This window comes from Mixophyes fleayi, chromosome 1, assembly GCF_038048845.1.
Source record: "Mixophyes fleayi isolate aMixFle1 chromosome 1, aMixFle1.hap1, whole genome shotgun sequence".
Lineage (NCBI taxonomy): Eukaryota > Metazoa > Chordata > Amphibia > Anura > Limnodynastidae > Mixophyes > Mixophyes fleayi.
Window position 1 is genome coordinate 379,764,408 of NC_134402.1, and position 72,089 is coordinate 379,836,496.

Consider the following 72,089-nt stretch of genomic DNA (forward strand, 5'->3'; position numbering starts at 1 on the left):
GATCTACTCGATTACATGAGGAGATCAGAGTGTCCAAAGTGGTTGGCAGTCCCTGAGAGGCCAAGGCGTCTTTGATTTTGTCTGAGATACCTTGCCAGACATCGTTATTCCAACGAAGCTCCGATGGTACAGTACGAAAATGAATGACATACTGAGCTACAGAGGAGGAACCTTTGCGGAGTCTAAGAATACTGGAGGCTGCGGATCCAGGCTCATCGAATATTTTGTGGAATGCAGCGATGAATGCTGTGCTGTCTGAGAGGAGATGATCATCACGCACCCAAAGGGGGGAAGCCCAAGCTAAGGCCTGACCAGAAAGCAAAGAAATGAAATATGCCACCTTGGACCTTTGGGTAGGGAAGTTTTGCGGCTGCAACTCAACTTGAATAGAGCATTGGTTGAGAAAGCCCCGACATGACTTGGGATCTCCATCATATTTGGAGGGAGGAGGAATCCGTAGAGTAGAGGAATAGGTGGCAGGCACCTCAGGTGCAGGAGGGTCTCCTGCAGGTGCAGAGGGAGGTGCTGCAGGAGCAGCAGCCTGCAAGGAGTCTATTTGGGTAGCTACATTTTGAACACACTGTAGCAGTTGACGTTGAATGGTGTCTTGTTGCTTCACTCTGTTGAGCAGATGCTGGAGCATATCTTTAGCTGACGGTTCCCCGGCAGGATCCATGTTGGCCTGTTACTTACTGTCACAGTTCTGTAGACTTGGATGCTTGGTCTGCCCAGTTTAGCACTACTTCCAGCAAGGCGCGGAATCTAACGGTTAGATGGGGTTCACCAGGGGGCGCTGCATTGTGGTTTGATCTTTGCTGCGTCTGTACTGCAGGTTGTGGCCCTTACTGGGAGTACCAGGCGACCTATAGGGAAAGTCATTGAAACAAATAGTAATAAGGCACTGACTGCGGTGCGAGCGGGTTAAAGTAACAGAGGAAGTAATAATCTGCGGATGGCAGATATTTGCTGGAACAATAGAGTTGTCATCTGAGATGAACCAGTCTGAGGATGGCAGGTTTGCCACTGGGTTGGTGGAACATACACAGGAGGTGTAATAGACTGCGGATGGCAGATTTACCACTGGAATGGTGGAGCATACACAGGAGGTGTAATAATCTGCGGACAGAAGCTTTACCACTAATATGGTGGAGCACACACAGGTGGTGTAATAGTGTGTGGACAGCAGGTTTACCACTGGAATGGTGGAGCGCACGCAGGAGGTGTAATAGTCTACGGACAGCAGATTTACTACTGGAATGGTGAAACGCAAACACAGGAGGTGTAATAGTCCAAGGACAGCTGATGAATCTTAGGAGAGGTAGCAGGAGATGAAGGAGCCATGTCTAGCACCTAGGGTAGGCAACTAAAAGAACAGTCACTGAGCTGCTGGTGCAAGGGCCTTTTAAGTTTGAAGCCAAATTAGCCAGCCAATGAGGAGTCAGCAGAGGGAATAAGGAGAAGATGGCGGGCAGTCGGGACCGAGCGCGGTGGTCAGCGGGGAGCAGATAAGTGCGTCAGGCTTCGGTTATGGATGCCGAACACCCAGCGCATGACACAGGTACTTACAAGCTACAAGTAACCAACACAAAAACTGGCTCAATAACCTCCCTTTGGGCCAGTTCGCCAGACTCAGGAGAAACTGTTCAGATTTTCACACATGCAAAACACAATGTGAATTACTAGAAACCCAATTCATCAATAAAGGCTACGATAAGAGCATTATCAAACAAGCACTATAAAAAAAACCTTAAAAAAACAACTCAGAAACCCCAAAACAAGAAATTATGGAACAATCCATAGCACAAAACAACAACTTGAAAAGTTACAAAAATCATAAAGAAACACTGGCACGCATTGTTAAAAGATGACTCGCAAGCAAAATTTCTCCCCTGATAGGGGAAAAATATATTTAAAAAAAAAAAAAAAGCCTAGTTGCAGTCCTGTTCTATATTGTGAAAGGAAAATTGGCGAGGATCTACTATTCAGATTAAAGAATGAACTTTTATCATTTTAAACCTGCATTATTTTAGTGTCAGGGGTAAAGGTTATCAGCAACTGGAGTCTAAGCTGCTTGAGTTCATAATAGTTCCTGACAGTACCTTCTCCCCGTGTTTGAGTGTGTTTTCTCCAACACTCCAAAAACATACTGGTAGGTTAATTGGTTTGTGACAAAATTAATCCTAGTGTATATGGTGGTGAGGGACATAGATTGAAAGCTTCAGTGGAGCAGGGACGGATGTCAATGATTTAATATTTTCTGTAAAGAGCTGCATAATACATTAGCATTACATATATAACTGTTAATATAAATAGAAAAATGTACAATGGAAGTTAGTAGAGGAGACAAATAAAGTAATTATTACAAATTAAAATACAGTGGATATAAAAATTTGCAGCTACAATATAAATATGACTTGACTAGTAAAAGAGGCTACAAAGTATACCTATAATAAACTGTGCAGTTAACAGCAAGAAATTCCTTTGAAAACAAACTTTCCCATGTAAGTTTTAGTAATGCACCTGAAGCCTTTTATTGTTTTTTCCCCACTATATGACGGATTCCCAATATATTTAAGTGATTGGTCACCCAACCAGCAGTCAGTTGACAGTTAGCAGTTGAGCTGTTCATGTTGTGTATTGTATTTTTCTTGTTTCTCATCCATGTAATATATTTGTATACCTATAATTAGTGTAAATACGTCAAGTTGTATACAAAGTGGTTGTAGTGTCAATTTGTATATACAGAGTGTTTCAAGTAAGAATAAAGTCATTTGGTTGACAGAAGAAAAAACATTTTCCCAACATTTCAAAGCCTACCAACCATCCACTTAACCCTTACCTTGTTGCTCCTTCGCTAACCTCCTTCTCTCGATCTCCCCTCTCTCCACCAGCCCCGCTTTTCTCTCCCTTACTTTAATGGCTCCCTCTTGTGCCTGTTTGTCCACCCTCCCTTAGGATGTGAGCTCGTACGAGCAGGGCCCCTCTCCCCTCCTGTCTCCATACCTGTTCTTCTGCTCCATCTTCGCTCATATGTCTGCCCGGAGTTCTGAAGTATTGGTACTTTGTGTTTTTTGCTCTGTACTATGTCACCCTGTATGGTGTCCTGTTTGTATTATGTACGGCGCTGCGGAAACCTTGTGGCGCCTAACAAATAAATGATAATAATAATAATAATAATTTCATATCAAGCTGGGACTAATGAAACAATTTCTTACTGTCTTGCTTCAAATACATGTGTACATCTGTCCCTGGACTAAGTATACTAAAAGCTGGAATCTTTGATGGTGCTCAAAACTTATCAAGGATTCTAATTGTTGAAGCTTCTCATTGAAGACATGCTCACAAACTTTACAAATTTGGGTACTAATATTAGCATAAATGTACACTTTCTCCATAGCCACTTTTTTTCTGATAATCCTGGTGATTTTAGTGAGGAACAAGGGGAGAGGTTTCATAAAGAGTTTAAGGTGATGGAGGAAAGGTATCAAGGCACATGGAACATGAAAATGAATAACTTCACACCTTGGTAAAACCATGTTGCATTGAAAGGCGATCTAAATTTAAAATGTGGGGACAGATTCATAGTTGGGGTAAGGCATGTCCTAAATCATTTTTAAATTTCAGTGGAAAAATAAAGCTAGCAAATATTTGTGTGCTACATGAAAAAATAACCAGAATTTAATGCACAAAATAAAAAAAAACTAATATGCACCCCTTGCATTGTAACGTGGTTTTGTCACTGAGAAAACATGCAATTTTTTTGCCTTACTTTCTGTAATACTTCAGGCCCACTCTGTTTATCTGTGATTATACAAAATAAAATGCCATTATGTATTTTATGCATTTACTTTTGTATGACTTGAGACAGTTTCAGTGTGATTTGTAAGTAGGCTTTGTCTGACATAATTTTTTTTGCCATTTTTGATTTTCAATGGGGTACCAAATATCTAAAAAATTAGAGCCAATCTAGCAAACCCGACATTATATTTGGAGTCAACACTACAAAGTTACCCCAAAATCACTCTATTATGATTGGCAATAAAATTAGTGTTGACCAGTGTAACATATATATATATATATATATATATATATATATATATATATATATATATATATGTTATATTAGTGAAGTGTAAAAAATATGTAAAACAGACAGTTCAGATAGGCCAGTAGTTGGCCTTCCCACACAAGTAAGTATATCTGACATTGATGCAAATTTGGTTGCCAAAAACATCTGTCTTGGAAAGACAATGCCATTGAAAGTCCACATTCTGAGAAATTAAGAAGACAGAATTTGGCACTAGCAAAAAATACATATAAACGGAGATATGATGGCTGACGATTTATGTTATGTGATGAAGTAAGAGAACTGTATAGATGGTATAGACAATTTTTTAGTTGAATAGGAGAAAGAAAATACAATGATGGCAGAGTTACAAAATCCTTCATTAAGACGAGAGTGTACACAAGACCTCAACTATGGCCAGCGGCATTAGTAGACTTTTAAAGGATGATGAGAGAGCACAATATTAAATAGTGCAGGTCACAATGGCATTGTCCTTGGGCACACCAATCCACCCCTATGTTGAAAAGGACATGCACATAGTTTAACAAAGCAAGCACTTCAGTGACAGGCACTGCTACTGTTGTGGCTGCAGTGCTAGATTTGTTTGGGCCCCCACAAAAGCCAACATTTTGGTTGTTGAACTGGAGAATAGATAGGGATGTTAACAAATGAATCATAGGCATTTGGATAACAGTGGTCACTGGTCATCTTCTTCATTGGTGACAAATGACAATGTTATTATCACCTTCATCTTCATCAAAGATATCTATATCAATTACATTTTCATTTTAACTGTTCTATAGCATGTATGACAGATTGGAGAGAGTCAGCAGCAATACTTTGGTCTAATTGGTGAAAATGTGGACAGTTGTGCGAAGAGATCAATAGAAAATAGACTGTGAATGACTGTTGATGCTATAAATAGTAACATAGGAACAAAAACAGCTCAAAATCACATAATTTTACCTATTTTTCACAATAAAATAACTAAAACACAAAGACATTTTAGAACTAAAACCACATCCAAAACCAAAACCACGTCCAAAACCGAAACATGGAGAGCTGCCCAGGACGCCGGGCTCTGGGTGGGGCCAATGAAATACTTCACATTTCGTAATGTTGTGCGGCGGCCACTGAGTTTACCTTCCATGGCCACCGCACAGCTTCAGATACATGGCGGGGGTGGGGTGATTGATCTCCGCCCCCCACTAACAATGGGACGCACAGTGCCTCCCAGCCCTCTCCACTCACTGACTGTCGGGAGGACATCATCTTCATGTCCCGACAGTCAGTGAGCAGCCTGACAGAGAAGAGCAGCAGCATGAAGAAAAGGTCCAGCAGGTAAGTAAAAAAGATACGGGTGCACAGGAGGGCGGTGTGCTGCGGGGGGACGGGGATATTTTTAAGCATGGTGGGGGTGGTGTGCTGCCCCGGGGGAAAGACATTTTTAAGCAGAGAGGGGGCGTTGTGCTGCGGGCGGAGCATTGTTAAGCAGGGGGGACATTGTTTAGCAGGGGGGATATTGTTGAGCAGGGTGGGGGCGGTGTGTTGTGGGGGGGTTCCTTGTTGAGCAGGGGGGACATTGTTGAGCAGGGTGGGGGCGATGTGCTGCCAGGGGTGCATTGTTTAGCAGGGGGGACATTGTTGAGCAGGGTGGGGGCAGTGTGCTGCGGGGGGGGCATTGTTTAGCATGGTGGACATTGTTGAGCAGGGTTTGGGCGGTGTGCTGCGGGGGTGCATTGTTTAGCAGGGGGGACATTGTTGAGCAGGGTGGGGGCAGTGTGCTGTGGGGGGGGCATTGTTTAGCATGGCGGACATTGATCAGCAGGGGGGGCATTGTTGAGCAGGGTGGAGGCGATGTGCTGCATGGGGGGACATTGATAAGCGGGTGTTCTGGTGTGCTGCAAGGGGGGACATTGTTAAGCAGGGAGTTCTGGTGTGCTGCAAGGGGGGACATTGTTAAGCAGGGAGTTCTGGTGTGCTGCAATGGGGGACATTGTTAACCAGGAGGAACGGTGTCTGGGGGGGGGCATTGTTAACCAGGGGGGCCCCATTGTGATGCAGGGGGGAGCAGTGTAATAAAGGTACATGTTAGGGCCGCTAATTCGTATTACTTTTCACTTCCACTTGGACCAATAAAGAAAAGAAGATGCCCATTGCTTTTAACAAGTGCACAATACATAGAAAAGGACTCAAATCATCACAAAAAATTGTCTGTTATTGGCTTATTGTGTCAAGCTTTTTGTTCAGAAATCTGACACCTGTATACCTGTCCTCTAGAAATCCTATGCCTGCCACTGGGCAGCAGTGGAGTCTGGACAGTGTTCTGCATGAAACATCACTGCATCTGGACCGCTGGTGGAGGTAAGGCTTATCTTCTTTTTTTTTTACAAAAATGAAGTTTGTGAGGGTCTGGGAAGTGGGTATTTGGTGTGTGTTGGGGGAGGGGGGGTAGTTTGAAACTTTGCCTATGGCGCGAGACACCTAGCACCGGCCCTGACTGTATCTCTTCTATACCTTGAAACCTGTCGACCTTGACATCCACATGGCACCTGGTAGGATTTTTTAAGAATCCAAGGAAGATGTGCATCCATTGGATAATCAATTGAAATTATACAAGAAAAAGTTTGATATCAGTAGTTATTTGATACATTAGCTACTGGGTTATGTTCAGGCCTGAAGAATACGCTCCTCTAGCACCAATGTAGGAATCTTGTAGATCTTCCTCTTCTCTGTCTTTTCTGTTTTCTCAGTAGTACCCCCATTTTCACTAAGTGCCTTTTTATCCTTATCTATCACTATAAATGTCAACTTTTCTGCCCAACCTCATGGATCTCGCTGGGGCCACACCTGTGTCAGCTTTTTCAGACTCATCTATGCTACAGGCATTACAAATGGACATAATTCTGTTACGCTCTCAGCTGGCTCAATTTTCTGCTATACTTTTGGACCCACTCAGGAGACTATCAGAATCTGTTTCTCTGAAATCCAATACTGTTGATTTGCTTCAGCCAACTCTGTCTGCTGCTGAATCTGTGCTGCGAGCACCTCTTAATAATACCATGACAAATTTACATTTAACTAACAACTACAGTGTAACATGGCGGTTCCCAAACTGTGCGCCGCGGCTCCCAGGGGTGCCGCGGCGCTGTCACTGAGGTGCTGCGGGCCAGCCCTAGAAAAAAGCAAGAAAACAGAAACTTACCAATCCGTCGGGCGTTGGGACCCAGCAGACTTCTCTCTCCCGCAGCAGCTTGTTACTGACGTCGATATTCAGTGACAGCTGCGGTAGAGAGGAGTCTGCTGGGTCCCGGCGCCCGACGGATTGGTAAGTTTCTGTTTTCTTGCTGTTTTCTAGGGCTGGCGCCTGGTGCGGGGCAGAGGAAGGGGAGACCAGATGGCAGAGGAAGGGGGGACCCGATGGCAGAGGAAGGGGAGACCCGATGGCAGAGAAAGGGGAGACCCGATGGCAGAGAAAGGGGGGACCGAGAGCAGAGGAAGGGGGGACCCGATGGCAGAGGAAGGGGAGACCCGATGGCAGAGGAAGGGGAGACCCGATGGCAGAGGAAGGGGGGACCCGATAGCAGAGGAAGGGGAGGCCCAATGGCAGAGGAAGGGGAGACCCGATGGCAGAGGAAGGGGGGACCGAGAGCAGAGGAAGGGGATACCCGATGGCAGAGGAAGGGGAGACCCGATGGCAGAGGAAGGGGAGACCCGATGGCAGAGAAAGGGGGGACCCGATGTCAGAGGAAGGGGGGACCGAGAGCAGAGGAAGAGGGGACCGAGAGCAGAGGAAGAGGGGACCGAGAGCAGAGGAGGGGGGCAGTGTGCCTGGTTGCAGAGGGGGGCAGTGTGCCTGGTTGCAGAGGGGGGCAGTGTGCCTGGTTGCAGAGGGGGGCAGTGTGCCTGGGTGCAGAGAAGGGCAGTGTGCCTGGGTGCAGAGGTGGGGCATTTTTGCATACAACTAAATAAGTATTTCTGTCGTGACCTAAATACTAATTACAATTTTTTAACCCAACTACTTCTAAAACAGGACTGCTTAGTAATTATTTTGGAGGGGTGCCTTGAAAAAATTTGGAGACTCTAAGGGTGCCGCGGACTGCAAAAGTTTGGGAACCACTGGTGTAACAAATGCCCGGTTCACAGGTGGTCCACGCCCCCATCTGACCAAAGCGGAGCGACGGCGCAGAATAACCAACAATCTGTGTCTCTACTGTGCCAGTAATGCACACTTCTTACAAGTGTGTCCTCTCCGCAGACCACGACAGACTACCAAACCATCTTCTGTTGTTACTTCTCCACATTCTGGATTTGTTTACACTTCACCTGCTCTGCTCCCTGGGATGAGACCCAATCTGCCAACCCCACTTACCGGTTGGGAGGGGCCAGCTCCAGCCGCCTGTTCCGAGGCGCCAGCCTCTGCCTCCTGTCCTAAGGTGCCAGCCTTTGCCTCCTGTCCTGAGATGCCAGCCCCTGTTTCCAGTGCCAACCTTCCAGCTCCTGCTTCCAGTGCCAAGCTTCCAGCCTCTGTTTCCAGTCCCAAGATACTATCTGCTTCAGAGAGGGCGCTACCCTTTCAGTCCGTTCCAAAGACATTATTGAAGGTCCAGCTTGAATTGTTGGTCAATACAGTTCAGCCCGAGTTGCCAGTTTATGCGGTCCAGCCTGAGTTGCCAGTCTATGCGGTCCAGCCCGAGTTGCCAGTCTATGCGGTCCAGCCCGAGTTGCCAGTCAGTGCGGTCCAGCCCGAGTTGCCAGTCAGTGCAGTCCAGCCCGAGTTTTTACTCAGTGCTGCCACGTCCGGGGCTCCTCACAGTGCTTCCGCGTCCGAGGCTCCCCACAGAGCTGCCGTGTCCGAGGCTCCTCACAGTGCTGCCGAGTCCGAGGCTCCTCACAGTGCTGCCGCGTCCGAGGCTCCTCACAGTGCTGTCTGTTCTGAGGCTTCTCCTACTGCTGTCCAGTTCAAGCTGTGTGCCCAGTCCGGGCCTTCAGATATATGTGCTCAACCCGAGTTCTCCAAGCTGTGTGCCCAGTCCGGACCTTCTGATGTATGTGCTCAATCTGAGCTTCCTGAGTTGTGTGCCCAGTCCGGGCCTTCGGATGTATGTACTCAATCTGAGTTCTCCAAGCTCTGTGCCCAGTCCGGGCCTTCTGAGTCGGGTGCCCAGTCTGAGGAAACAGCTGCTAACCCACATCCAAAGTCTTCAGAGTGCCCAGCCATAAATTACTGTGCTATAATTGCCAAGGATACCGCCTGTAACCTTCCCATGTTTCAGCCTCTGCCTTTTGATGGGGACCTGGATCAATTTTGTGCTCTTACACGGCAGTGTTTCAATAATTTCCGTTTCAATCCCACTTATTATGCTAATAGCTTTAATCAAGTAGCTACCATACTAATGGGTTTTAAAGGGAAGGCTCTGGAGTGGGCACTGTCCTTGATAGAATCTGATCACCCCATTCTCTATCATACTAGTATCTTCATCGGTGCAGTGGCAAAGAAATTTGGGCCACCCTCTCTTTTTGACCCAGCCTCTGATACCATAGAAGCTTCTATGTCTTCACCGGAACCAACATTATCTCTAGTGCAAGCTCCAGCATTTGACGATATTCCAGCTCCTGAAGCAGCCATATGCTCAGCTCCGGTCGGGAGACCTGTATCTGAAAAGAAAAGTAATCGCTCTAAAGCCCGCAAGAAGAAAAAAATCTGCTTTCTAGGCTGGAGAGGAAAAGAAAAAGCATCTGGAATCCGCTTTGTTTAGGGGGGGTGTACTGTTAGGGCCTGATGCCTTTCTGCACTAAGTCACTACAGGTGCAGTATTGAGTTTTACCCACTAGTGGCCGCTATGTGGATTCTGTGTCTTCACTCAGCTGATAAGTGTTATCTTGATCACCAGACCATAAAGAATGACCCGTGGAAATCATTCCTTGCTGGTTCATTGTTTGTGTTACAGCTCTGGATATCTACATGTGTTTCAGCTCTGGAACTCGGTTTACTTTACAGCTCTGGATTTTGCTGTTTATGCTTACCTGGCTTTTGGACTCTGACTTCAATCTGCATCTCTGGAGCCTGGCAAGTTTAGAAGACTTTGTTTTGAATATTATTCCTGGACATTTTGTTTCATCCCTTGCCTGGCCCTTCAGCCACTGAGATCCAACCCTGCCTGTATTTACAATAAATATTTGAGTTTACCATCATTACTGTTTCTGTGCAATAATATTGTGGAATACACCAGAGAGCCGTGACACAGGGTGATTTCCACTAAAGGAGGAAAATATATTAATAACCAAAGGTTTTAACAAAGTAACATGAAAGACATTAGGGATTCTTAAGGTGGAAGGAAGATCCACTTAAAAGGCCACGGGGTTAATGAAGCATGGAGAAAACTTCCTAGAGGGTACTTGCAGCCAGAGATTCCACGTAGACAGCCAAACCTTATCCCCAGGAAACAGTGAAGGTGTCTTCTTTTGTCAAAGGATTTCTTGCTAGCATGCAGGGCCGGATTAAGGGAATGGAGGCCCCTGGGCTAAGGGCGCCTCCATTCCCCCGTGAGGCCCCCATTGTGAGCCGCCCGCCGCCCCCATCCCCCGTGAGGGGCCCCCCCAAAGCGCTTACCTGTCAGTCCAGTCCTCCATCCCCGGCGCGCTGTAAGCTCCTTACTGAGGAGATCTCGCGAGAGTTCACTCGCGAGATCTCCTCAGTAAGCAGAGTACTGAGCGCCGGGGACGGAGGACTGGACTGACAGTGCTCAGCAGCATTGATCGGGCTGGGGGCGCCCCCGCCCCCGGACCGATCAATAATGCTGCTGCGGACTTTGAAGGGCCCCCTGGATGCCCGAGGCCCCTGGGCTATAGCCCAGTTAGACCTCGGGTTAATCCGGCCCTGCTAGCATGAGAGGCATGAGTCAGACTTTGTTTGATTTGAGACCATTGGGAATGAAAATCTTGAAATAGTAGATCAACTGTTGGAACTCCGGAGGATGGAAGATCAGAAAACAGAGGAAGTCTGGGATGAAATCATAAAAAGGAGATACAGAAGTGGACTCATGGCATAAATTGTTATGGGCAAACTCAGCCCATCGCAACAAGTCAACCCAATTATTGTGGGCAGAGGAGATATAACATCTAAGAAATTTTTCCAACGCTGGCTTAGTTCCCTCCATAAGGCCGTTAGTCTGGGAATGATAGGGGGAGGAAAACTTTAATTTGATTTCACAGACATGGCAGAAGGCCCTCCAGAATTTAGCCAAAAACTGAGTGCCACGGTCAGAAATGATCTCATCAGGGCATCTGTGTAATCAAAAGATCTCTTTTATAAAGAGTTGAGCCAAGGAGGCAGCTGATGGTAGTCCTTTCAAAGGTATGAAATGGGCGGCTCTCGAAAAACAGTCTGTGATTACCCAGACCACAGAATAACCTTTGGATAGCGGAGGGTCCGTGATAAAGTTCATTGACAAATGGCTGGCTCCAGAGTCAGCCTGAAATGGGGAGAGGATGCAGAAGACCATAGGGGTTTTGTCTGGGGACTTATTCTGGGTACAGGATGAGCAACAAGAGACATATTCTTGAACATCAGAAGACAGGGAAGGCCACCTTTAGCTGCGAGAAACTAATTCTTTGGTCTTCTTAATACCACGGCCCGCAAAACGAGAGGCATGGGCCCATTTAAGGAGTTTACCTCGTAAGTGAGCGGGTATAAAGTTTTCCCCTTGGGTATTTTTAGATGTATAGGAGTACATGTATAGGAGTTGCTACAATACATTCAGGATCTATAACAGGTTTCTTTTTGTCCTGTTCCTGTAGCTTAGAATCAAATGAATGAGAGAGAGCACCAGCTTTCCTATTTTTTGATCTTGGTCTATAGGTAATGCAGATATTAAAATGAGAAAAGAACAGGGACCATCTCGCTTGTCGGGGATTCAAGCAGGTAGCTTTTTGTAAATTTAAAAGGTTTTTATGGTCGGTATAAATAGTTACCGAGAAAGAAATGCCCTCCAGCAGATGTCTCCACTCTTCCAAGGCTAGTTTTATGGCAAGTAATTCCCGATCACTGATACCCATAGTTATTTTTGGCTGAGGATAATTTTTGGGAGAAGAAACCACAGGGGCAATTTTTTTCAGTAAAGGATCTTTGAGAAAGGACTGCCCCAACTCCAGGAGGATGCATCTACTTCAAGAAGAAAAGGATGGGTGGTGTCGGGATGTTGCAACACAGGAGTTGAAGTAAAAGCCTTCTTGAGTAAATCAAAGGCTGTTACTGCCTCAGAAGACCAATTTTTAGGATTAGCTGACTTTTTAGTCAAGGCTGTAATAGGGGCGACAAGAGAAGAAAATCCCCAAATAAATTGGCGATAATAATTTGCGAATGCTAGAAACCTCTGAGTAGCCTCTAAGCCTACAGGCTGAGTCCACTCCAGGATAGCCTTGAGTTTCTCGGGGTCCATCTGAAGTCCAGAGCCGGAGATCACGTAACCAAGGTAGGGGGGTTGTTCCTTGTCAAAGACACATTTTTCTAACTTACAAAGTAGTTGATACCATCGAAGCCAATTGAGAACGGCAGCCACATGTTCACGGTGAGATCCTAGGTCAGTAGAATAGGTGAGGATATCATCCAAATATATGACCATGGACCAGTAGAGCAAATCCTGGAAGATCTTGTTCATGAAATGTTGGAAAACAAAGGGGGCATTGCACAGCCTGAAGGGCATAACCGTATACTCAAAGTGGCCATCATGAGTGTTAAAGGTTGTTTTCCATTCATCGCCCTTCTTGATCCGAATTAAATTATAAGCGCCTTTAAGGTCCAACTCAGTGAAAATGGAAGCTCCCTTTATTTTGTTAAAGAGTTCCAAGATCAGCGGCAACGGGTACCAGCTTTTGACAGTGATGGAATTGATACCCCTATGATCAATGCAAGGGTGAAGATCTCCATCTTTTTTTTTTTTGACGATAAGAACCCTGCTCCAACAGGGGAGGTAGACTTTCGTATAAACCACCTCTTTAGGTTGGTCTCAATTTAGGAAGACATAGCCTGTGTTTCAGGTAAAGAGAGAGGATAGACGCGACCACACAGGGGAATCTTGTCACATAGTAATTCTATGGTGCCCCCAAGCCCGATGAGCGGGTAATTTGGAGGCCTCTTGTTCACAGAAGACATACCAGAATGCAGCATACTGAGCTGGTAGATCAAAGGGAATAGAAGAAGGTGGGAAAGATTCCTTCTTAGGAGTCACCTTTAGAAAACATTGGGAGTGACAGTTGAGACTCCAGGCTAGCACTTGAGCTTTCTGCCAATCCAATCTTGGTGAATGAAGTTGGAGCCAAGGAAGGCCCCAATACTAGTAGATTAATGGCCTTAGTGATGAACAGAAAGGAGATGGTCTCGGTGTTCCGCACACCCACCTGAAGAGAGAGAGGAATGGTGCAAGATGTAACCTAACCCCCTACAATCCGACTACCGTCAATAGCAGTGATAGCTATCGGATGAGGAAGGAGTTGCATGGGTACAGATAACTTAGCTGCTGTATCAGTGGACATAAAATTTGTAGCTGTACTGGAATCAATGAGCGCCGGTAGTGACACCTCATGGCCTGCATAACGAATAATTACTTAAAAGGAAAAGTTTCTAAACTGGCCTCTTCAGATCTGGTTAGGCCCTCTCATTTCCCGGTCGCTTAGAACAATTGCTTAAGTGATGTCCGGGTTCACCACAGTACAAGCAGAGATTATTCTTAAAACGTCTCTTCCTTTCAGAAGCCAGAGTACGGAACTGAATGGCGTATTGACCCAGAGGAAGTGCACCCTGCTGTAGACAAAGTAGACCTGAGGCTGAACTGGAGACCCTGCCTGGTTCATCAAAAATTTTCTTGAACGTCTCCAGGAATGAGGTGTAGTTATGTAGGAGAGGATCATTATGCTCCCACAATGGTGAGCCCCATGCCAAGGCTTGTCCAGATAGTAGAGAAATGATATACACAACTTTCGTCTTTTCAGTAGGAAAATTTCCCAGCTGCAATTCGAACTGTATGGCACACTAATTTAAAAAGTCCTGACAGGACTTGGAATCGCCATCGAACTTCAGAGGGTTAGGAATTCGGAGCTGTGACGCAGAGGATTGTGCTACTGCAGGACTAGGCGCCCAAAAAGCGGAAGCTGGAGGATTAACTTGGATGGCCAAGGTATTTTATAATGTATCAAGGCGTGAAGAGAGACCCCTAAGATATTGCAGAAGTTGGGCCTGATTTTAATCTTGTTCCTCAACACGTCCCACCAGTTATTCCAGAAGGTCTCACGGAGATGGATTGACAGTTTCCTCCATAACTTTGGGTCAGAGCATACTGTTATGCACAGATGTGTACTTTCAATCAGTATTTGCACTGGCTTAGCAAAGCGTGGATGCTAACGGTCCCCCTGGTTTTCACCAAGAACCGCCACAAGGCGGCTGAGAGACCACAGGTCACGGCCCTTGGTTCAGCCCACTGATGTAATGTAGGAGGGAATGGCTATAGGACACCAAATAAATAAAGAAATAGTACCTGCGGTAAGCTCAGGAAGGATGTGCTGAATCCGACTGGCCAAGGTCAGGTACATGAGTCAGATGGCAGCAGTACACAGGGACAATCCGGAGGAGAAGTCAAATAGAATGCCAAGGTCTGATACACAAGCTGAATTCACAGGGAGAAACGTACCAAGTCAGACGTTGGGTAACCCATCTTCTGCCCTGTCCCTCTTACTTATCACCCTGCACCATCTTTTGCCCTGTCTCTCTCACCTATCCCCCTGCACCATCTTCTCCCCTGTTCCTCTCACCTATCCCACTGCACCCTCTTTTCCCCTGTCCCTCTCACCTATCCCATCTGAAGCTTTCTTCTCTTACATTCATTTATTGTCCTTTTTCTGCTTCCCCACTCTTCTCTCTTAAGATATTCTCATTGAGAGTGAATGGAACGCATAGTTCCACTTCCCACTTCTGATTTGGGTACGGGAGTCTCAAAGGTAAAATAAAGGTAAAATGTCAAAGCTATTAATACGTAAAGTGAATGATCACATCCCTGTAATCCCACCTTTCGGGAAGGTCGTGATATCAACCACACAGTTGGGGGAGGGGGTGGTGATAGGGGCGCCATAACAGCCAGTATGGTGGACACATCGGGAGCCTGTATCATGGTGGCAATACAGGGACATGGAAAAGGGGAGGGTAGAGGGAACGGAGAATGACTGATCAGTCCTTTTTGGACATAAAATGAAAGCAGTGGCATTATGGTGTACCATTCATCATCTATTTATATAGCGCCACTAATTCCGCAGTGCTGTAGAGAAAACTCACTCACATCAGTCCCTGCCCCATTGGGGCTTACAGTCTAAATTCCCTAACACACACACACACACACACAGACTAGGGTCAATTTGTTAGCAGCCAATTAACCTACCAGTATGTTTTTTGGAGTGTGGGAGGAAACCGGAGCACCCAGAGAAAACCCACGCAAACACAGGGAAAACATACAAACTTCTCACAGATAAGGCCATGGTTGGGAATTGAACTCATGACCCCAGTGCTGTGAGACAGAAGTGCTAACCACTTAGCCACCGTGCTGCCCATTGTATATCAACCCACTTCTATCACTGCCTGTACAATTTTCTTTCATTTAAAGAAGTGCACCTCGGTTTCACTGATCGTAATTTGTTTTTTTGGGAATCAGATACCTCCCTTCAAAGATTCCTGCATACTTGAAGACTCAGGAAGGTTTTAAATATCACACCCTGAGGTACATTTGTTGCTAAACTGGCTAGGGACTTGCCTAGAGGAGATGGCTTGGTATTGACAGGTGAGCTTATCCCAATATAGCTATATTGTGCACAAAATTCTCCTACTTATGAATATGCTAACTCATAGTGATTTATATATTGTGTGTTTCAGAGCACCGAACTATATTTAATTTTGTTCTCACATACACATACGCCTTAATTGCCATTCACTTGTAAATATTTCTTTAATTAAAAGGAGCATACTTTGGTTTCACTGATATCCTTACACTATACAAGCATGTAATGTTATACAAAACATACAAAACAAAAATCATTACTGCAAATTAATATATATATAAATGGATATTCATATTGAATATCCATTCCTTCCTTTGATTTTTGTGTATTTTTGTATTTTTGCTAGATTGCTATTTATTCTACAATCTCCCTTTTCTCTCTAATGACATCTATTCCACAAAAAACATAAGTGAATTTATTGAATATTTTTCTTTAAAATTTAAGGTACAAAATGATTACTCATCCATTTCATTTTTTTATATTTCTTATGGGTTCTGCTAAGAATGCCCTCACTGGTTAAATGACTTTTGTAAGCTGCATACACTCTGTAGAAATTCCTCCTTCATACTGCAAGACTTTCTCCTATGCTCCAAACATTCCAGCATTTCCAGAAACACCTCTTTAGGCAAACTTATCTAATTCCAGATGCACCTTCTTTATCTTCCTACGCTGTTCTACACGATTACCACCCATCTACAGAGTTCATTCAAACTTACATCTATCCTTCTTCAACCCTCTAACCCCCACATCAACATTGCTGTGTGACTAAATCATATAGCCCTACTATTTACTTGGTCAAGCCAGATTGCAGTATAATTATTTCCACTATGTGACACTCAAAGTTATGAGGAAGACAGGCGCAACCAAACCCTTATCAAGGGAGTGGTGGCAAATTTAGCTTGAGGGGCAAAAATCGACTCAGCAGCCTATTAGGATTATTTTAAAGGAAAAAAATGCAGGTGGCCCAGTGACCCAGCCCAAGGTAGCCCGATATGAGACAGGCGAGGGGGGCAGATATGCGCCAGCCTGGCCTACCCCTGACCCTTATAATGGCGCTAAAAAATACAAGAGCAATTTAAACTTAATCAGCTGTAAAATTAAGCTTGCAAAGCTCACCACGAAAAATGCAAACACCACAACGTAAAAAAAACAACATTATGACTCTATATATATTCTAGTGAAAAAGGCGTAGATGTGTCCAAAAAGAACCACTACATAAATACATTTATTGATCCAAAACAAACAAGTAATAGATTAAATCTGAACTAACAAATTGGACTAAAAACTACACATGAGTTATATTGATAGTTTAGATAAAAGGAATCCATCAGGCAGAGTAAACACATATCAATATTACATCTATCCCTGAAGTCTATTGTAATATGCAGCAACTACGCTCTTGTGCAATGAGTTAATATCCCAATGCAATAGCAAATCTGTAGCTCTTGTTATTATAGTGTAATCGGAAGGAATCCTCTTATAGGTCCAAATGTTAGAGTGTTTTGTGGAAAAGTTGATGGTACCGGTATACATGCAGGGATACCTGTTGAGTGTCTCAGAGCACTGGCTTCTGGGTCCGGTCAGAATGGAACAAGTTTACACTGTGAGTGTTGCTATATTCCGGGTAGTGTATATGGAATACATTAGCAATCACACTGTATTGCCTTGGAAATCTTCCAATCACACAGAGTTCATGAGTAATGGTATAAATCTGGATAGTAAAGAAAGCTGCATAGTAAAAGCCGATTTAAACCTGCAACAATGTTGCTAACATGATGCATTTCATTGCAAGTTGCAACTTCTTCAGAGGAAAACAACAAGTAGATATATAAAACCTTATGCATAAATCTAATATTTTCCAGTAGGCTTGTGAGTGGGGCCTTTTTACCACTTTGTCTGTCTGTTAGTTTTATTGCCGTGTTTGTTACTATTTGTAGTTGTGAAGAGTATGCTGGCTTTATATAAATGTTAATACAGTAAATTAATAATCTAATGACTGCGCACAAAGTCAACTGAAGAGGAATAGGATCTGGTAATGAGTGTGGATGGAGACACATGTCTTGGGCAGAGCATTGAGAAATATTTAGAGAAAAGTGAAGATATGAATGTTGGTGCAGTTATATTAATGGCTTTGTATATTAGTAGACAAATGTGTAGCAAAAAATATTTTTTATTATTATTGCAGTACTGTGTTAGCCAGAAAAATCTATGTGATGTTAAATACTTTTGTGTCAAAAAAGACAAAAGTATTATAAGAGTGATACCTTCATTGGCTAACCAAAAAAATTATTATATTTGCTAGCTTTCAGAGCACAGAGGCCCCTTCATCAGGCAAGTTTACAAATGAATGACTGAGAAAAAAGCACAATATTTAAGAGCTGTTACATGAAGACATTTGTACAGGGCGGGAATACATAATAAAGATAAGCTAAAGTAATACAAAGGAGGAGTAAAAGTCCTACAAGTTCACGGGTCTGGAATCACTCTGCTGTGGGGTGTGAAGTGTGTCCATGTAGTGGGTCATAAATCCAAGTGTTATATTGAGTCCTTCAGTCAATGAGTGGAATATTCTTATTAGCTTGAATTCCCATATTTTTCTCTCCCTGTCATTTTTAAAAAGACCTTTCAGTATTAGGACTTATAAATCTGTCATATTGTGTCCTGGTCCAGAGAAGTGTTTACCCAAAGGGGTGTCCAGAGTCTTCTTTATTGTGTGTCTGTGTAGATTCATCCTGGATTGCAGTTTCTGCTTGGTCATCTATAACTATTGGATGGTATTCTTGTTGTAGGAATGTATTTCTCAGTGATAGCAGGTATTGTTTTCTGTCTTTACTGTCTGAACAAATTTGAATAGTTATAGATGAACAGATCCACAGAGCCACAAGGATCCCAAGGAGTAGCCTCCTGGATTACAAGCAGAAGGAGGTTAACAGCAGGGTGCCCCTAGTGGTCACTTACAATCCCCACATGAACATCTTGGGGAAAATTGCTGCTGACCTTCAACCCACATTTCAGAAAGACAATAGACTGAAGGAAATATTCCCAGATTTACCTCTCCTTTCATTCAAACAGCCTCCCAACTTAAGAAATCTCCTTGTTAGAAGTGCTTTCCCATCACCATCAGAGACTGGCACCTTCCCTTGCAAAAACAAAAAATGCAAAACTTGCACCCATGTCCTACCAACAAACACAGTCCACATACCATACACACAACTGGACTATAAAATCACTGACACATGTACATCCTCCATTGTGGTGTACATGATACAGTGTACAAGGTGCCCTGAGGGAATTTACATTGGAAAGACCAAGCACAAACTACAAACCAGGATGAATTAACAAAGATACACATTAAAGAAGTCTCTGGACCAGGGGCTGGCTGGGCCGGGGGGCATCGCCCCCCCGGGCCGCTCAGAATCACGGCTGTTAGGGCCGCCCGCTCCCCGGAATTAATTTCAATGTGATGCGGCCGCGTCATTGATGACGCGGCCGCATCACGTGTCATGTGATGCGGCCGCCTGTGCGGCGTGTGCCCCCCGGGTAAACATAAATCTGTCATACTGTGTCCTGGTCCAGAGAAGTAAGTCCTAATACTGAAAAGTCTGTTTAAAAATGACAGGGAGAGAAAAATATGGGAATTCAAGCTGATAAGAACATTCCAGTCTTTGACTAAAGGACTCAATCTAACACTTGGATTTATGACCCACTACATGGACAAACTTCACACTCCACAGCAGAGTGACTCCAGACCTCTGAACTTGTAGGTCTTTTACTCTTCCATCTGTAACAAAAATCTCATTTTCATTCCATTAGCTAATGCTAAGCCCCCGCCTCCGCCCACCCCTCCACCCGGTTCCTGTACAAATTTCTTGATGTAAGCAGCTCTTAAATTTTGTGCATTTTTCTCAGTCACTCATTTGTAAACCGCCTGATTAATTGAATTTTTTTTGTTTGCCAATAAAGGTATCACTCCTATAATACTTTTGTCTTTTTTGACGCAAAGGTATTTAACATCACATTTGTTGGTAGAAATATTATCTATTTGATTCATTAAAATCAAAGCAACCAGTGTAAGGACTGAGCAGAAATAGAAGAAAATTGTTTTGTGGGGGGAAATGAGTGTAGCCGCTACCAAGGCCAGCACTTCCATTAGGCTGCCTAGGGTGCCAATGGTTATGGGACTCCTAAAATGCTGGATGAGAAACGTAATGTGACAATAATGCAATGTACCTAAATATAGCAACTATGGAAGGTTTGAATGTGGAAATAAAATTATGGCAATTCTGAAAATGTTTAAGCAGATCACACTGTGGAAAGCAGCCCAGGGAGTAAATCCCAGGATATTGCAGAAAGTCTATTTAGTGAAAACACATGGCATGCTCTTTTCTCAACCTGAGTTTCAAAAATATGAGAAAACAACATGTGACACTAGCAGAAGTTTTTTTTTCTTAATTAGCTTATTTGTATTTATAGGTAGTTGTACAGATGAATGATTTAAATAAAATTGCCATTGTTCAAATTTTCCATTGAACAAATCAGGAAATAAAGTCCTTACCGAAATTAAACTTCTAGGGCAGGGGTCGGCAACCTTTTTCTGTCAGTGTGCCGGCTAAAACCTCGTCAAGCCCAGGTGTGCCATTTTATTTATATATATATATATATATATACATATATATATATATATACACACACACACACACACACAAAGGGCAGATATTTTCTGTTAAATAGGCTTCACTGTGCAAAAGCCTCCTGTAGGGGTAACCTCCAACAATAGCAGTATTATACCCAGAGGTAACCCTCTGAAGAAAAAGCCCATACGATTTATTAAAGGAAAGTTTTGCTTACCCGCCAGCCTCAGGTTACAATTTTCAGGTTCAGTTATGTGGCGTTGGATGCGATTTTGCCTTTGTTCCTTTACGTCGCTTCAGATCGGCAGCTATCAACACTGCCTACAACATTCAGGAGAGCAGAAGAAAAGGTGAGAAAAGAGGAGATGTGGAAGACAAGGGGGTAGAAGGTGTGGTGCAATAGGACTGTGGGTTGTGGGGGCACATAGGTAAAAAGGGGAAACATATGGGATGGGGCGGGAGAAGGGAGGCATGCACACAAAGAGGGAGAGATAAAGGAACAGGTAGCCACAATGTACGACAAGTACACACAAACAGTTTGGGCACACATGGGCAGGGAGGACAGAGGCACACATGGGTCAGGAGGGACAGAGGCACACATGGGTCAGGAGGGACAGAGGCACACATGGGTCAGGAGGGACAGAGGCACACATGGGTCAGGAGGGACAGAGGCACACATGGGTCAGGTGGGATAGAGGCACACATGCGGCAGAGGCACACATGGGGCTGGGGGGACAGAGGCACACATGGGACAGGGGGGACAGAGGCACATATTGGCTGGGAAGACAGAGGCACATATTGGCTGGGGAGACAGAGGCACATATAGACAGGGGGACAGAGGCACACATAAGTCAGGAGGGACAGAGGCACACATGGGTCAGGAGGGACAGAGGCACACATGGGTCAGGAGGGACAGAGGCACACATGGGTCAGGAGGGACAGAGGCACACATGGGTCAGGAGGGACAGAGGCACACATGGGTCAGGAGGGACAAAGGCACACATGCGGCAGGGGGGCAGAGGCACACATGGGGCAGGGGGGACAGAGGCACATATTGGCTGGGGAGACAGAGGCACATATTGGCTGGGGAGACAGAGGCACATATGGACAGGGGGACAGAGGCACACATAAGTCAGGAGGGACAGAGGCACACATGGGTCAGGAGGGACAGAGACACATATGGGTCAGGAGGGACAGAGGCACACATGGGTCAGGAGGGACAGAGGCACACATGGGTCAGGAGGGACAGAGGCACACATGGGTCAGGAGGGACAGAGGCCCACATGGGTCAGGAGGGACAGAGGCACACATGGGGCAGGGGGGGCAGAGGCACATATTGCCTGGGGAGACAGAGGCACATATGGACAGGGGGACAGAGGCACACATGGGTAGGCGGACAGAGGCACACATGGGGTAGGCGGACAGAGGCACACATGGGGTAGGGGGCAGAGGCACACATGGGGCAGGGGGGACAGAGGCACATATTGGCTGGGGAGACAGAGGCACATATGGACAGGGGGACAGAGGCACACATAAGTCAGGAGAGACAGAGGCACACATGGGGCAGAGGCATGCAAGTGGGGGGCAGAGGCACACACTGGGAGGGAAAAATGGAGGCAGGAAAAGGCAGGGTTGTAATGCAGATGGGAGATATAACTTACTTCAGGCTCCGCTTGTACAGTGCACCGCGAGAGAGGCACTCAATAATAATGAGTCAGAAGGGAGGCGATGAGGGGAAAAAGAGGTAGAAGGAGGCTGTAGGTAGAGGATGTAGCGCTGCGGTACCTGTTTAAATGACCGCACGCGCGCTACAGTTCAAATGGAAACTACCTGGCTGTTCCCCCAGAGACACCAGCGGCGGAAGCTCGGAGCTTCTGAAAACAGCGTTCCCCCTTGATGTCGGGACGTGACCTGGGGGCCGGCATGCCAGGGAAAACGGCTCCGCGTGCCACATCTGGCACGCGTGCCGGGGGTTGCCGACCCCTGTTCTAGGGATAAATGTATCAAGTTGAGAGTTTTCCGGCAGGTTTGAAAAGTGGAGATGTTGCCTATAGCAACCAATCAGATTCTAGCGGTTAGTTTGCAGAATGTACTAAATAAATGATAGCTAGAACGTGATTGGTTTTTCAAACCCGCCAGAAACCTCTCAGCTTGATTCATTTACCCCCTAATGTGAATTATTGTGTTCTGCTGACATAATATGTATCTCATTAATTCCTATTCCATCTATAGAAAGAGACTCAGCAGATTATACCCACCCATAGATAATAAAATGAACTATCTTAAGCATATGAAAAGAGTACATAGTAAGGGGATGTGTTTCTGATAAGTAGGCTGTTGACCAATAGTGCACCTACAGCGAGCTTAACGGAATAGTTTGGAACCTTTGAAAAGGAAAGGAGCAGGCAAAATTAATTCTTTGTACATTATAATGGTGTGTATATATGTTTGGGATACTGTGCACCCAATTATCCTATCAACTAATGGGGATTCAAATTCCATTTACACTACTTCATACAATGTATATTCTGCAAGAAACATTAATACCCATATTCAATTGAGAAATTATCCAGACCTATAGGACATTTGTCTAAAGTTTTACTGAGCGTATTATACCCCAAAGAGCATATCCTTGTAAATAAAGTATAGTATCTGTAATTGATATTAAGTGAGTGAAGTAGAGTACCAAAAAATTAAATTATAGTGTAAGTAAGAAGTTAAAAAAACTAAAGAAATAGAATAAAACAAAATGTACAATGGGAATGGGCTACTGAGTGAAAGTGAGTAAAGAATATACCAATGGGTGATATATAATATAAAGGAATATTAATAAATAAAATCTATATACATACATAAAAAAAGAAATTTGTTTGTGTCACGAGCCGCGGTACTCACGGCCGCCGCGGCTCGCTTCGGGCTCCCTCTGGCGTCCCGGCCGTCACCTTGACGACCGGGACGTCATCTCCGCTTCCTGCCTGGCCGTCTACTGTAGTGCTGCGTCCCGGCAGTGCTGGGAGCAGAGTAATGAACAGCGGTGGATTAATTAAGGAGGGGGGCTTGGCCAGCAATTATTACCCCCCTCTGTGGGCTTGCTCCAGTGCTGGGCTCTGATTGGTGGCCACCAATATTTATGGCAGTGAGTTCTGCAGCCTCACTGCCGGTTATAGCTTTTCTGCCACAGTCCTGCTGACCTGCTTTATCCTGATACCTGCTTTTGTTCCTGTCCCTGTCCCGTGGACATGCTATTGGATTTCTCGTGTATGACCCCTTGCCTGGATTTGGACCTTGCTCGTGTTTCTCGTGACCCTGACCCTCTTGCCTGTATCTGGACCTAGCTACCGTGCTTGTGTATTGGATTCCCTGTCTGCTGCCGGCCCTCGACCCTTGCCTGGACTTTACTCCGCTTTCCTGGGTTCTCCCTAGTCGGTACGCACTTCACGACCCTCTGCTAGTCTGCGGCCAAGTCTGTCCCCACCACTAGGGGCTCCAGTGAACACCTGACTGGCAGAGCAGACTCCGGGTTGTGCTGTACCGGCTAGAGGGGTTCCTAACAGTTTGTTGGCAAATATTTTCGACACCCTTGCACCGATTGGAATGAAACCAACCTGAGGTGGTCCAGTTGGATCCTGGCAAGGTCTGGTTCGGGAACCAGTCAGACCTCCCGTTGGTGTACGCTGGGCAGAACTTTTACCCAGGGAGCCTGTTCTGAGCCTTCCACTGGATGGATTTGGTTTGTTTGCCTGTCCGGTTATGCATTCGGACACCCCTGCACCGATTGGTATGAAACCAGCGCAAGGTGGTCCAGATGCATGCAGGCCAGGTATTAGGATTGTCAGGGTCCCAGTCAGACCTCCCGTTGGTGTACGCTGGGAAGAACTTTGACCCAGGGAGCCTGTTCTAAGCCTTCCACTGTCTGGATTTGGACAAAAACTTCACAGACTGGTTAACATTGGATCCCAGAAAACATACTAGGGGGATTGAGGCAGCAGCTCTTCCAACACACCCATGAGGTGGCTGCCCAGTATTGTTTTTGTATTGTTTGTATTTTTAGTGGTAGAGCTTTGGAGGAGTCATTTAACAGCTGCTTAAGTTTAAATCGCTCTTGTATTTGTAGTGCCATTATAAGGGTTTGGTTATTCCTTTTTTCCTTATAAGGTTAAGTGTCACATAGTGGAAATGATTACACTGCTTTAGTCAGACAGCAATATTGGTGTGAGGGTCAGAGGGCTGAAGAAGGATGTAAGTTTGAATGAACTTTCAAACTAATATCTGAGGGGTGGTAATCATGAAGAGTAGCCTAGGGAGGTAAAGAAGGTGCTTCTGGAATTTGAGAAGCCTGAATACACCGATTTGATATTTATATAATTCCCTTGATATTCTGCCTTGTTTATTCAACTTCACTTGCAGATGGAGCTATCGGAATCTTTTGCTGAGATTGCTGGCACAAATTTAGCGAATGTAAAATTTTTCAGCTTTTCCGAAACAGAAAGGAACAAACTGTTCTTCATGGATTCACTTGCCAATACCCCAGGTTACAATATGTAGTGGATATTAATAATTGACTATTATGTTTAAAGAAGAGAAAAATAGATCTGTAACAAGTTCAACATGGCATATTCCTGTAAGGCATTGAAGAGGAAAATATTACAAAGGGTTTTAGCATCAGGAATATCCCAATCATAGGGCAAACCAGTAGAGAATTTTACCACCTAAATATCATTAAATCTGAATTTAATCATTATGGAATTTTACCACAAATGGTGTGCCAGTTTGAATAGATCCACAAATGACCTTGTTGTTTCTGAAGTCAATAAGGAACTAAATGAGCCTAATTCATTAGGGCACATATTCTGAGCGCAACCCGCTCTCAGAATAATGCGCCCGTATTTTGGATTTGCGTACACCTGAATTCATCATGCCACGGATCACAAGATCTGTGGCCTGTTGAATTTGGGTGTTTGGCTGCTCTGTCCCTGTTCTACTACACAGGCGCTGCAGGTACCTGTCAGTGCCTTCTGAGCTGGGAGATCATGCGGCATGCGACTTTCTTCTTTAATAAAATATATAAAACATACAAAATAAAATTAGACCCGTACCAATAGGAATGAATATAACAGAATGGTCCGGGTAACTAGCAGCTCTCAAATGCCAGAAGAAATCACCCCTCCAATTCCGTATAATGGATCCAAAGGAAAAGAGTCAAATCATCCGACGCGTTTCAACTTATAGCAAGTCTTTTCCAAGGCAGCTGAAAAAAAAGCTGCTCCCTGCCTGGTTGGTTGTGTGATTTCTTTCAATGTTGGGATCAAGTGAAATAAGTTCTGACATTGTAGGGACTGGATATAGAGAAAGGATGTCACCGCACTAGGTCTTCACATCCCAGACCTATATACTGTTATTCACATTTTGTATTTAATCATCGGGTGGTACACCCAAAACATTAACAATTACCAACACTGATGTTCCTAAGTGAAAAAAGAGATGTTACATATGGGGCACTCTGTGAATTAATGATACTTCTAAAACGTAATACTTTATTAAAGTTATTAAAATATATTATATATTTGTGTGTGTTCCCTTCTAGTCCAAAATAGTAGCTAGTAGCGAAATATTTAAATACACTGAAAGTGAAAAGTGCATAAAGTTAAGAAATGGTGCAATAAAATGGTAGAGTACCTACCAAGCCTCATATGTGATATACAATCTTATTGTTATGATAATAAGGTTTTTCGTATAATACGTGGTGTGAATATACTTCATTCACATGATTGTTATTTATTTAGAACTAGGCAGATTGATGTTTTCAAAGTCATACATAAAACTGTTACACATAGCAAAGCATAGGTCACTGCTGCTATTTCAATAGTAAGGATGTCATATTTATTTACTTTCAATATTATTGTGTATTATACCCCATTCATACTGCACCAAAATCCCAGGTTTTTCCCGGGGCGAGCTCAAACGACCCGGGTCTTGGTGCAGTATGAATGGTACTAGTGAAAAATCCCGGGTCTAAAAAGCCGGGTCTTCAACCCGGGATTGGCATAGTTGCATGGGAGAGAGAGAAAGAGAGAAAGAGAGAAAGAGAGAGAGAGAGAGAGAGAGAGAGAAAGAGAGATTTTTCCATATTCCAGCTTTCAGCCAATGAAAAGTGCGTTGAAATTCCCGGGTCCAAGGTGCAGTATGAATGGTGTTTCTGAGCTGGGACGCTCCGAGCCCCTGCAAAAACCCGGCTTCAAAAACCCGGGATATTGCCGGGGCGGCAGTATGAAAGTGGTATTATACGACTATTATTGCAACAGACTTATAGTCTTTCCATAATATACTGTGTGTAACCAGTAACTGTTTTTAAATAGTTAACTGCTTTTTATTGTCAGAAGCACCAAAACATAGTATAATACAATTAACAACCCAAATGGAGTTGAATTAAGGAGTGAGAGGCTGCACACCAAATAGTCAAAAATATGTAGATTATCTGGTATAGAAGTAGAATTTGTTCTTTAGCAATTTCTCATCAACAGTTGGTCAATCCAAATTGAGTGCTAAAAACTCAAACAAAAGGAATACCATAGTGTAATATGCTTATGCCCAGCATAGAACAAAAACCAGGAACATCACCACATCAAATATACATATATAAACAATAAAAATGATTGCTAAACAAATGCCTGTACACAGGGCAAATTAAAAAGCAGCTTATCTATAAAACAACACAGTGTCCTCCACGGGTGAAGCTTTCAGGCCACGAAAGTAATCTCCATGCCACGCTGAAGAGATGGGAGGTACCCAGCATATCCTTGAAGCTTTTCGTCGTTCCGATTTTATCAAAAGGAATACTTGTAATAGCAAAATGTCCTGGTTTATATAGTCTGTAAAGTCAACAGAGTCCAATCATAAGGAAATACACGGCGGGGATCAAAATCCACCCTTCCATCTCTTCACTTGGCGAGACTCTCTCCTGCAAAAAAATGAAGTTGGGTGGTCCTACCATGCTGTGCATTCAACAGGTTCTGTTTCACTTTGGAACAAATACAAATTGACTTATTGTACTATACTCTCAATTAACATGTTCCACCTTATAGCTGTGAGGATCTACAAGAGTGTAGCACTATTATCATCTGTTATATGCATTGGAAGATTTTAATAATGTACTGAATAAACAGTTGGAAAGGTGATGTAAAATTTCCCTAACCTCAACCCATTGTGGCCCTGCATTTGTCATTTGGTTGCATTTGAATGGAATCAGTAAACATATGCTCCAGTGGAAGGAAAATATGGCTGCCAATGAATACCCACTAATTCAACAATGGAAGCTCTGACTGTAAAGGGATATAGTACGAAATAGCCATGCAAAATGGTGCCTATATTAGTAGTTACTATTCCTGCTCTGAAAACTACTAGGGCTCTCCCAGATCCCCATGGAGCAGGGGCGCACGCAGGATTGTCAGGGGGGGTTTCCCTGACCCAAAAAAAAAAAACACGAGAGAGAGCTGCTGCGCATGCACCCGCGCATGCGCAGCAGCTCCGTTTAGGCAGCGCTGTCCTATACAGCAGCCGCGGCGCTGTCAAAGAAGCATCCGTGGCGGTGCTGTATGCTTCTTTGACAGCGCCGCGGCTGCTGTATAGGACAGTGCCGCTATGGTGGGCACTAAGTTAGCGCAGGGGGGGGTTTCTGGAGACTCAGAAACCCCTCTGCATGCGCCACTGTGGAGGGCTGTTGGGGTCTGGGTAATAAATAAATGAGTCAGTTGAATGATACATTAGCACCCACACCTCTTACATAAATATTTTTACAAAATTGTTTGTTGTTTTTCAAAAAAACATGGAAAAAAAATAAAAAAAAATCTTTTCTTGATCTGACCCAATGTCATAACAGAAAATTAAATAAAAAAAACACAACCACGACTTATGAAAAAGGGAAAACAATCAAAAAAGGTGAGTCGCAGCATTGTATGGAACATAGACAACCTATCATGTTACTGTGGATCACTGAAAGTCAGAGAGAATGGGTTCCATTTAACATTAGCATCAACTTCAATTTCATTAATTGATATAAAAGCTTATTAAGCCATGTCAAATAATTAACTGACCCCTGATGAATGTTGTCAGAAAGCTAGTGTCAAGCCTGTAAGCAGACAAATATCTCCCAGATGAAATTGATCTGGTTGACCCTGGGAAGGGGTTAATGTACACCACCCCATGATCTAGACCAATGATTTTCCAGCTTCAAGCCCCATGGTGTAGATAATTCTTTAGTGAGAAGTTGTTTACTTAGACAGCTCAACCTACTTAAACTTCCAATGTTTCAGAGCAGTATGTTCTGTTTGGAACGTGGCTGAGCTTCCAGCAATATGCTAGTCTTAACAAGCCCTTAGTGTATATAAATATCTATTTGTTTTACCCCTTTTCTGTAATGCATGGAAATGCAGTTAGTTATTGAATGCGTTTACAACACTCTTTGGTTAGTTTTTATGTGCGAAATACATTTATTGTTACATAGGTAATGGCTCTAGAAAAATAAACTTGTCCGTCAAGTTCAATCTTTGATAAATCCAAGATGTATTGATTCATAGCTAGCCAAAACCAAGCCCAAAAGCATCTGACAATTTAATCTCATTCGAGGGGGTGGGGGGTGTCTTTCTTACCGTAAATATAGTAATAATATTGCATCACTCATCACAGCCGCTTAATTTCCTCATAACTGTTGAGGCCATTCTTTGTAAGAACGTCAAATCTATCCAGTGATTCTGTCATTACTACATCTTTGTTCAGTGAATTCTAATTACCCTCCCAGTGAAAAATCATTTTTATATGTTGGTAAGGAAAACATCATTTCATCAGGAGAATGCCCCTTTATCATCTGCACAGTCTTAAGTGTAAAAGGTTGTCAAACAAAATCTTTAAATTAGGGTTCACTTACAGCTGAGCACAATTTGCGACCCAAACATACATGTAAAATTCGGGCTGCGAAATTGCTCTCTTACTGGGTTATTTTGAGTTGTAAGTACAGTATCTTTAGATACTTGCAACTCTAAATAGTGTGACAGAAAATGGCCACATCCTGAAAATAGGTCCAAAAAAGATAAGCAGCCTATCCCCCTAGGAATATCCACCCCCCCCCCCCCATGCTGATAATACTGGGGCTTATACTGAGGGGTGCCAAGAGGAATTCAGGGCCCCCGATACAACAACTTCATGGGCCCCCCTCATAGTTGAGCATATAAAAAAAAATTGGCGCAGCCGCAAAAGTGGTAGTGGGTGTATTCATACAATTGGGGGCGTGAATATGCATCATTGGGGCGTAGCTAGCAGGTGAAAAGCACTAGGCCACCCTCCTACAGAAAAAAACCCTGCATTGTTGTGTCATCAGCACAAGGGTGCAGTGCCGGTTTGCAGGAGCGCGACATATGTCCCAGCACTCCTGACTTTCAGGACATCTATCACCATAGTGTAGTATATAAACAATGCAATGTGTACATAATGAGTTCACAGTCTTGGCCTGCCCCTTACATTGGGCAGAACACTCACCAAAAATTGTGATTGTCCCACTAGAATCACAACATTTTACAGACTCTCCTGCTCTCTCCTACCTGTTCTTGTCACTTTCACCACCTGTGGCTGCAAGTTTCTTTACTAGCGGCTTGTCTGGATCTTGCAATGTTGGGGGCCCTATTTGGAAAAAAACAATGGGTACATTTAGAAAATTCCAAACAGCACCAGCGTTAAATCAATAGCACCCACGATTAATAATTAGGCCTTCCTCCAGCCCCAACATTAAAATAATAGTATTCCCATTTAATAAATAAACCTATTTCCCTCCCTCCAAACAGCCCCAGCAATAAATTAATATTATTTACATTTCATAAATATACCTATTTCCTGCAACCATCACTGTCATTAAATAATTCATAGTCACATTTAATAAAGAGACCAAATTCTGCTCAAACTCACCCCCACATTCAATAGCCCCCAAACCACTACATATTTAATTAATAGTCCGCACTATTAAATTGCCCCACCATCACTCCACAAACAAAATTGTACCCATTAATTAGCCACCACCTACCTCACACTACATTGCCACAAGTCCCCTGTGCCATCACACACACACACACACACACACACACACACACACACACACATTACCACAAGCCCCCTGTGCCATCACACTGTCAGGATTCACTAGGATGAGTGGGATCCTTCTGTTCTGCCTGGGATTGATGGTACTTCACCCAGAGGCGCGGAATCTAACAGAGTGGAAGATTTTCACCAGAGATTCTCGCAAGGGAATTTGGGCTTGGCAGCTTCCACCCTGCAAGTCGCGGCCCTCTAGGGGAGTTCCCAGTGAGCGGTGATAGAGAACTTAGTATAGAGAAGAATGTAGGCACTAGATAGCCACAAATGAGTAGGATTACTGAGTGATGCTCAGTGACAGTCCACAGATGTTATGACTCGCCGGGCTCTCTGTCAGATTTAACTAGATAGAGAGGTAGATAGTTAGTTAGGGATAGGTAGGTAGGTAGTTAGGTAGGTATTTAGATAGCCACCTTGGGTGTTTAGGAAGGTAGTTACTTTAGTTCTTAGATAGATTAGATAGTTTAGGTAGATCAGATAGGCAGATAGATTAGCTAGATAGATTAGATAGGTCTTAGATAGGGTCAGTTAGGTCTGTTCTCTGTCAGAATCTGCCCTGAATCTGCCCTGATTCATGCTGTCATTTCCTATGTAATGCCTCACCTGGCCAGCCTGTTTCTCTTAGTCCACTCACCTGGCTTCCTCATTATCACTTGCAGCCTATTGGTTCTGGTCTCCTTAAATACCTCTGCAGGATTGACGGTAATATGTTTACCATAGTGTTCTGCTCCCTTGTGTTTTCCCTGTTATCTGTTCCTGTTGTTTCTTGCCGGCTAGTTGTATACCCGTGTACCAGACCGGATCCGTTCCTGTCTACTCTTCATTGGATTTCCATGTGTATCGACTCGGCTCTGCTTTGACTCTTCTCCTGTGTGGATATCCCGTGTGCTAGACCTTATTCAGTTCCTGACTATTCTCTATTGGATTCCCTGTGTGTAGTATCCGTCTCCCACAACAACAAAGGGGATGTTGTTTTTAAAAAAGATCTTTGCTAATAATTATTATTAGCAGCACGTACCTTTGCACCAGGGGCCAAGCATCCGCAGGAGATACCCCTGAAAACAGGCATACCTGGAGAAACAGCCTACTCAGAATACATGTAGACACCCTTACTGTACTTCCATTGCACATGCACACCCCTGATCCACCACTCCATGCATAGGGGGTTTCAAGTGCAAGTTGCAGTAAACTCCAAATTCTGTTTTTTTTTTCTGTGCATGCGCGATAAAACAGAGGGGATTTTTGAGCTTAAACTTGGATGTTCATCCAACTCTAAATGAGGCCTATTGTCTAAATATATTATAGACAATAATTTGGTTACCTCCATGTCTTTGCAAATGCTGAGCCTTGCAGGAACAATTGCTGCAGGGGCCCCTTATTTCACCACACTGGCGGAAGCATGATTATTGCCATGGGGGTAGACTCACATAGGGGCGTGTCTAGTGCCTTACAAGCTCTGCCAGTGCTCCATCTCTCTCTTGCCCTACAGGTAGAAAACAGAGGAAGTTAATTTTTAACTGAGCTACTCCTTCCCATTAGCTGAGCCCCATGAACTGTACATTGAAGCAGTTTTCCTAAAGTTACATCTGTGAACGGGGTTCAGACTTATTCGGCTGGTTAAAAGTGTGGCCCTCAAATAGCTGGTTACACCTCTGCTCCCATTACCAGTTACAGGACTTTATTCAAGATGTGGAACGCCCTCCCTCATACAATAACACTTCTTCTAGGTTCCAAAGCATTAAGCGTTTCCTGAGAACTTACCTGTTTAGGCAATCAATCTCCAGAACCAGCATCTAAGCCATCCTATTCTACCTGATTATGACCCCTCTATAAAGTTCACAAAAGTCTTACATTTATCCTCCTTCTATAAGCAAACAACCTACTGACCTCCAAAAAAACATTGCTGCATGACTGGATGATAAAACTGCACTAAGCACTTTTTCCAAATGCAATCCGGCTGGACCAATAAGAAATCTGTGGCGTTTAACTTCATGTTTAAAACTCCTATTTTTCTATAGATTGTAATTTTGTGAGCATTGCCCTCTTACTTCATTGTCTGATTTTTAATACCCAGCCTTATTGTATCACTGTGTTTTTCCCTAATAGTAAAACACTCAATGATCATCATCATTATCATTACCATTTATTTATATAGCGCCACTGATTCCGCAGCGCTGTACAGAGAACTCATTCACATCAGTCCCTGCTCCATTGGAGCTTACAGTCTAAATTCCCTAACATACACACACACACACACACACACACACTCACAGACAGAGACTAGGGTCAATTTTGTTAGCAGCCAATTAACCTAGTATATTTTTGAAGTGATATGTAAATGTCAATAATAATTGCCATGTTTACTACTTACTTCACAGAAACTGATGAAATTAGTTACATATAACCAGTCCCCTACAAAAACTTGTCTAATGATTGTGAATTATTAGTTTATTTTAAATAATATATTTCTGAATTTTATCTCATAGAATACCTTAAATAAATTGACCATCTCTGATGTCATGCTAACTGGTCTGCAATTGTCTTGGTTTGATTTTGCTCTCTTTTTAAGTACTGGGTCCACATCTGCCAGTACGGATTCCATGATGTTGAAGTCCGTCAGTATAAGAAAGAATGGTTAATTTATAACTTAACACAGCTCCCTCAGCACACATGGTGCTTTTTTAGTCATAAATGCACTTCCCCCTGACTTAGACCAATAATATCTAATAGTGTGCAAGGATTGCAGCACATGTTTTGTGGAATAGTTTGTTCCTTTGGAGGTGATTAACATTGTTAAATACATACTGTTCATCTGTTAATACAATCAGTTACCTTAATGCATCTTTTAGTAGCTCAATGCTAGATGTTAGTAAGTTTTGTTATTTATATGTTTCAATACCTTTTTGGTGTTAGACTTGCTGGGCCTGATTCATCAAGGCACGTATTTTGAGAGCAACCTGCGTTCAGTATTATACGTGCGTATTTAGGTTTTGTGTGCACCCGAATTCAGCAAGGCACGGGTCTCAAGATACGTGTGCTTTTGAAATCGGGGGAGGTCTGCTGTGCTCTACTACTCCACACGCAGCAGGATGTGTCCAATACCTATGTGGATTATAAATTCACAAAAGGAAAGGAAAAAAAAAAAAAAATGTTGCATTATTGTTACCTGATTGTAATAATGGCATTAATGTTACAACAGTAAAAAATAATTAAAAAAGTGTTTTTTTATTATTATTTTCTTCATATGAGACACATTTATTAGAATGTTGTTAATGTCTACTGAGCATAAAATACATTTTTACAGTTGTTTGTGATTGCAAACACATGTTATAGCATGCATACTAGACTGTCATCACAACTGATCAGGCCTTAGAATTGTCCTTTAGCTGGAGCAAGAGATACGGCAGAAAAACAAATAACTTTGATGTGTGTAGTCCTTGATTTGGACGTGACTGTATGTGCTTGAGTTTGGCACGCCCCTATTGTACATTGACTATTGCAAAATGCCCCTTCCCCGCCTGGTCACGCCTCGAAATTGTAGTTTGTAGTAAGTGTCCATTGCGACTTCCAACGCACGTAACAAGGCTGCGTTCATGGACGTTTCTGCTGGTTCTGGGCATGTGCACGTGATTTTGCGTACGATACGCTCAAAAGACCTTTGCCACTTACTGTACAGTTTCTGTCTTTCCTATTGTCAGATTTCTTTTTTTAACTATTTAGTTTTATTCCTCACATTAAAGTAATGGCCTTTACATTTAACAACTTAAATTATCTCTTTTTGTATCACTATTTACTAATTTCTTATTTAGCAACATTGATGTTGACTTAAGGCCTTATATCCACTGGCATTAATTACATGAATTATACTAGTAATTTTAAAACTAGTACAACATATTTAAATAGGTATAAAAATAGAACACATTGGGGCACATTTATCAAAACTCGCAAAATATGAAAAATAGTTTTCAATCCTTATCGCATTGATAAGGATTGAACTATTTCTCATATTTATTAAAAAAGCAACACAGGAACCGCAGTTCCGAAAAACTGCTGTTCCTGTGAAGTGGAAATCATACTTACCACTCCATCTTCGTACCCGAAGCAGCATGCGGTGAACGGGGCTCCTCTTCTGACTCCAGTGTGCATGCGCCGAGTGAAACCCTCGGGCATTCGCACAGACATCTCTGCTCTGTCTCTGCAACTATAGTTGCATAGAGCGAGCGGTGAGTGACAGGGAGGTATCATGTGATCCCTCCACACATGCGCTGTCCAGCTCTGCTCTGAAGAGCAAAGCTGACAGCACTGAAACTTTTTATTTATGATAATGTACACCAGCTCCAGCTTCATCGTCGTAAATAGCAAATTAGTGTTTAATCCCCGAAAACTGTTGTTTTTGGGATTTTACAGGGGGGAAGCCTTTGATAAATAGGCCCCATTGTTTCTAATAAGCCCATACCTATTTGCGGGTTGGTTACCTGAATATGATGCTGAGAAACCCGACACCGCATACCCTGACATGATCACAGGATGGTGTGTTCCCCTACAGACTCTTGAGACCGACTGCTTGGAATACACACTTCAAAGGATTCTGATGAATGAAGATGCCAGGCACCTAGATTGAAGTCACTTTGATGGGCGACTGTATTAATGTTGCTGTTAAGGTGTTAATTTAAGGAAGTGCAGGCTCTACAATCTACAAGCCTTTGCAAAGTACATTGTAGAGCCAGCGCCTCCTTAAATTAACACTTTGTAGTGTGTATTCCAAGCAATGGGTCTCAAGAGTGTTCGGGGAACACAACATTGGTGTGATTGTGTCAGGGTATGCGGGTTCGGGTTTCTCAACATCCATTTGAAGACTACCACCGCTATTTGCTTTGTTGCCCTTGTGCGTCTCTGTTGCATTTTTTAAAATGTATTTTATTCCATTCACTGCAAGTAAATGCATTGGAGAAGCCTACAGTGACATCCAATTACCTAAAACAGCTAGTAAAAAATGCTAATAACAAATGCATGTCATCTGCTTTTGCATCTGACATGCGGTTTCATTACCGTTTTTACTTGCATTTTGTGACGCCGTTGAACATGAGGCCGTAATGCCTGTCTGAGCTGTTTAATTTTGGCTTTTCTAAAATTCATGGTCTTTTTAGCACCCCTATGTAAGATTTTATTAAAACACAAATCAATTAGAACCATATTAGGATCACTATTTCTTAAATGCCCCTTTAGATATAATATCCATTTCATTAGGATTAAGTCCAATATACCTCCTCCAATCTGCAGTAACACATTGCTTATTATTGGGGCATATATGCATTTAATTTAGGTGTAATGTTTTTACCATGGGTAAAAAAAATGACTGTACATTACATAGGTGCATATTTTTCTATTGTTCCCTGGCAGGGGCAAATGCAGGATTTGTAGAGGGTAGTTTCCACACCACGCCGACAGTGGGTGTGACCAGCATGCATGGAGGCGTTGCAATAATTTTAGACAGTGCTTGGCTGCTCTCCCACTCTTCCTATCCCCATAATATACATGGACAATGCTGCATGCACTACTGTTAGGTGTATGCAGCTTTCCCTTTTCAAGCAGAGCTGTGTGAAGTGGGAGAAGGGTCGAGCCACCTCAATTATACAGTGCCCCAGGCTTGGAGTGGGGTTTCCAGGCACTAGGAAATCCCCCCTCGGTTTGCCTATGCCTGGGCTGAATTTATTAACAGGTGAAAATGTGTTTTTGAACATCAATTAATTTAACATGTATCTGCTTTTGGAAGTTTGGGGTCAGAGTGTGGCTAGGTCTGTTACTGACACAAAAAGCAACAACTGCCACTAGACAACACAATTGCACTATCCATAAACAATTAGTGCAAACATGCAACATTTTTTGTGCCACTGTTCAAATGTACAGGGTATTTTATTTACTTAGATAAAATTACATCCCATGGCTAGCTTGTTTTTTTCCAGAAAGTAAAGCTTGGAGTAAATGAAGGTTTATATGGCTTCTGGTTTAAATTAATGGAAACCAGCCCCCTTGAAAGGCCCTCATTTTAAAGCATAGCTGTACAAGAGGTTTGCAACTGTGAGAGACTATAGAAGACTTTGATGCACTGTGAGAAAGGTGGATTAGTCATATCACTTTCTGCATAATGACATGAACAAAGTAATAATCTATTTTATGAAAACAAGTTTATTTGTATGTAGATTAACCTGTCTTCCGTATCAGCAAATAATCAGCGACAAAGAGAACTTGACACCAACACCGGGCTTATCGTTCTTGACACCCCTAGGAAACTTGGTACAACCCTCGGCAAGTTGGAAAGCATAAATAGTGAAGAAAGGCTGGAAAACTGCACAGTTGTTTGTGTGACTGATCTGTTACTGTCCTAGGCATCGCAGTGGGGTTCAGCTAAGCTGTAACATGGAACACACAGAAGTACTGAAGCCACAGACATTGGATGAGCTGATCCAGATCTTGCATGAGATCTTTTCCAGTGATAAAGTGAATGTAGAGGAAGTCCAGAACATAGTGGAGTCCTATGAAAGTAATCCGCTGGAATGGATGAAATATGCCAAGTTTGACCAATACAGGTAATTTAATGAGTGACCATTGCTAGTATTTATTGTAATTTCAGTTATCTAAAAAACAGCATTTTCTTTCCAGCTATGCAAATGATGCCGGTAGTTATGCTAAATGTGACATATGGAAGTTATAGGTTTTTTTGTTTTTGTTTTTTTTAAATGCACGTTTCATATATTTGTGTTCTGTAGCAGCGTACGTTTTATATCTGATGGATGTGAATTGATGATGCCAGCCACATCTTGGGGAAACTTGGCAGAGGGGTATTGTCTGGTAGTTTTAGGGGAAGTCAAATGACTTGCTAACTATGGAACACACTGACATTCCTGAATAATATCCTTTCCCTGGATGGGATTTGAAAACAAGAACATACTTGGCAAACCTGGTTCAAGCTAGTTTAAATTGCATGACCACTCTCCTAGCTGAGAGATAAGACCGTGTATATATATGTGTGTGTGTAAATATATAGATTTATATATTAGTAACATATAGAATATGTATTGCATCTTTGTGATTTGTAATCTAAAACTGGTATGGGATACATTTTAACCTAACCTAAAATCATGAGAATGTAAAAAAAAAACAAAAAAAAAAAAACTTGCAATATCTTGCACCTGCAAAATCAAATCATTAACTCGCGTGTTATTGATTTAAGAAAATGGGACTAAAACTAGCTTCTTTTTTTTTCCCCCACTTGCTCTATCAAGCAAAACCTGGGACAGTTAAAAGTGTATATTTGTACATGCCACGCAGATCGTTTTGATTTCAGACTTCTCTCTGGGAGTGGAGAGGGTGTGTAGCTGCCAGCCAATCGCATATCATGGATATTGACAAAACTTCTGGCTCTAGCCAGAGCAGCCTTCCAGCAATGCTGGCTGGATAGTCTGCATATCCAGATCTAGTCTGATTTATTTTAAAAACATAAAAATAAATTCTTTGGCATGATTTTCCAAGCCTTCTGTTCTCCAACATATTACTTTTCTTATCCAATTTAACCCTTCCTCCCATGCACAAATGCTGTTGCTAGCTAGATCAGCCTCTACTGACAGCTGGTTCTCCTTATAGCACAGCTCTGTACACACCTGTTTATTATTCCTCTCCTCTAGGGTCTCCATGGTATAACTACAGTTGTGAGACTAACTTTATTAATTGCTATAAAGCATAAGATTATATAGTCTTTTAGGAAAGCTGATGCCCACAAACTGCACCAGGACCCCTATGTCTGTGTACACATACATCTATAGTGTTAAAACCTCTGTAGTACAATATTTGACAATAGTATGGAGTTCTTATTTAATAACCTCAACCAACAAAAAGTTCATGCTTATTAGGACTGTTACACAACTGTTAACTCCTGCTGATGAAACTACCTGTAACAGATTCTGGTGACATGCTGTTCATGGCTATTGATAATAAGTGGCTGTCTAAGTCGTATTGGCAGGGTGGTAACTAGGACTGTGCATGGGGGGCGACTGCCCGTGGCACAGTGCTGAAGAGTGGTGCCGTTTATGAATATCTTCAATTCATTTGGGTAAAATTGAGGGCTAGGGGGCATCCATTTTTTATCTCATCCCAGGCGCTAAAAATTTAAGTTACGGCTCTGGGTATGGGGCAAAAAAATACATTACAGCTGTGAAACTGCCTTGTCTCTTGGAATTTTCAGAGAGGATGGAGTGTAGGTGTTTAGTCACAGTTGATTAGGTGCTATACTTTATTTCTTACTTCACGGTCCCCCTGAGTACTTGTCTGAAGATTAATCTGACTTTATTTACTCCTACTACTGCTGCAAGAAATAAAATCTGACACAAGATATCCACCCTGTAAGCAAAGTAAACTAATAACTGCCAATACTTCCCTCTGAAAACTATGTACAGTGTTTTTCATGATACAGCAGCCCTATACACAATGCCTTTTTTCGCAATGCAGTCAATCAAGTGGCTTCCACTTTACTGCTGACCAAACAGACACTGGAAATGATCTGCTAAAATGTCTTGGCCCAGGCTACAAGAGATTAATCTCAACAAAGATGGGTCCTTTAGTAACTCATTGTTTACCAAGTGTTCTACTACAAAAGTTTTTCAATTTACTTTCTTTTACTTAAGTGGCTTTGCAGTGGCAAACTAAGTCGCGCAATACCACAGTTTAGTTGCCTCATGTGAACGAATAGCAGCTAAACTCCTACATAAAGTTTAATGGGATGATAAATTTTGGGAAATTGCTAATCTCCTGAGATGAATGCTACACAATCACTTTACAATGAGTTGACTCTATAGCCATAACCTACCCTAAAGCCATACCTTCAGCAAGTTAGTACTATCACAGCTGCATACAAAAGGCAGTTTTAGTAAATATCTACAACTAAGTAAAACTGCAAAAAGGGAAATAAAATACATTATCAACAAGCCTATCTTGGCTTGTCTGTCAATGGCACCTTCTGAACTGTGAAAAATATATTTTAGACTAAACTGTACAGTTATGTGTATACTCTGCTGCATAGAAGGCATAACCCTGTTTCAGGTTCTCCTGTGTAATTAATTGTCTTGTACAAGTAAGATCCTTAAGATAAGATTTGATTTATAAAGTTCAGAAATATGCCCTTGACTTTGTCCTGTTCACAAATTGTGACACTAGCTAAGGCCTGTTTACACAAGGCTTCCAGATGAAGGAATGGACAAATAGAGGCAGTGGATAGTAGGGTTTTAGGTTATGTACAGAGAACACTGGCAGCTAACTCTAGTTAATATTTGGTTACAAATTGCTGTCAGCACTTTGATACAGAGAACATTACTTTCTAACATTTTTCTAACAAGTGGTAGATGTTGGCAACTGAACATAGAAAATTGCAATTACATATGCTGCTTCTTTTAAAGAAAATGAACCATATTGTCATATTGGGGTAAATGCACTATTAAGTGTTGCATACTTTGTTAAATACTAAAGAGTAGTGCACTTCTCCATACAGACACACTTACAACAGCAATTTGTGCAGAGCAATTCTTCAGCCTTGTTCACTCCCTGTCATTTATTCTTCAGTAATGTATTAAATAGCTGAATGAAGTTAGCCCTGTGTGGGCAGCTGCAAATATTCATGATTAGAGTGTGAATATTGTAGGTACTGTCAGCATGCTCACTGTGCTGCTGAGAAACTGACCTTAGGCTGTGAGACGTCGGCCAGCTTTCCACATATTGGCTGCAAGCGCTCCATCACACGTGCTAGGAAAATGGATAAGAGGAAAACCGAACGCGTGATATTGACGTGTTTGGTCATGTTTTCCATATGCTCTTAAAGCATTGCACATTTAGCTATGTTCTGACAGACCGCATTAATGCATGCTGTGGTTTAATATTGTACAATGCAATGGTGGAAGCAACACCATTCTCTTTGTCCTATATTTTTTTATTATTTTTTTATTGCATTTTTCAGACATTTAACAGATAATTGCAGATGGGTGTGAACGAGCCATGAAAGATCACATGATTTACAGGTTTTTTAACTTGCATAAAAGGTCATTTAAATATTGCCGAAAGCATTTTAGTAGGGAGTGCTGGACAGAACAGGAAAGGCAGAGGTGACTGGTTTTCCCAGGAATGGTGTAGTTAATGACCGTACATTGCAACCAAACTGGGTGGCGCAGTGGTAGCATTACTTGCAGCGAAGGAACCATCATCATCTTGAACATTTATATAGCGCCATGGATTCATTCTAACCAATGTCCTCTATGGGGAGGTTGTATGTTCTCACTGTGTTAGCATGGGTTTCCTCCTGGTGCTCCACTTTCTTCCCAATGTCCAAAAACATCCTGGTAGGTTAATTGGCTGCTGTCAAAAATGGATCCTTGTGTGTGTGTGTGGTAGAGAAGTTGGACAGTAAGCTCCAATAATGAATGATCACTACTAAATTAGATAGACATGGTATTCATAGACACCAATAATAGTGTTCTCAGTAGCTGAATTATAAAGAACACTTTCCTTCCTGGTCCTGTTTTGTTCAGCATGATGAATATTATATAACAAATTTGGATTGTCTTTTTAGATAGTTCTCCAGTAGGTGTGTTTTTTGGAGGTAATCTTTCACTGCAGATTTATAGCACTTGTTTAAGACTCTTAATTTGTCATCTGCCCTTACATTGTTTGCATTGAAGAGGTTGTCTGCAAAGACAAATGATTAAAACAAATGATCAAATCTGCAAAATGATCCTGATCAGTGTTTTGCCTTCACTGACTGTGTCCATTTAGAATTTTTAAAGCACAAAATGTGGTTTCCCTGTCTCATAACATTCCAGTGCTTCACCTGTCAAAATATTGCAGGCAGTGTTTTCATCGCTAAAGTACTTCTTGTGTGATGGGGACACAGGCTTCTACTCACCGCTGTGACAGCATTGCTTACAGAATTGTGATAAAAGGTTTCCTTCGCTAAAGCTCATTGAAATAAAAGTGAAACTATTTTGTATATTCATCTAACTTATGTTTGCTATTAAAAATATTTTGTTGTTCTATTGAAATATTGTCCATTCCTACTTCTGTGGCACTTGAAACAGGCAGTTGCTAAGATCAATCCCTGCAGAAATGTGTTCCAAGTCTTTGTCTATATAAGATATGGAAAGCTAGAGACAAGTCTAAAAAGTGGCTCGCTTATTCACCATAGACTAAGAAGTGTCAGAGCTGCAAATACATCATTGTTACATTGACAGCTTCATAATTTAATCTCATGGTTTAAAAATAAAAGCAAAGCTGATCACTATCTGTTTGCAGCTGACACTATGTTCCTACAGGCATTTTAGAAGTGTGTGTGTGTGTGTGGGTATGTATGTATATATAATATATATATATTTTAATTATTTTCATATTCTAGTTACATGTCCATATAACTTTAGTCTGCTGCATCAACTGATGTGTCCCAACAGCTGTGTAAATGTCCCACTGTGTATTCTTTTCCCATAGATTCTTATAATTCTAACACTCTAGTAGCAGTCTTTCTGAATACTACAAATATATCTGGCAAGTTTTCTCTTGGATCTAAGCAACAAATAATTCTTAGCAGCCAGATGGAACTTTGACTGTAATCTCTTACCCTGTACAATGGTGTGCTTTATTAACTTTTCTGTTTGTTTGTTTTTTGTTTTTTTTTAAAAAGTGAGGTGGAGCAGTACAATGTAATAAGTTCTAAATTATTTCTCCACCATCTGTGACTGTAGAGGGTAAAAACTATCCCACACTGGAGGGAACTTGTGTGGTGTCTTGTTTTTTTGTTTTTGCCTGAACCAATATGTATATGAGCACAGCCCAGTAGCTAATGACATCACTGCTGTTCCAGCTGGAGAAGAATGTTTTTTGCTGATTTCTGGGAAGTCTAGATATACCTTGCCAGAATGTTGCCAGCAGGGCATGTTGCTGGTACATATATATCGTCACAGTTGGTGAGCAGGTTCGCAAGCTCAGATTACACTACTGTTGTGTTTGTTTAAAAAGAGGGGCATAGTGTACAATTGCTACTTTTTTAGAAGGAAATATTACATATAATTCTTGTCAAGCTGAGCTGTCTGTGGCACAAAAAGTAGTAATTGTGTCTAGATAAACAACAAGACAAGCTTTGTGCTATCATTAACCTCCGTTACCCCCTGTAAGTGGGTCTCAAACAAAGTGCCCAACAATGTATCTCCATCCCATACTAGAACCATACTAGGATAGAGCGTGTTTTATCAGTCTTCATTTCCGACTCATGTGCGTTTCCTGGGTTTCCAAGTGTCCTGGGCTAGAACATGTAGTCTGATGATAGGAATGTTTGCAGCACCGATTTCTACAAGGAATCTCCATGACTACCTTGTGGAAGGCAGTGACCGGTCCCCTTTGTGTGACTGAGCAAGTGCAGGGAGGCCTGTGCGGAGGGGAATGGAAGGAAGAGAGAATCCACACACCGTGATATACTGAAAGGAACATGGTCTTCAAACAGCATGAATGTGTGTGTGGGTAAAAAAAAATATATAAGCACTATTCTTTATGGGTGGGTACTCAAATGTCCTCCAGTCTGCAGTCTGGGTGTCACAACTATGGGAATAAAGACACTATACTTCAAGTAGATAGTCTGATCAAACTGCACTCTCAGGGCCCCCGCAAATTAATGTTTCAGTCTGATCAGGACCATTCTCAAGAATGAGTGCTGTTTGTTGTTTAGAGAGGTATTTATGTATATATGTTTGTGTGTGTATATATATATATATATCACATGCATGCTCCTGTTTGGACAGTGTCCATGACATGTGCTGATGCCCTAGGGATTGCTTGATGAGGACTAGCTAGAAGGTTAAACGTTTGCAAGGGTCAACATGGTTTCGTGAACACTTGGCTGTACATGGTTTTCATTCATCACTAATTGTTTAACAATTAGTTGGATAAACATAATGATGTGGGGGGGGGGGGTTATTTTGTTTTTTGCATCTTATGTAGCTACTACAGTATGGATGTTCCATTTAAGTGCTCACAACATCATTATAATCATCAGCTATTTATATAGCGCTACTAATTCCGCAGCGCTGTACAGAGAACTCACTCACATCAATCCCTGCCCCATTGGAGCTTACAGTCTAAACTCTCTAACACAAGCACAGAGAAAGAGACTAGGGTCAATTTGATAGCAGCCAGTTAACCTACTAATATGTTTTTGGAATGTGGGAGGAAACCGGAGCACCCGGAGGAAACCCACGCAAACACGGGGAGAACATACAAACTCCACACAGGTAAGGCCATGGTCGGGAATTGAACTCATGACCCCAGTGCTGTGAGGGAGAAGTGCTAACCACTAAGCCACCGTGCTCACATTGACTGTTGTAAATGTTTAACACTTAACACAAACGAAACAAAATCTCGGCTTAAAAATTGAATATACTGTAATTTACTTTACAAAGACACCATATTTTATTATAGTAAAATAATCGGGCAGGGCTGACCGATTTTATCACCAATGCTCACAAGTATGCTGGCTTCTACCAGCAAAGACCTGTTTATTTCTATTTTATACTGAAATGTATGGCACATTAAGAAGCAGAATGGTTTTACTGAATGCTTTGAATTCTTCTTTACTACTACTGATAGGTAATATTGACACTAGACCAGGCTTTCGCTGTGCTGTAGGGTATGTCATAAATAAGTGTCAAAGGTGGAAAAGTTTGCATTTGAAAGGGTGATCATGCTGTATGTGATTATTTACATCACCTAATAGTGATGTAAACAAGGAATGCTGGATCAAATTCTCCCTCTAGAACTTTTGAAGTAGGTGAGTGGGTTGTCTATAGAGAGCACAGAAGAGCCATTAGTGGTACCTACTGGACAGGGAACATAATGGAAAGAGCTATATGGGGGTTAGTGGAGAGAGGAATGATACATGTAAGTGATCCACTTTGTAGCAGATTCAGTGGTCTCTTTAGGTAGAGTTATCCAGAAAATACAATTCCTTCCCCACCCCTAATTCAATTCGCAAACCAACATCTAGGGCCTGATCCATTGAGGAAAGAAAAGTAAAAAAAAAAAAAAAAGCTTAAACTTTGAACCATGTTACAATGCAAGGGATGCAAATGAGTTTTATTTTGCACATAAGGAAAATACTGGCTGTTTTTTCATGTAGGGTGCAAATACTTAATAGCTTTATTTTTACACTGACATTAAAAGTTGATCCAGGACATGCCCTACCCCAACTATAAATCTGTCCTCACATTTAAAATGTACCTCCCCCTCCAATACAACATGGTTTTGCCAAAGTTACTAATTTTTTTTTTAAACATTTATTTTTGCTTTACTCTCCTTATTGAATATGGCCCCTATACTTTAACTGCAGTGAGCACCACACATATATAAATACATGTATGTGAAAACAATATAAAGTATAGTTCACAGAGCAACATTTTGCTCTCTATTCTGGTGTGACTTTTACATTTTTTATTTTTTTATTTTTAAAGGTACACCCGAAACCTGGTGGATGAAGGAAATGGGAAGTTTAATCTAATGATTCTCTGCTGGGGTGAAGGACATGGCAGGTAAAAATTGAAGACTTTTGGAACATGACTGGTCATTGAAATCCCTCCAACTTATATTATAACGATCGCTGACCAAAAGTGTAAATCTAAAAGAATCTACTAATAGAACTTACAAACTCATGTAGAGGGCCTGCATACCTTGACATGAGTTCAAGCTATTATCTCTTTAGGAGAAAACTAACGGTACATATAAGTCTCTCTGTAGAGCTGTCAGTGGTGAGTGGTACTGCATTCACCAAAACAAAATTGGTGTCATCTGTTCTCAAAATAATAAATTATCACAATGAGCATCTCCATATTGATACGTATACTGACTCATTCAGTCCAGGTTTTAAAATCCATACTGGGAATGTTTCTCGTTGATAACGATCTTGAGGTCTGATGTGGTCCTCTCCTTGCAGTAAATGTAGCAGGGTTATTTACCATGGTGGGTATACACTACCTATGAGTACATCCCTTGATAGAGGTCGGATGCAGCGTCCGACAACATTATTGCTGATAGGAAGGGAGAAAAAGCACTCCCTTTATAATACCAACATTATTTAACATATTCTGTTCCAATAAGCCCCTGAAACATTCATATGTTAATAGTGGCCTTATAACTCTAAACATGGGCCTTGACTTTTGTGGCCCTTACAATGGTTTACATTCCTATTAAACTGTCCGCTATTTTTCTTTTTTTTTTTTCCTGTCTGTGATCGTTGTTGCTCCTAATATACTTATATTGATACTAGGTGAGCAGTCACAGACTTGTTCCTTATCTTGAGGAGGGTTGTAATCGTGTGCATTCCTTCACGTATATAGTTATAATCATCAAAAGACTCCAGAACATAGTCTGTAAGTCCTATCCACTAATGTGGGATAAATGTAGGTGAATAGCCAGAGCATACTGAGATGAGAAGGTATGGGTGAAGGGGGTGTATTTTAAGACGGGCAACAAGGTCCATGTTGTATAAGCTGCAGTTAGTGGAAGACAACACTACCTCAACGTATGCATCCTGTAACTTTCAACTTTTCTCCATTGAATCCTTATCATTTATTTATATAGTGCCAACATATTCCGTAGCGCTTTACAATTGGGGACAAACATAGTAAACTAATAAACAAACTGGGTAAAACAGACAAAGAGAAGGTCCTGCTCGCAAGCTTACAATCTATTGGACAATGGGAGTTTGACACATGAGGTTAAGTCTACATTTGCAGTCGGCCCAGCCAGACTGCAAAGGTAAAAGTGACTCATAAGCTAAATGATCCTGTCACACAACAATGTTGGTCAAGGGGTAGTTGTATAACGGGTGATAATAGGGTAATGTAGTGAGGTTAAGAGGGTGGTTGAAGAATATTATAAGCTTGTCTGAAGAGGTGGGTTTTCAGAGAACGCTTATGGAATACTCTGAGCAGTGCATGGTCTGAGGTGACATAATGTATTATGCAAAATGCAATAAAAAAAGGACAGATATGTAACTACAAAACAAGGCCCCTGCCCCACTGAACATGCTTGTCATCTTACTTGCTGACATTGTGCAAACTGGCTATTTATATGTGAATGTGTTATACCAGACTGAGTTAGTTCATCTTTCTCCCCACATGCAGCAGTATCCATGATCATACCAACTCGCACTGCTTCTTGAAGATACTCCAGGGCAACCTAAAGGAGACACTGTATGAATGGCCACAGAAAAAGACAAATGGCACAATGATGAGAAAATCGGAAGGGGTGCTGAAACTAAATCAGTGTGCCTATATCAACGGTAATTCCTTTTGTGTATGCCTTTTATTTTATTAAGGAAACCTTCTGAACTAATATACTTTAAAACATATACAGTATATTCTGCCTTAACCAAGGTTTCCGTGTTTGTCATAGCATGTGCCCACACAATGCCTCTCTAGGTAGTGAGATTTCTGCTACTCTTACTGTGTAAATTTCCATCCTCTGTTGTGGTGTATTGTGCACTTTCTATAGTGGAGAAATTCTTATGCAAGAGTTCTTATTATGTTATGACTGTTTACAGACTGGTTAATCTAGATTAAGGCCTGAAATACAACAGTTTATCTACACTTGCTGTAGCTCACTTGGCTTGACTTCTGAAAGTTTATGATCTTGCTGTGAGTATATGGTTTCATAGTCAATGGTATTAGTAACATCCAAGGGCTTGTGTTCAAAGTAAGATAATTTGATTATATAGTCTTTCCTATCCTCTCTGTGATCTGACTTGTGCACAAATAACCCTTTATATTTACTTAATAAAAACTCCCTCTGTACAGGCCAATCAGTGTTAGAACATTTGAGATAAGAGTGTTTAATGGCTTTGTTTTAATTGTGCTTTGTACCAGGGGATGGATATTCTAAACATATTGGGTGTTGTGCTGTCCTCTCCCGGCTCTCATCTTTCTGGACTAATGTCCTAACATGGCCTCCAATGATATCACGTCCACCTTTTATTGCTTGGCAGGACCTTCAAACTTTTTTCCTCCTCCATGGCAGCATGCAAAATGTGGTTATTCCGCCCCTTCTCCAGAGTTAGAACAGAAGACACACCTGACAGAAGACACACCTGTGTTATAGAGGACTACATCTTCCTATGTCTCCTTACAAGTCATTTTATCTTAGTCAGTTTAGACTGGTTAACTTTTTTAGTAGTTTACCTGCGACTGACTCATTCCTGTAGCCTCAGTGTATGTATTCGAGGGACTACTAACCAGGGAGATGTGATGGGCCCGATCTTCCAAAGAACAATGACTTCCCTTGGTAATTGCATCCTTCGGATGCCATTGAGGCTATTTTATGGTACTCTGCACCTTTAAGAAAAGGTGCATCATGTAGAACAGCTGAAATCACCCAAACACTTAAAATGCACAAAAATTGATCCTATGGTGCAGAAAAGCGGCAACAAACACTCTCCCCCTGCCTCTTTCCCCCTTCTCCCAACTACTGGATTACTGAAGTATTGCAAAGTACCAACAACCCATAAGGATCAGGTTTTTATTCCAAAATATTAATTGTAAAGAAACTCAGCAGATGTTTTTTGCAAATATGTGTTTTTGTTGTTTTCTTTAATAAACACATCAACACCAGAAAGTTAAAAATTGAGTCCATAAGAACCATTTTAAGTGCCATGGAAGTAAGTTTCCTAACCTCAGTGGATCTAAAAGATGTTTACCTCCACCAATCCACGACACACATAAAACAAAACAAAAAAATTTTCCCATAAAAGGTTCTTGATCTTGATCTTAAGATTCCATTTTTAATAGAAATGTCTCTAACATAGACATTGACAAAGGTTCTGATTGTGGTCATGACAAAACTAAGGAAAGATAGAATATTCTTATGGCCTTACCTGGACGATCTACTAATAATGACAGTCAATGGTGACTTCAGCTCAAGACCTAATCTGTGTTCTGCAAGACCTGGGAGACACTGGTTGGATCATAAACGAGAAGGAGAGGCCATGGTCCTCTTCGGGTCTGAGCACCATCATGCCCTGTTCCCAGCCGCCATCAAACCTGATTTCTTTTATAAACTCCTTCTCTCGTTCGTTTTTCTTTCAATCTACCCCCAACAGGATATTTAAAGCACATACAACAGCATTATGGTGCCTGTTTGTGTCAACTTTCCAGCTAGTGATCTGGTATCTTTGCTGCAGTAAGTCATTACTTTCTATTACTCTCTTATCCACTCCGCTCTTTGAGTGCTATCCTCAAGTCTGCAAACTTTCGCACCTATTGCTTCCTGCTCCACTGTTGCTAGTGGTTACCATCACTCTACACTTACCAGTTACCAGCACTTCCTGTACCCAGTCTGTTGTTAGTCTGCAGTCTAAAGGTAATCGCTATCTTCTCGCAGAGCCATGTTGCCAGCAGCTCTCTCCTCTTCATGCTATTGTTCCAGGTGCCCTGCCCTACTCTCCCAGTGTGTTCCTCTAGGGCTGAAGACTCCAACCTTTCCTCTCATCCAGATTCTCCTAACGGGTTTTGTCTAGCACTATCCCAGAGGCTGTGACCTGCGCAAAATCCATACCTCTTTGCAGGGGTCCCTGGCAAAGACTACCTGCCTCATTAGACTCCAGATAGAGTAGTGTCAAACTAGACAGACCCCTGGGTCCGATAGCTCTGTATCTGTGACAGACTGCTTTGTGGAAACATACTTGTAGGTCAATTACTAAGGTTTTTTGTGCATATAAACCACATTCTACACATAAAGTGACATTCAGTTTTGTACTTTATCTTCACTTATAAACCAAAATGTAATTAATATGTAGTTAACATGAAAGGTTATAAATGGCATGCTCCTCACTCTACACCGTACCAATGGTCCCTTTTGTCTCCACTACCTAGAATTGACATCCCAAGAATCATAACCTAACCTATCTTTTTTCATACAATTGTATGTTGATTGTATGTTACTTTCAAGCAAAACTTTATTGCCAAGTAGTTAGTATGGATTCATTGACATATGGGTATTCTCAGGGCCCTCTTAACAACTTCTTGGGCTGTGCCCCGGGGCCCCTATATGTATATATATATATATATATATATATATATATATATATATATATATATATATATATATATATATATATATATATATATATATATATATATATATATATATATATATATATATATATGGGCCCTTCAGCCCAGGGGGGCCCGTCGGAGGCAGCAAAAAAAAAAAAACCCTGTAAAAAAAAAAAGACACTACTTACATTGTGGTCAGCTGGCGATCCGGCTCCCTCCATGGTTTCCTCCTCCCACAATGGATGTCAGGCGGGGCGTGATGACGTCACACCCGACATGCACTGCGAGCGCGACGGAGGAGGAGACCATGGAGGGAGCCGGATCGCCAGCTGACCGCAAGGTAAGTATTGTCTTTTTTTTTTTTTACAGGGTTCTTGGTTTTTTTTGCTGCCTTCGACGGGCCCCCCTGGGCTGCAGGGCCCCCGGGCACCTGCCCATTGTGCCCAATGAGAAAGACGGCCCTGGGTATTCTTTGTCTGCATTATACACTTTTTTCTTTTTTTTTTGTTTTGTTTTGTTTGTTTTGCATTGGTGCTATGTACAGAAGTCAGTTCAGTTCTTGCATTTCTTTCCAGCAAATGCACTGCAAATATTTTCTTGTCTACAAACCAACAACTAGATTATAATTTGCTACATGGCACTTACTGTATCTGTATTAACATCTTCATCCTGTTAGATTCAATTGGTCTTCACCGAGTGGAGAATCCAAGTCACACAGAGACCGCTGTGAGCCTCCACTTGTACTGCCCTCCTTTTGACCAATGTCATACATTTGACCAACGGACAGGACACAAAAATACAGTTAAAATGACATTTTGGAGTAAATATGGTGAAAGGACTCCCCTGGTGAGTGTACAACCATAATGAATATTGACAATATGTTGTGGCATTGTATGGATATATTTTGGTAAACTTCAGTACATTTTCCAATGTATACTCTTTGTAACCCACAATATGTATCTAACAGTAGACTATCACCTGACATGTGCTGTACCACACTGTACTACACTGACCACTTAAAGATAATTGTTAGCCTGACCTTTTTTTAATAGAGAGGTTAAAGGGATGTCTCCATTAGACTCCTTTGTGGATAGGAGTCTAATGTCTAATGTCTGGTGCTGTGCTAGAAGGAAAGGAACCCTTTATTTAAAAGAGAAAAAGCTTCTTTCAACTGATATGCTTGATCGAGGAAATCCTAAATCTGAACCTCCCCTTATTGTTGTAAATAAGCTTCTTTCTAAATCCATGTAAAAGTCTAGGACCTTGCTGTAAACTTATGGTAGTTCAAGTTCTAAAATCATAACCAAGCTTTACTTTTTACTTCCAAGTACTTAAATTTTAAACTTTGATTCTAAAAATCCATACTTTTTTGTAATACAGTTGTTACTAATGGGTAGGCCATTTGCCTTGGGACCACTGATGTTAGGGCTCCCAATGCCCCTTCTTTCCAATGTCAGCTTAACATAAACGTTTGCTCAGCTAAGTAAGATAGATATAGAACATAGGCAGCTTGTAAATAAAAAAAAATTAATATGGGAGATAAAAATGTAAATTACTGTTTAAGCTGTGAACACTAAAAACTATATTTAAATCTATAAGCGTGTATGTGTGTAATGAAAAAACATATACAATTTTTATATCTTAAATTTACTCTATTTAGGAAGCTGCACCAAGTAGTGCTCTTGGAAAGTCAGGATCAAATGTCTGCCAACACACAGAATCAAGTAGATTTCTGGATGGATTAGCTTCTAGGACACTTCACTGTACCTCATAATGCATTATGGTTGCTTACATATTTTCTCATTTTGCAGGCAATGGCCCAATCGCTGGAAAACAACTAACTGTGCTTATACCGTATTATTTGGAAGCTTTGAAATACTGTGGAGCCCTGGAAAAGAAACACACAAATATTGTAGCCTCGAAGTTCTCTTGACCAAACTGTACATAAACCCTTAGTAGGAATCACAAGATGGCAGTTTTGGAATACTCAATATGACTTTTTAACTTTTTATGTATAGGTTTTTAATGCTCTTGTAACAAATGTACTTTTTGTTTTCTATATTTTTAGAAAAAAATTGTTCTATGAATTTGGAATATTCATCAGGAGCAATAAAGTTCCAAATCATTTTGTGTTGCTAGCGTTTTTGAGGTCTTGTTATAGATCTCATGTACTGTATGGTTTATGATGTGCAGAAGGTTTAAAAAAAAAAGAGGCGTAAGATCCTTTTATCTTTATTGCTGAAACAATGGATTTGTTGCAGCATTTCGAAACATTTATTTCTTTGCTTCTAAAGAATTTTCATTTCTAATGTTTCGAAGATATAAATTTTGTTTTATTGTGGTGTAAACTTACAACTGATCTGATCCAGCATAATGCAATAGTGTAATTAATAACTGATACAGGCAGAAAAGAAGACACCGATATGACGTGTCATGCACTTACTCTTGAGTACCATGTACAGTTAAACGGTTGTAGTGGTCCACTTTTGCTTATCCAGCTCTACTAGTAATAGGGAAAACTTTCAGGGCCTGATTAATCTTTGGATGCAAGTCCGTTTGCATGCCGTATCTTGCGTGCAAGCTCTGCGCATGCGCCAGAATGGGACTTAAGCTAATGAACACAATTGCATTTAATTCATGTCCGATGACCTGGCAACTGCCTATAACGGCAATGTACAGTAAGGGCATGACTATGCAAATACAGCAGATTTAAGTTCAACGCATCTCATCAGTAAGTGTTTTTTAGCCGTATCATTTTCACCAACTACAGGGCAGGTGTAGGTGATGACTACAAGTATATGTGCCAGAACACATGCCTGCAAGTAAGAAACTATAAAAAATGCATTTTATGTACACTATGCATTAAAATCCTGATTTATATTTTCAATGTAAAAAAAATTAAATCTATTTTTATTAATGATTATAGTACTAAGAGTTGTAATTTTATTTTGCAAAATATATATCTTGTTGTATGCGTTCTAATGGAACGTTATGTCGCACATATACATGTGCATATCCTGCAGTCTGTTCCGTCTACATACAGTGAGAAATATATAGCCATAGCCTACTTATACCTAAATTTAATTGGAAATGTATCTTGATCCGCTTGTATTTGAATATGGGCAGATGTGCATGCAAGTTACATGCATATTTAACGCAAGTCGCGTTTGCATATTAATTGGGCCCTTAGTGATTTACACCATGAGAAGGATGGTCATGGGAAGGGGGAGGAACATGAAAACAAGTTGGCTGTACACGCCCCAAAGCTCCAGAGTTTGTTTTTTTTTGTTGTTTTTTTTAATACAGTATTTTTATTGGAATTTTTCAAAGTTTTTTACAAACATACCAAACAACAAAAAAAAAAAGAAAAACAATCAAATACATGTCAGTATTGAAGGATAAAATTAACAAGACATCAGCAAAGCAAAATAACAATATATGTGCTATACTTATTTAGGATCATACATCATAAATGCTCATACATAAATAAATTACAAATGCAGGGTTCACCATCCAGACTCAGACATTTATTATAAGATCTGCGGGTACCAGACACTTATGTACTCGGGACATCTGAACTCGATGACACAGGATAGAATGGAGACTCAAACCATCTGTACCATATTCCCTCAAATTTCTGCAGGGCCTGTCTGCTAGTATAGACAAATCTCTCGTGCCCTATAGTGGTGTTAACCAGAGCCTTCCAATTTTTAATCGTGGGACTTGTCGGGGCCAACCACAGCCTCGCTATGCTGACCTTAGCCACCATTAATAACTGAGAAATATACATTTTTGTCAGCTTATTCACTTTACCCTTCAAACGGAGCCCAAAGAGACAAGAGGGCTGTGAGCGAAGGTGCACCTCAATTCCAGTGATCTGAATATAACGCCTGACCCTGCGCCAGAAGGTTTATATATATGGACACTACCATAAAAGGTGCCAAAAATTACCATTCTCCGAATTGCATTTCGGGCAGTTAGGGGTATTATCGGGGCTAAATTTTGCCAATCTAATAGGGGTCAGGTAAGCCTTGTGTAAGACAAACCTGAATTTGTTGAAATTTTAATGACGAAGTATAACCACTGGTGCTGTCTATAGCCATCCCCCACTCCTTATCTGATAAAGGACCAATATCTATCTCCCATTGATTCCTCAAGCCATTCAAATCATCTGCAGTGGATTCAGCCAAAAGACATGAGCTCATATGAGAAATCAGACCCCTATGACCCAGGACGTTCAGTTGTTTTCTCAGTGGGGCTATGCCAAACACCAGTGGCTTCCCCCTTAAATTGTGTGTTTATAGCATGTTGCAATTGGAGGTAAGAGTAAAACATTGTTCTGAGCACGGAAAATTCCCCAACCAACTGTCCCAAAGATTTGAGTAAATTTGTGTCATACAATTGACCTACAGCCACTACGCCCAACCGGGACCACCGCCTGGCCCCCTCCACTGTATCCAACTCCTCAAATTTCTTTGCCCCCCAGATAGGAGTACATGGGTCAATATCAGTCTGTCTCATTATTTTATTACTAATTGTTCAAATCTTAATTGCCTGGGTCAGGAGCGGGGGAGCCCGTAGTCCAAGCTGCCCCGCCAGCAGTGACTGTAAGGGAGTATGATTGGAATTGAATTGGTGTACCAACACCCAGTGTAAATCATGTTAGTCAGGATCAGAGATCCATGCCTTGAGGTGAGCCAACTGAGAGGCAATATAATACAGTTTCAAGTTGGGAAGTGCAAGTCCACCAGAGGATCTGGACCTATACAGCGAGTCAAGCTTGACCTTAGCTCTTCCCCCTCCCCTGACCAAGGAAGTCAAATAACTATCAATGCAGCAGTAAATGGAGGGCGGAATATATATAAATACTTTGGCTGCACCACCATCTTAATTAAGTTTATCCTACCAGAGATAGAAAGCGGGTTTTTTCTTTAAGATATTCGATCTGGGGCCTCAAATTAAATTCTACATATTCTGAGGGGGGTATAAGTGATCCATATTCCCAGATATTTGAATTTCGATGCCCATTTTAACTGGAGGCCTTTTAATTTTGTCGCAGGACATTCCCAACACAGAGGAAACACACTAGATTTGTCCCAATTAATTTTCAAACCAGAAAAAAAACCAAATCCATCAACCACTTGCAACAATTTTCTTAGGGAAGTATCATGGTCTGAAAGAAACTGCAGCATATCATCTGCATATAACGCCACCTTATCCTCTCTATGCTCAGATCTAAATCCCTCAATTTCTTTATCACGTCGGATCAGACAGGCTAGCGGCTCTATTGCTAATGCGAACAGGGCCGGAGACAACGGGCATCCCTGTCTAGTGCCCCGTTCCAATTGGAATGGTTGAGAGAGATGACGATTAACACAGACACGTGCTACTGGACGTGAATACAGGAGCTTAACCCATTTTATAAATTCCGGGCCCACCCCGCTAGGCAACAGACGCGCTGCGGCTTCCACTCCAGGGTCCAGTCGGGCGCATGCGCCTTGCCTCGTCCCGTTGCCTAGCAACGGGATGCTACCTATTCTGCGGGACACCCGCCTCCTGGCTCCTCCAATCATAAGCTGACTTTCCATATTTAAACCTGGCTCTGGCGCCATTAGGGTGCCAGAGTAACAGGTTCTATACCAAGTATCCTGGTTCCCCTGCTCCATTGTTCCCTACTGTGCTACCTCTGTTTCCTGTTCTTCGTTGTGACCCGCTTGGCGACCATCCTATTATCTGTGAGACCCCCACTGTACTGCGACCATGGGCTGTTGACTACTCTTTTCGGATTCTCCCTGGTACCGTTCATTCCCGATTGGCTCAACACGGACCGTCTGACCCTTCTACACTACACCGGCAACTGACTAGTAGGACCGCGACCTGCGTGCCCTGTGCAGCGAAGTCTAAACCTCCTTGCGGGGGTCCCTGGTGAACACCAGGGGTACGTTAGATTCCGCACCTGCTAGTTCAGTGGCGTTAACACCGGTTAGTGTTTGCTCTGCCATATTCCTCAGAAGGCCTTCGGCCTGACAAATAGATGTAGACTTGCCCGGCATGAATCTCGTTTAGTCCGGATTAATTAATTCCAGTACCACTCTATTCAACCTCAGAGCCAGCAGTTTAGCCAAAATCTTAACATCGCTTGACAAAAGTGAAATCGGACGATAGGACTCGGGGTACAACAGATCTTTCCCTGACTTAGGCAACACCACCACTATTGCCTCTGTCATTGAAGGGGAAAGATCGCCAGTCTCAAAGCTCGCTGAATGTGGCCAACAACTCAGACACAAAGAAGGGCCAATGTTTTTTATATAGTTCAATTGGTATACCATTTACTCCAGGAGCCTTACCATTAGGGAACGACATAATAGCTATATCAATTTCTTTGAGAGTGAAAGGTGAATCCAGATACTCCCTACTATCATCGGAGAGCACGGGAAGAGCGATAACATTCAAATACGACTGTAAAGCAGCTAAGTCATACCGGACCTGTGACGTATATGTATTAATATAGTAGTTATAGAACACCTCAACAATATCAGGCATCAAATACCTCTTAACCCCATTATCATCGCAAATAACTGGAACTGCCGCATCCGCCCTCTCCACCCTTGTCAGATAGGCCAAAAACAACTACCATTTCTATCATCCTCAGAATATTGTACATGCTTAGAAAAGAGGAACTTACGTTTGGATTTATCCAAGACATAGTCAACCCACTCCCTCTGAGCCAACTGCCAGGCTTGCCTTGTAACCTCAGTTTTATCCTCTATGTATTGCGCTTCTAATGATTTACATGTTTTCTCTAGTGTCTGTTCCTTTAATCTAGATGACTTTTTGATTTCAGCCACACCAGCGATTAATGTCTCCCTCAAAAAAGCCTTAAAAGCGTCCCAGACAATCAGTGGCCGTACTGTTACAGAATTATCCTCAAAGAAACCTTCCCATTGTGTCACCAGTGATGCTCCCGTACCTATCAAAGAGAGCCAAAAGGGGTACAATTTCCAAAAGGACTGGCCTCTGTGAATAGCAAAATCAATAAACAAACAGAGAGGCGAATGGTCAGAGACCCCCCTAGCCCTATACTCCACCCCACTTACCAGCAGTATCAAAGAATGAGACAGCAAAGCTAAATCAGTTATTGAGAATACATTGTATGATATAGAAAAGCAGGAGAATTGGACCTCTTCTGGATGTCTCAATCGCCATACATCTACTAACTCCATTTCATCTACCAAGGCAGAAAAGGCCGACTTAGATTGACCAATTACAACATTTTGCTCCCGCCATCTATCAACATCTTTATTTATCACACTATTGAAATCCCCAATACATATAGTGGGATAGTGGGATCCCAGAACATTAAAAACTACCCACAAATTAAGTTGAATAACATTAACACTAAACCCACACCCCCACCCCGTATATTCCACCCAATTTAAGTATACCTTAATCCCTAACTGAAGTTAACTTAGGATACTCAGCAGACCAGCATAAGACCAAAATAGGCCGCCCACCATCCCGCAAAGTAACAAATTATTAAGACAGACCAAAAGAAAAAGGGAGAGAAAAGAAAGAAGCATAAAATAGTAAGGAAGGAAGAGAAAAAAGGGGGCAAACTGAGGCAAAAAAGGAAAAATGGCCTTAAAGCCATGGGCTCTTCAGCCCATTACATCTTACAGTGGATTTAATAACACACAAATATTTATCCATCCATGTTGATCATTATTTGAAAACTACAAACACCACCTGAGAGATATACATTTTTGTACTTTAAAAGAAAAATTGCATTATGTATAGCAACTTCCATGCATAGTATCAAGTACAGGTCAGCAATGTCCCGAGGACAAAGGAGAAAGGTAGAGAAAAGTACTCATCAGGCATCAGCGACCACCAGCAGCCAGACGGTCCAACCAAACAGCAGCCTCTCTAGGCTTATCGAAGAAGGATGTACGACCCTCCGAAACCACCCATAACCAGGCAGGAAAGATCATGGCGTATGGGATCTGCAGATCTCTTAATCTTCTCTTCACCGGAATAAACTGGGCCCTATTTCTTTTGTACGTCCATGACGAAATCAGGATACAACGCTACTCACTGACCATTGTATTCCACTGGGCCATTCTGCCTAGCCAGGTGCAGTACAGCATCTCGGTCACGATAATGCAAGAATTTGACTATGAAGGTACGCGGAGGGGCTACAGGAGGAGGTGCCTGGGCTGGGATGCGGTGAGCCCTCTCCATCGAAAATTGGGCTGTAAACAAGTCTGTGCCAAATAATTGAATTAACCACTTTTCCAGGAAAGACTCTGGGGCAGCATCTTCTGCCTTCTCGGGCAATCCAACCAGACGAACGTTGCTGCGGCATAGGCGCCCTTCAATATCCGTGAGCTTTTGCTTGAATAGGGAAGCCCGAGACTACAGACCCTCCAACCGACTCTCAACTGATGCAGAAGTATCCACCAATGTAGATACACAGGCCTCCACTTCACCCACTCTCTCCATGATTTTTTGCACATCTTGCCGGAGGAGAGAGAGATCCACCTGCACCTCTCCTATTTTATACGTTACACGTTTTTCAGATGCCCCAATAGCCTGCAAGACCTGCTGCAATGTGACCCCCGGGTCCGCCAGTGGAGCTGACAAAGGGGGAGTAATGGAATGTGATGCATCTCCTGAGCCAAAGGCAGTAGTGGAGGAGGGGGCAAAATTTTCCTGCCGCGGTAGACTGATTATGTTTGCCCATAATTTCAGAGGATAGATGGGATGATATTTATCCTATAAACTTGTAGACGACACAGTAGCCTGTACAGCTTCAATCAGACAAGTGTGTAGCCCAAATTATATTGCTAGCAGTACAACCAGTTTTCTTCATAAAAGAGGGCAAATCTCCTCCAACGATGCTGGCAGTAATAATCAAATAAGTCCAAAGCAATTAGACTATTCCTCACTTGATAAAGTATGTGAAATATATACCTGCATCAGATGGTCGTCACAGGCTGTGATCAACTGTACACAGGCTAGTATGTGGTACTGCACACCACAAAAACAGGATTTCTCTAGCACTCAGCTGTCAGCATGGTGTTCCTTGGGGCAGACACTACAAACCCTCTCTACACAGCCAGACTCCAAAAGCGCTATGTTTCAGCAGACATTCACTGCCACAGAATGCCAACAGGTCTCCCCCAGTCTCCCTGAGGCTCAGTGCGAAGTCTCTCCCAGTCTTGGGCAATATGGCACCTGTGGGACGGACTGGCGGGAAAAGAAAGAACCGGTGGCTGCAGACTACACCCCGCAGGAGTTTACTGAGGAGAATCAATGCCAGTCATGGAGTTATCTCACCAAAATTAACAGGGGAGCCACTGTCACAAGAAGAAGCTTGTAAGTATATATCGGAATATCGGAGTGGGAGGTATCCGCTTCCACGCCTATTCCGGGCCCACCCGCTGACCCGACAGTCACTTCAGCCTCAACCTTCCGTACCAGCCCAGCATAGGTAGAGGTTACCAGCTATCCACCTCCTCGCCGTCTCGACCTCACTCGCCATTCACCACCACACCAGCAAGGCCCTGCCGGCCACACAGAGTATTTCTCTTCCTCCGGGGGCTAATAACTCTATTGCAGCAGGTGCACTGTGTCAGCAAACAAATCGGAGGTTCTAGGTCCAAATATTTGTTTTTTCCACCATAAAGGAGATTAGCAGGATATATGAGCTGGAGAGCATGTAACTATGCTTGCTACTCCATGCTTGTCCAGGCCACGCCCTTCACAGAGGTCTTATATAATTTTTAAGCTACAATAATGCCTGCTGTCTCCTACAATTTTGCTGGCTTCTGGGAAGTGCGATCAACATGCTACAGGAAAGGGACCAGAAAACAGGCAAATAACTTAGAACTAGAACAAATGGCTGGCATGACTTTATTCTGATGTGTAACCTCGTCAGTTTTATTCAGCACAAATCCATGCCATGTTTTTCCATCATGTATTACTTTTGACCACTAGTAGGCCATCTTCTCAATGGATTGACTGATTCCATTCCCTGCTTTATTGAACAACCTTGCTATCTATTTATTTTAATTTCTGAAAATTGGTAACTTTACTTTTGCTCCTTATCTTGCGTTATTAGAGACCAGACTTGTTTGGAGAGACTGTGCTTTTACAACTATTTAGATTAGTATCAACACTTGCTTATGTTTTCACTATAATGGTGACAGTAGCCTCCTATCTGTGATCCATGTCGATAGGTGGGATGTCGACATGACTTTGACATCTGGATTGCTTTGACCACCTTCAAGAAAAATGTAAAAGGGGTGTTTGACACCAGTGAGACCTGCAACATTTCCACCAAAGCTGTTAGATTATTGATGTCACTATCCTCCTGTCTCTGTGCTTCTGAGACCTCTTTTCCCTGGTGTTCTGGCTATGAAATTAGTTGTACAATAATCTCTACAGCCAGATGAGAAAAAGCACGTAAGTGAGATCCAAAGTAGTGTGAATATGATATAGTTCAACATGCGGTCATCACTACCATCAGAGCAAGATATGCCAATTTCAGATGAAATTCCCTGGAAGCCAATTTGCTGAACCAACCTCTCTTGTGACACCATCTTGCTTTCACAACACTCTGGGGCATATTGAATTAAGTCTAAACATTGCAGCTGCGCATGTAAAGTGACAAAACAGTACCGCAACATTGCAGATTTCCCTTCTCAACCCTATGGAGTGCGCACGGAAATCCGCAAAGTTGCGTTGAAGTGTTGTCAGTGGGAGCGCGTATCCATGATCTTTAAAGTTAATTGAATATGCCCCTCTGTGTTCTATAGAATCCAGCTGCCAAAAGCAGTGTCAAAGGGGTTGTAGACCATTCCTTTCAAACTGAAATGACAAAAAGGGTAATCAAGCAGAGATGGGACCTGCTTTATCACACAATTGCGTATTCTCTATTGTAGAAGTTTGTCTGTTTAGTGTATGTTTTTGTTTTGGTCGCGAAACAAAGAATATATGTGAATCTGCTTTGGGAGCCAAGATATACTTTAAGTTTATTTTTCCCTTTTGTCTACAACCTCATTATATTTTATACATGTAGTAAAATATGATTAGTATGCAATGGGTTTGCTAAACAGGATCTTAGCACCCACTTTAGATGGGCATGGTGCTCAATATTATTCACACATCAGTCAAGACCACCTGCTTTATATAATTTCATAAATTTTAAGAAACTAGCTTAGTCAGATTGTAAGCCCAGGCCTAGATTTTCCTTTTTAAGAGACACCTAATATCGATGTAGCTAGCTACCTGTAGTGCCAAATCCAACTCTGGCCTTTCCTGCAACTTTGGTAGCCTATGTCCTGGTCTGTAGAAATTATCTCCACCCCTTCCTCTTATGTAGACCATGCATGGCATATGCTGCATGCTCCAAATATAGACCTGATGATAGTCATCAGAAACTCAGATCAAGATCTCTGTGTCCCAAGATTTCCCTCTAGCCAGCAGGCTCCCTCCTTCATTTTGATTAAATATTGTCTGATCCAGTGTCATCATTTGAATCAGGCACCAAAGGCATTTTTAACTAGGTCTTCAATGCAGTGCTAACTAGTCTATCATCACTGCTATACCAGCCTGTTTCCAACCCCTGATCATGTCCACATCACATCTACTCATCATCATAACAGATGGAAGACATTCTGTTGCAATCTAGCAGGAACATATAATTTTCTGTGAGTTGAACTTGCTTGCTGGCTTTAGCAACTGCTGTCCATATTTTTCCAATGTCCTTGTAGTAATAAGGTCATCTTAAATCTAGATATTGCTACATTTGGAGGACAGAACACAGTAGAATGAGGCAAATAAGTTGAATAATCAGGAGGAGGTCTTGGTAGGAAAAGATAAATAGTACATCCAGAAGTCAGGCAAAGGTCGAGGCAGGCAGAAGACAATAGCAAGTGCAGTAACATGGCCAAGGTCAAGACAGGCTGAAATCAATAGCAAGTCTGATAATCAGCAAAGGTTGGGGCAGGCAGAGGTCAATATCAAGTCTGTTATTCAGGCAAAGGTCTAGGCAGGCAAAAATAAATACCAAATCCAATAACAAGCCGAGGTCAAGGGGAGGAGAAAAAAGCAGAATCCAATACACAGTCTGGGTTACAAAAGAAGATTTACACAAGATACGAAGACACAGCACACTAGTTCAGACAAACTATCACCAGCATTGGTGGTAGAGCCAAAAAGAGATTGCACAGCATAGTGAAAGATACTTGTGCTGAGAGCACTAATGAATAGCACTGCTAGGCAGTTTCTGCTGGTTGCTGTGGTTTGGCGACCAGCTCAGAGCGATTTGGCACCTTCCACAGCTAATTCGCTACAGGATGCTAGTTGCCATTACCAGGCAACCAGCTCAGTGGACATTGCTGCCCGATGCTACTACTAACAAGCAAATACATAAACACAATGTTTAGTTTTCAAATTTATATATAGTTATATTTGAATGTGTGTCATATATTAGCTTGTCCAAGCTAACTTTATTTGCTAGTTAAATAAGGGATAAAAGGAGCAGCTAAAGGATTCCATTTTCACCCATGTGGACAGACTTATAACTTGTGAACTGAAAGAAGATACTGTGTATTGTAATACGATGGTGAATTGAAATAAATTTACCAGACTACAATTAGAAAGTCTCAGGGCTGTACTGTGGTAAAATAAAACATCTGTTTGGCAACATTGTTGGAAAACAGAAAAGAGGGAACACAATCTCAATTCTGGCCATTAAAATTCATTCCTTCCTTTACATGTCTCCTACAGAATGGCATTCTTTTACAATATTTTTGTTCTTGTATTTTGTGATACATGGTGCCTTACAGATCACTAGAGATGAGCAAATTTGCAGCAAAATTTAGTGCAAATCAAGTTTCATGACAGAAATGGCTATTTCACATAGTTCTGGCAATACAATCTTCAAGTTCTGCTTTTGCTTTGCCATTTCAAGGAATATCATCCCACACTGCTTTTGTAAATTTGCATTGCACAGAATTTATAGTTTATGAACAGAGCTGGGACAACAACAGTCAATTACATCTATGTGGTGAGGGTACGAATGGGAAAACTTAAGGTCAATATTTCATAGAAATTTTTTGAAAATGTACAGATGGCTAAATCATTATGACTAAGGTCAGTTTCCATCATAATTAAGGTACCAGTTAATTATATAATACCTAACTGTATCATGTAGGTGAAGTGCTCATGAACATAAACTCCACCGACTTTAAAACTAAGGGGTCTATTTATGAAAGGATGTAAAGCCGACAATGCATAGCTTCACCCTATTTAACATTGCCCTGGGCTGATGGTAGCTATCGGCAGATGGCTGTAACTGGGTGGCAGGCAAGGAAAAATTGCTTTATTAGTAAAATTACAATTCAAATTAAATTAGTAAATTTTTTATGTTTTTTTAATTTTTAGAACAAATTTATTAATTATCTTTTGCAGAATATAGAACTGGGAACCCAAGTCTGGGCTTCCATTTCCAGTGCACATAACAACTCAGGCACACACAGAGGCTCCCTGGACTGGCTGGTTAAGCGGTAAGGGTCCTCTTACCACTGCCAGTCAATATTAGCAGGAAGCTGAGCATTGGTCAGCTACCCAAGTAAACGTTCATCATAAATTGGGCGAAAAAAAGATTTTTGATCTTTGTGATGTGTTTATATCTATCTTATAAAAGGATATTACAGCCCTTTGGACACTTATTCCTCCTGGATTGCTATGGAGCAAAACGTCTGTCGATGCTCTCTGTTGTGAGGGTAGTACTCCAGAGTAACGGCCTGGAGGGTCCCCAAAAAAACAAAGGAAGAAAAGTTCTCACCTGATCACGAGGGCCCGTTATGGAAGGTGTCTTCTCCGGTTGCAGACTTCCCCCACCGAACAGTTCAGTGTGCGCCTCCATGTGGGCGAGAAGACCAAGAGACACGTATCTGGCAAAGGGGAAGGAAGGGGAAGGAAGGGGAAGGAAGGGGCTCTCTGGGGCGACGCCTAGGAACAGAGGATTACTCAGTCCCGCTTGGTGACATCCTGTTTTACTCTGGCCTGGGCACACAGGGCTACAAGAGTTCGGGACAGAGAATGTTCTCGTCCGAACTCCCTACTCAGTAGTAGTGAGGGCCACCCGATCGTCGGTGCAGGACCCCCCTCTGTCTTCAGAGCGCTGCCGGGTCTAACAGTCCCCACCCGGAACCGCCAGTACACTGCCGGAACGCGGGCGAACTCTGTCTTACCCCTCGAGACACCTTCTGTCCTGGGACCGCCAGGCAACCGTGATGGAACCCAACCCAGACACGCCAATGGAATCGAGGAAGACCTTAGTCGCCCCCAGAGATCAAAGAGGCAGGGTTGCACTACCCCAATGGAACCACGGATGACCTCGACCAGCCCCGGAGCTCAAAGGGGCTTCGTTACACCACTCCAAAGGAACCGCAGGAAGCTGTGGCCTCCCCCGGAGCGCAAAGGAGCCATGCCGCACTACCGACAAAGGGCCCTGCCACTAACTCGGGCCTATGAGGAGAGGGTAACGGGGATAAACAGAACTTACGGATGGGGAGGAACTACCGCAAGCCGCCTCCCTGGTGTGGTGTTTCGCCCGTCCTATTCGCCCCTTCCAGGCCTTGCGTGTGGCCAAAGAACAGGCAAAATACCACCTCTTAGATTCCCCGACACACCGCCTTCCGATCCCTGTGGAGAGAATACAGTACCACTCCCAAATACCCCCGTGCTCCCCAGACAGAAAACCCTCACACAGTATACCGTACGTCCCTTGTAAAGTAACCAAACACAGCAATAAAGAGATGGTAACCCCACAGTACATTAACCAAAATGTGCACTCAAAACTCACCTCTTCCTCAAAGCCTACCAACCATCTACTTAACCCCCATCTCCTCCCTTTAGCTCATCCTCCCTTCTGTACCCTTGCCTCAACTGGCTCCTCTTGTGCCTGGTCTGTTTACCCTCCTTTAGGATGTAAGCTCGTATGAGCAGGGCCCCCTCCCCTCCTGTCTCCATACCTGTTCTTCCGCTCCATCTTTACTGCATATGACTGGCCAGAGTTTCTGAAGTATTGGTACTTTTTGTTCATTGTTCTGTACTGTTTCACCCTGTATAGTCTACTGTTAGTACTGTGTACGGCGCTGTGGAAATCTTGTGGCGCCTAACAAATAAATGATAATAATAATAATAACCATAGACCACAATGTATGGTATAATGATGTACATATATGAAGAAAAATGCTGTACCACGGTCCGCTTATTAGCTCTCTTGCGCCCTGCAATAAACCTTGTTAGGGCTCATCCTCCACTGACCAACAATGGGCACAAATGATATATCTCCGTTTGACATTAGGAAAGTCCTCAGGTGTATGCAGGTCTTAGAGTGATATGGTCAGATTCTGCTGTATGTGTTAGTGACATAAAGGAAAGGCTGTCGTGTATGGATCAAGTTATACATGAGCAGTGTTACTTGGCCATGTTTTTTTTTTTTATATATTCGTATGTTCTTAAAATGGCATAATGCGTATATTATATGATGGGTTTGCATTGAGAGAGTTTGGTCTTCATTAAGTTTTGCATCCACAGGAAGTTCTAGAATAGAAAAGATAGAAGCACACACTCACCACTTGTTGCATATAATTATTGAAAACTTTAATACACAAGTCAATTGGTTACTAAGACTCAACTGAAACAAATATCTACACTAAAATATAATTACACATTTTAAATTAAAATTAATATAATATTGAAAATAAATGACTGTTTATTTTAAATGTTAAATGATTTATTAATTTTGTCAGTGAAACACTACCTAGAGGGATTCCTAGGGCATGCGGCTCTTTTGGTATTAAAAAGTGGCTCCTGGTTGGGAGCATGACCGCAGCTCCGGACACAGGCAGGTGCACATTGTAAAAAAGTCAGCTGCTTGACTGACCGGGAACATGCCATGTGACCTCCACTGCACAATGCAGGGAGGTCACAGTGTCACTGATTAGCCAATCAGGGAAGGAGGAGGCAAGTGTAGCGTCCTCTCCTTCCTTCCTCTGTGCGGGCTCCACGGCTAAGCGTGGCAGTTGTGACAGGTAAGTGGTGCTCATTTATTGAGGAGTGGCCTGTGACCGGAGTGCTTAGGGCGGTTGGAAGAGCCATGTTTTGGGTGAGGAGACAAGCTGAAAACCTTGTATCTACTGCCCTATGGAAGGTGGTACTTGAAGAGACCCTGATTGAAGCATGTGAACAGAAAATTAAAAAATGTGAGCATTAATACACAAAATTAATACACACATATAAAAGGTAAAGTTGGCTCTTTGCAGTATCTACAGATATTGTTTGGCTCTTCGTGAATGACTGGTTGGCTACCCCTGTCTTAGGGGGATTAAATTGTATATAAATTAAGAATATAAAGCTTATCATGGGCCACAATGTATTAAGATAAATATTTATGACCAATTCTGAATCATGATATTAGGCATATTTATATAATTCAGCTAATCTAGGACAGTCTGCCTTGGATTTGTGAATGAGCAAGTACACTACTGTTAAAATGCTCCTAGGTGGCAGCAAGCAGGACTATCCCCACTGCTGCTGGGGATGCTAAATGAAGAAGGTGTGATAGACCTAGGGGGAAATTTTCTAAGTTCAACGTTGTCCCCCTGCTGTAGTTAAAACCAATGCCAGCAGGGGCAGGCTGGGCTGAGGGGGCAAGGGCATCTTCCCCTTGGTCTGGTCCCATAGTGGGCTAACTTGGGCTAGGTCCCTGGGCCATTCACATTTTTTTTCATTAAAATAGGCTGCTGAGTCAAGTCTTACCACCCCCCCCCCCTTCCCGAGCTAAAATTAGACACCCCTCCCCTGAATGCCTGTCTAGACAGGCTGGGACATTTCCCATTAGAACTGGGTAATCTATGAGCCTGGCATTGTCCTCTTATCATTTTGGAAACCAGTCCCATCCAGGTTAGTACAGGACTGACACCTCTATGGAAGGAAGGGTCGCAAACAACAGCATGCCCCCTCCCAGCTGAAATTTGCTGGGGATCTTCGCCTGCTTCCGTAACAAAGTAGTCTCCATATAATGGGAAGAGGTCCATAGGATCACTGCTCATTATCCCACTAAAGTCTAAATAAGTAATAAAAACTAAAGTTTAAAAACAAATTGAATTGAAAATTAATTGAAATAAATACACAAAACCATTTGTCAGCATTATTTCTTCTAGTCACACTGTAATCCAGTGGAAATCTTCTTTATTCCTTTCTTTGTAGTTCAATTAGAATAAAATAAGAAACATTGTGATTGCTAACTAGGACTACTTGCTGTTGAATGGGTGTTATCTGAATTGTCAGGGACTGTAATTAGCTGCTCAGACAATTACAAGTATTTTCCCACCTGACAGACAATACTATTGTGGTGGATGTGGAGTTAATAGTGCCAAGGCTGGATTAGGAGTTTAATGAAGGCAAAGTAAAGAATCGACTGGGCCAAGTTTTTATTATACTTTCTGATAGGTAGGAAAACACATAATAAAAGAGATATCTAGCACTAGTGTACAAATAGACTCCAAACAATAATTGATTAACAGTACTAATGAGGTTGTGTATTAACCCAAATACAACACACACACACATATATAGTCCAAATAAAGTACAGCAGGAGTGGGAGATAGAAGACATTTACATGCCATTGCCCACATACCTATAACTTTTCTATAGGTGTTGATGGAGTGGGTAGGGGGGGGAAGAAACAGACAAGAACTACGAGTGGGGGAGAGGGGACCCCAGACAAGGCGAGGGGCATGTCAGACAATGGGCGGGAAGTGGGGGGATTCCACTTCATGGACATTGACAAGACATATGAGTGGAGGGGCAGCACAGGCAACAAACAGGGGGAGAGGAAGAGCAAGCTATAAGGGGGCACACATGGTGTGATCTAACGCACTGATACCTAAAAAGTATGAAATGTCTCCTGGACAGGGTAGAAGGACTTATATTTGTGAATATTAGTTTTAAATTAATCAGTATAAAAAGCTTTGCATATGTTAACAGTACAACCACAATCTGTCTCATTAAACAGCCACCCCAAGCTGTCCTTTAGAACCTGATATCAGTACAACTGGTCATTGCAGTGGATGTAGTAGCAGTAAAAAGTCTTTACAGTAATTCACATTACTCATTTTGAAAAATGAAAAATGTTATGGTGGAATTCAATTCCTGCTCTTGTTCCTGAGTCTGAGTCTGCAGAAGGTGATGGAATGTGCTCTAATTTTGGACCATGTCGTACTAGACTCAACCAGCTCTTGTGTAGTAAAGACAGGCAAATGTCATGGTGACATTTGAGAGATTGCCAAAGCCTCAAGTAGCATTCATTTCCTTCAGTGATGCCCTTCTAAGGTGTCACATCACTAACGTCTTCCAAGGTCTAACATCAGTATATTTTCCTGGAAGATTAACTGCCCCTGATGCTGCACATTCCTATGTGGAATGAGCAATACACCACCCAAATGGTTAGAGAAATCTGTAACTATGGGAGGTTTGGTTGGTAGCCCAATGCTAGTGATTTATAACGTATATTTGGGTCAGCAGATGCAAAGGATTGATAGACATATTTACAGTAAGCACTAAATACTGTTTTACTCATTAACTCTATACCAAAGACAGTCTAGACACCATTCTATTTGCTAGCAGCTGCATTATACTAAAAATATTAAAGTGTGAGTAGGAAATAAATTGACATTTGTACAAGATACACCAATACATTATATAGAAGCATACACAAATACTGAAAAGTCACCAATTAAAAAATTGTTATTGTATTACTCCTATCTAGGGGCCTGATTCATTAAGGATCTTAAATTAAGAAGTTTCTTATTTAAGTCTCCTGGACAAAACCACCATGTTACAATGCAATGGGTGCAAATTAGTTTTCTGTTTTGCACATAAGTTAAATACTGACTGTTTTTTCATGTAGCACACAAATATCAACTTTAAATTTCAGTGTACAAATTAGCTATCAAGTATTTGTGTGCTACACGACAAAACAGTCAATATTTAACTTATATGCAAAACAGAAAACTAATTTGCACCCATTACATTGTAACATGGTTTTGTCCAGGAGACTTAAATAAGAAACGTCTTAATTTAAGATCCTTAATGAATCAGGCCCTAGGTGTCCTTTTCATTTTTTTATGTTCCACTATAAATATAATAAACATTTTGCCTCCTATTGTTTTTAGTATGTATAGTAGAAAAAGATATTTATGAAAGGTAAAGTTATCAGTTGCGGTTTCTGACATACTATTATACTGTTGCCTGATCATTTTTATTTGGGTAGCAGAATGGCACAGTGAGTTGTTGCCTTACATCGCTGGGGTTATGGGATTGATTCTTTCCAGGGCCACCTTAACTACTTTATGGGCCCCCGGGCAATGCAGTGTACCGGGCCCCTAAAAAAATAATATATATATATATATATAAATAGTGTGTGTGTGTGTAAAAAAAATATATATGTATGTAAAAAAAAATGTGATTATATATATAATCACCTTTTTTTTACATATATATATATATATATATATATATATATATATATATATATATATAGGGGCCCCCTTAACTTACCTTAAGTCCGATCCTCTTCTTTTTTCCGCGCCGCTGAGTCTCTTCTGCCCTCTTCCGTGCTGTGGCTGCAGTGAATGCTGGGCGTGACATCACGCCCAGCATTCACTGCGAGCACAGCATGGAAGAGGGGACCAGGGAGGGAGCCGGATCACCGCTGATGTGACCGCAAGGTAAGTATTTTAAAAAAATATATATATATTTTTTTTTAGGATTCGGACGGGCCCCCCTTGCCTGCAGGGCCCCCGGGCACCTGCCCATCGTGCCCAATGGAAGAGACGGCCCTGATTCTTTCCAGGGCACCATATGTATGTAATTTGTATGTCCTCCCCTGTTTTCGCGTGGATTGTCTCTGGTTGCTTTGGTTTCCTTCTACAGTCTGAAATTATACTGGTAGGTTTATTGGCTTCCTGTACAATGGCTTTATTATTATGCAAATGGAATATCTTCCTTTTATCCACCCAGAGTGCCTAAACTAGAACTAGAACTTCCTCACCTTCCTAACCTAAATAGTGGTAGTTTGGTATGCTAACCCCTGAACCACTTCTTCCATTTAACATTCTCAGGATCTGGTCTCCCTTGTTTATAGTCCCTGGCACAAAATCCACCCCCACCTCCTCCCGCTCTTCCCTTCTCCATATCCTCCCCACTTTCTTATGTTTCATATAAAAAGGAATTGTTCTGGTGTTCCATATATGTTATGACTTTATACCTATACATTCAATGGTTTTATATATCTGAATACTTGTTAATGCATTTTTGTTTTACAGTTCTTTTGTTGACAACCAGAATATTAAATAAAGAATATATATATATATATACACATTATGTTGTGTGTGTAGGTTTTTGCATGCCTGTGGTAGGTAAATTCTAAGGAGCAGGGCCCTCTTTCCTTGTGTGCTCCTTCTACTAGTCCATCACCCTCTGTACCTCTTGGCCTGCTTCCCTAGCCCTGCTTTCTTAAGCTTTGACCTACTTCTCTGATTTCTACCATACCTTTCACTATCTGTCCTAGAAATAATCTGATTTGCTTTAAATTGTTACCATGTTTGTATATATTTTTGTTCTTTCTGTATCATGTTGTGTCTTGGGTCTCTGTTTTTTGTATATGTAATGTACCGCGCTGCTGACCCTTTCTGGCGCCTTATAAGTTAAAGATAATAATAATAATAATAATAATAATAATAATAATAATAATAATAATAAATTAGGTTGAAGATACATTGGGGCAGGGATCAGTGTAAATGAATGCATTCTCTGTACAGAGCTGCATAATATGTTGGCACTACATATATAAATTATAATAAATAATAAATAAAGGAAACCCACGCAAAAATGGGGAAAACAAACTTCACACACATAGGGCCCTGGTTGGAATGGAACTCATGTTTTGCAAAAATATCTGGTGATTAATGAGTTTCTCATGGGATCTTTGACTCTGTCATGGAGTTCATTCTTGGTTCAAAACTTCCTAAGATGAAGTTTTATGCTTTCTCTAGTCCTGAGTCCAAAGCCGTGGAAAGTTATATTAAGGAAAACTTAGAAAAAGTATTATTAGACCTTGGTGCTGTGATTTTTCTTCTTTACCCTAAAAAATATGGAGGCTTAGTCCCATGTATATATGGCTACAGAGGTCTAAACAAAAAAAACAATAAAAACAAAAACTCCCTACCTTTAATTTCCAAATAGTTTGACCATTGTAGGGATGCTACTACCTCTTCTAAGATTAATTTGAGACACATCTCTTAATTTGAGAGGCATCGGCTAAGAAAGCTGATAAAAATGGACTTTTCCTTAAATTTAAATATAGCTTTCCATGAAAAATATCAGATTGTGGCAACACTTGAAAAAATTAAGGTCTAGATACATAGGAACCTACGAGATATTAAATCCAGTGTCTGTTCAGATGGACTTGACTTTATCTATGAAAGTCCATAGGACATTTCACACATCTTTGTTAAAACCAGTGATCTGCTCCTTAAAGCCTGCTACAATAATTGTTAATAAGCCAGATAATGATATTAAAAAAATCTTGATAAGTCTATTTTACAGGATTTGGCCTTATGAGAGTTCTTGGATTCCTTCTGAGGATTATCATGCCAAAAGACTTAAGAGGTCCATTCATAGGTAGCTTCCAGAAAAAAAAAAACACATTTGCCCCACCTCAAGGGGGTTACTGGTACAAGCAGTAGGCCCAGACAAGCACCACTGCGACAAAATGAGGAGCAGGGAAGGGAAAAGAAATGTAGGATGATGTCACATGTACAACATTAGAAGAACAGGTAGCAAAGCAGCCCAGGTGGATACCTAGGTCATTAAGAGCTAAATCAACATTATCCCACAGATATAGCAATACCGCTTATACAGTGGCAGAGAACAGTAGGAGAGTAAAGGAACTGGGGAGGGATAAGGGAAGGAATAGGAAAGGAAGGTAAGGAAGGAGTGTTAGTAAAAGGGAAAGAGGAGGGAAGGAAAAGGAGGGAAAGTGCCAATCATATATACAACATTGGGTTCACCTAAGGTCCTTAAACGATAACTAGTTGGTGGAGGGATCAGTCAAGTATCTGCTTCGTAGTGGGAAAGCCAGGGACTACACACAGTGTTAAATTTAATAAGGTGATCATGTACAATGCCTGTGATATATTCACACAAATAAGTATGCCAAATTCTGTTGATCTC

At 41.9% G+C, this 72,089-nt stretch overlaps 1 protein-coding gene across 1 annotated transcript; it reads left to right on the forward strand.

Moving 5' to 3' along the window:
• The first annotated feature begins 36,982 nt into the window (after positions 1–36,982).
• Positions 36,983–52,693, forward strand: CDO1 (cysteine dioxygenase type 1). Its single transcript, XM_075179530.1, has 5 exons — positions 36,983–37,238; positions 45,177–45,254; positions 46,848–47,005; positions 50,449–50,618; positions 51,584–52,693. Exons 1-5 carry the CDS (start codon positions 37,069–37,071, stop codon positions 51,611–51,613), a joined length of 606 nt encoding a protein of 201 aa, XP_075035631.1. The 5' UTR covers positions 36,983–37,068; the 3' UTR covers positions 51,614–52,693.
• Positions 52,694–72,089: the final 19,396 nt, after the last annotated feature.

Bases quoted from the DNA above. Each gene is read 5' to 3' on its own strand.
- CDO1 (XM_075179530.1), top strand. From the start codon at position 37,069: ATGGAACACACAGAAGTACTGAAGCCACAGACATTGGATGAGCTGATC. The intron at 37,239-45,176 runs GTAATTTAATGA...TTATTTTTAAAG, and splicing joins GCCAAGTTTGACCAATACAG to GTACACCCGAAACCTGGTGG. The intron at 45,255-46,847 runs GTAAAAATTGAA...CCCCACATGCAG, and splicing joins TGGGGTGAAGGACATGGCAG to CAGTATCCATGATCATACCA.